We start from the raw sequence: 58,443 nt of genomic DNA, 5'->3' as shown, positions 1-58,443 counted from the left end.
ACACGGCAGGGGTGGGGTCTCTAGCCCGGGCTCCTGATTGCCTGGGATGCAGCTGGCGGGGGGGGCCCCCTGGGACCCATGTTTTATCAGCACTCCGGCTACCCGCTGCTTCGGCGCCTTCTCTTAGGCGGCCTCTTCCAGCAGCGTTGAGCTGAAAGCCCCTGGCCGAGCCCCACCCCACAAGCACTCTAGGACCTGCCCGCGTCCTCCCCTAACCCTTCTCCGGACGTCTCCTTAGAAGAGCCTCAATTCTGTAGCCATCCCTGTGCCTCCTGGAACTGCCTCCAGCAAACTCATGGGTGAGGATGGGGTGGGGACCGTCCTTGATCCCCATCCCCCACCCCCTTGGTGCCTCCTGGCAAGGGGGTGTGTGACATCCAGCTTAGAGTCCTTATCCAGGTTGGCCGAGGTGGGCAGGGGGGGGCGACCTGTAGCACCATGTCATCGCATTGGGGCCTTCGTTCGTTTTCTTTTTCGTTTGGACTCACTTGACTGCCCGGAATCATGCGTTCCAGGAGACGCTCCCGGCAGGCTGAGGCTGTTTCCAGCTCACCCACGGGTTCCCTCAAACCCTAGAGAGGTGTGGGAACGGCTGCATGCCCATTTATTGAATCCAGCCGAGCGTCTGGGGCTGGGCAGAGCTGCAACGGCCAGGATCAAGGCCAGAATTATGCATTCAGGGATCCACCGGGCAGTTCGTGGTTTCTCAGCCGGGGCTGAGTTAGCAAGCTGATGTAACTGCTCCAAGTTAGAGAAATATATGCACGCTAATTAATGTACCAATGTATATATATGTACACACACACATTTGTTCATCCCCCCACGGATCGAACCCAGGTCTCCTGGATGCAGGGCGCGGGCTTTACTGCTGAGACAATCCCCAGCCCGGTCTGAAGAAGTTCCCACTCGATTCTGCCCTGAAGCCTTTGCCAGGACCCACAAGCTACCCTCAATCATCTTTGAACGCAGAGCTAGTGATTTTGTGACACAAGAGAACGGGAACTAGTGGTGGATGGGGGCAGTTGGATTCTTCGCCCCCACTTTGTTGGCAAGGCGGAGACCTGGGGGTGAGGAGGCCGGGGAGGGGGGGCAACTCCCAACTCCCTTTGGGTCCTCCCACCCGGCACACGCGAACATCACTTGCAAGAGGCAGTGGCCCTGAGTAGGCGGGTGGGGCGAGGGGCGACCCCCTCTCCCCCATGCACTCGATTTCCAATCCGCTCGGCCCCCCTGGGGGAAGCCGGCACCCGCGCTTGCTTGAACTCGGTCCTGCGGTTTCTCCAGCCTCTTGCAGGCGAGCCGCACGTTTGCGGTTGGGGGTGTTAAGTTCTCAGGGGCAGCAGCCAACGAAGGATCCAGTCTCTTCCCGTCACTGCAGCTCGTCGTGGTCGTGTCCCACCTGGGGTCCGAGCGGTAGAACCCCCCGACGCCTTTCACCCCAGAAGGCTTTCACCTCAGATGGCTTCCACCTCAGACACCTTCCACCCCAGCAGCCTTCCACCCCAGCAGCCTTCCACCCCAGACGCCTTCCACCTCAGACTCCTTCCACCCCGCGTTCGTTCCCCCACCCCCGCGCGCGTCTGCGGGCGCCCTGAAGCATCACCACCCCACAATTTCGCCCTCGAGCCCAGTCCTCCACGGGAGAAGCGTTTCTTGCGGTGGGTGGCACGACTCTGCGCCCCGCCTGCCCCCCCTTTCAAGTCCGATTCCACGAGGGACGCGCGCGCGAGGGCCCGCACCGCCCGCCACCCTCCCGCACGCACGCAGCCGCCGCCGGCTTCCCTCAGCAAAACCCCGCGCGGGCGGCGACGCTCTAGGGACTCGTCTCGGAGGCGGAGCCGGCTCGCGCCTCTCTAGCCAGTTGTTCCTCTCTATGATCCATGCGCGGCTTCCGGTGGCGGGACGCGGGGCCGCGCACGCGGGAAGAGCTCCCCCAGCGTGCCCCCCGGTCCCCCGTGTCCCCGCCCCCCCCACGGCGTCCTTCTGCGCACCCACCGCCCGTCCCTGAGGCTGCAGCTTGAGGAGGTGGGTGGTCGTCGTGGCCTTGGGCGCGGACCCCCCCCCTTTCCGCCGACGCCCCCCCCCGCGGGACGCAGCCGATGGATCGTTCCACGTTCGAACCTGCGGGCCGCGGGCGAATCCATCTCCGGGGATGGGGGTGGGAGAAGTGCGGGGTTTGGGGTCGCGGCGCGGCGGGAGCGCTGGGAGGGAGGGAGATCGTGCACGCTGGGTGCGGCCCGAGGCTTCCGCTGCTCGTTGCCATGGCGCCGGCTGGAGCGGCCCGGGCAGGGGGTCTGACGGGGGTGGCAGCGCCGCTCCAGGCCTGAGTCGCCCGCTCGGCTCGGGCCGGGCCTGCTTGCGGAGCTCGCTCTGCAGAATAGCCCGCCGGTAGGTTCCGAAGCCAGGAGCGAGCCCCCGAGCCCGCCCAGCCACCCGAGGCCAGGTGCCACCTGGTTGCATCGGTGGGCCTGGCGTGAGGTGCGGGCCTTTCATGCATCTCTCTCTCTCTCTCTCTCTATCTCTCGCTCCCTCCCTCCCTCCGGTTCCAGATTCCCCGCCTGGCCTGCGGAGGAGCTGCAACGCCCACCCAGGAGTTGGGGCCGGCTCCCAGCGGAGGCCAGTAGGGGCAGGTCAGCATGGCCGAGACCCTGGAGTTCAACGATGTCTATCAGGAGGTGAAAGGCTCCATGGTGAGCGGGCAGGGGAGTGGACTTCACGCTTGCTACTTTCTTTCTGTAGACAGTAAGAACTTGCCAGTGTTAGATGCCTTGGGGAAAGGCCACCAAGGCCACCAAGGCGTCTCTCTACAAAAACAGAATACAGGAGCTGGAGCCATAGCACAGCGGGTAGGGCGTTTGCCTTGCACGCGGCTGACCCAGGTTCGATTCCCAGCATCCCATGTGGTCCCCTGAGCACCGCCAGGAGTAATTCCTGAGAGCAGAGGCAGGAGTAACCCCTGAGTATTGCTGGGTTTGACCCAAAAAGCAAAAAACAAAACAAAACGAAAAACTACCAAACAAAACAGAATACAGAATTCCAGGATTTGGGGGCCTGAAGGGACCTTATCTGGGGCTCAGTGCTGAATTCTGAGTTGCTTTGTGTTGCTTTTTGGGGGGCTGGGGTGGGGTGCACATATTCCTGGCTCTGTGCCCAGGGCTCGCTCCTGGTATCATATGCAGTGCCCAGGAATGGCAGCTGGGTGGACAGCCTGCAAGGCAAGCACCTTCCCTGCCCTCCTGTCTCTCCAACCCGCAGTCCTGAGCTCTGAAGCGTAGGCCCTGCACATTGGGTGGATGTGAAACCACGAGGAGAGTGCAGACGTCCTGGCCACTTGCCTTCAGCTCTTGCTCTTGTGTTGCTATCTGGCCAGCCCAGAGTGGCAGCTGTTGGGCGGGATGGGACCTGGGTGCTGGGGCACCCTTGTTTTGTCTTTGCCCCTCCCCCCCAGTCCTCCCACCCGGGCAGTCATTGGGGCCTGTTTTCCCACAGAATGATGGTCGGTTGAGGTTGAGCCGCCAGGGCATCATCTTCAAGAACAGCAAGACGGGCAAAGTGGACAACATCCAGGCCGGGGAGTTGACGGAAGGCATCTGGCGCCGCGTTGCTCTGGGCCACGGACTCAAACTCCTCACGAAAAACGGCCACGTCTACAAGTATGATGGCTTCCGAGAGTCGGTGAGCTGCCCTGGGTCTGTGATCTCCGTTACGCGGTGCCATCTCGAATCTTCTCGGAGAGGAATTGGGGCGCCTTCCTCTGATGACCGTGTGCTTGCTGGCTGTGGCCTCTTTGGAGCAGGCCGGCGAGGCTGGGTTGGGCTGTCAGGCAGGCAGTTGTTCAACCCCGTTGGGTGCCAGAGTCTCAGGAGCGAAGCTGATCTCCGTGAGTTTGTGTCTGGCTTTGGGGTAGGTTATACCCATGCCCAGGTGCAACCGGATGATTTGAGCTGAGGTTTTGCTGCCCCCCCCTTTTTTTTTTTTTAGCGGTTTGAGCTAATGATGATCTCCCTTCGTCATTTTTGCTCTTAAGCAGTGCCTGCCCAGCGTCAGGTAGCACTGTGGGACCCCCCCAGCCAGGATGTTAGTACCCGACTTCCCTCCCCCCTCAGCCTGAGCGCTAGTCCCCGCAAACAGCCTCTTGCACCACCCTTTCAAATAGTTTTATAACCAAGAGTAAGTCGGCACGGATTCCTAATGCGGGCATGCGAGGAGCGTTTCTCAGAGTTTTGGAATTGTCCCCGGCGTGCAGGCCTGGGTGAAGGCCCCTCTCGGTTTACCGGAATTGCTCTCTGCTCACAGGAGTTTGAGAAGCTGTCTGATTTCTTCAAAACTCACTATCGCCTGGAGCTCGTGGAGAAGGACCTGTGCGTGAAGGGCTGGAACTGGGGAACGGTGAAGTTTGGTGGTGAGTCCTGGGGAAGCTCGAGATGTTCAGGGAGAAGATCGAGTTGCCGCCTTTGCCCGGCTTTGGCACCCCTTTCTTCCACCGTCTCTGATTTCCCGTCACTTTGTAGTTCATGATGTATTTATGAGCTGAGCAGCCTCCCAACGCCCGCACCTAGCCGTGGAGGTGCCGGGTGGACAGAGGGGCCCCCCCCCCACCCCGGCTCACTGTCCCCGGGGAGCCTGCGGTCTGGGGTGGAACGGCTGCGCCTGCGCACAGGAGCATGGGACCCGGCGGCTTACTAAGCCCTTTCCCACAGGGCAGCTGCTTTCCTTCGACATTGGGGACCAGCCGGTCTTTGAGATCCCCCTTAGCAACGTGTCCCAGTGCACCACGGGCAAGAACGAGGTGACGCTGGAGTTCCACCAGAATGATGACGCCGAGGTCTCGCTCATGGAGGTGCGCTTCTACGTGCCCCCCACCCAGGAGGACGGCGTGGACCCTGTGGAGGTGAGGCCTCGGGGAGCTGGCCTGGGGGTGGGCTCCCTGCTGCTTAATCACCAGTGTGTGCTTTCCGGTGTCTGGGCTTTCATTTCCTAGGGTCACACCCGGCAGTGCTGGGGCTGGTGGGGGTTGTTGGGGACACTCCCCAGCCGGGCCTCCTGCCCGAGTCAGCTGTGCCCAGCGCACCGAGGGATGGCTCTGGCCTGACCCGTGTCCACATTTGCAGGCCTTTGCCCAGAACGTGCTGTCGAAGGCAGACGTGATCCAGGCCACCGGAGACGCCATCTGCATCTTCCGGGAGCTGCAGTGCCTGACTCCCCGAGGCCGTTACGACATCCGCATCTACCCCACCTTCCTGCACCTGCACGGCAAGACTTTCGACTACAAGATCCCCTACACCACAGTGCTGCGTCTCTTTCTGCTGCCCCACAAGGACCAGCGGCAGATGTTCTTCGTGGTGAGCAGACACCACCGAGAGTGGATCAAGCCTTGGGTTTTTGCGTGCCAATCTGTGGATTCTTGTTTGATTTTGGTTTGGGGGCCACACCTGGCGATGCTCGGGGCTTCCTCCTGGCTCTGCACTCAGGAATCACTCCTGGCAGTGCTCAGGAGAGCTTATGGGGTGCTGGGGATAGAACCTGGGTCAGCTGTGTGCAAAGCAGATGCCCTCCACTCTAGCCCCCTGGTGGACTGTTTTTATTTTTGTTGTTGTTGTGGGTTTTTTTTTTTTTTTTTTTTTGCTTTTTGGGTCACACCCAGCGATGCACAGGGGTTACTCCTGGCTCTGCACTCAGGAATTACTCCTGGCGGTGGTCAGGGGACCATATGGGATACTGGGAACCGAACTCGGGTTGGTTGCATGCAGGGCAAACGCTATACCCCCTGTCCTATCACTCCACCTATCACTCCAGCCCCCCCCCCCGGTGGTCTCTGGACTGGTGTGTTAAACCATGATGCTTCTCCCTCCCCAGATCAGCTTGGACCCCCCCATCAAGCAGGGTCAGACCCGCTACCACTTTCTGATTCTTCTCTTCTCCAAAGACGAAGACATCTCATTGACGCTCAACATGAACGAGTGAGTCTCCGGGTGCATGTCCCCTGCCCCCGTACGCCGGGCACAGGCGCGACCTAGCCTTCCTGCCTTTGCAGGGAGGAGGTGGAGAAGCGTTTCGAGGGACGGCTTACCAAGAACATGTCGGGGTCTCTCTATGAGATGGTCAGCCGGGTCATGAAAGCACTGGTGAACCGCAAGATCACCGTCCCGGGCAACTTCCAAGGGTGAGGGCGCCGGCCCGGGGGGTCCTGCCCTGGCTCCCGAGAGGGGGGAACACCGCGTCTTCGGGGCTGGCTGGGTCGTCTCACGAGGGGACTCGACGCGTCCGGCGGGGCAGCGTGAGGGCTGCTGCCTTGCTTGACCCGATCAGGTGATGCTTCTCGGTGCTGCGGGGCTCGTGACCCACGATCCTGCACCTCCACCAGGCACTCGGGCGCCCAGTGCATCACCTGCTCCTACAAGGCGAGCTCGGGCCTCCTGTACCCGCTGGAGCGGGGCTTCATCTATGTCCACAAGCCTCCCGTGCACATCCGCTTCGACGAGATCTCCTTCGTCAACTTCGCCCGGGGCACCACCACCACGCGCTCCTTCGACTTCGAGATCGAGACGAAGCAGGGCACGCAGTACACCTTCAGCAGCATCGAGAGGTGCGTGCCTCGCTGCCATGGGGTGGGAGGGAAGGGGGGAAGGAGGGGACCCCCCCCCAGCTCTAAACCTGGCGCCAGCTGTTTCCGCTGCCGTGCCATGGGTCCTCGGAGCTCTCAGCCTCCGGAAGCTGCCCGCCCCCCCTATTTTTTCCCTTTTTGGTTCACACCTGAGGGATTGCTCCTGGCTCTGCACTCAGGAATCACTCCTGCGGTGCTTTGGGGACCATACGGGATGCTGGGGCTCGAATCCAGGTTGGCCATGTGCAAGGCAAACGCCCTCCCCACCGGACTATCCCTCCAGTCCCAGCTGCTCCCTCTGTTTTCCTTTTGCACTTTGAAGACTGTGCCCTTTGCACCCTTCTCTTTCTCTCCCCCCCCCCCTTGCACGGAACTGCCCATTGTTAACTTTCCCAGCTACGTGGCTGCTAAATGTTGACTGAGCGCTCGCGGTGGGCTCAGCGCGGGTTGGGTCACAGGCAGTCTCCTGTGCTTCGTCTGAGTCCCGACCTCGGGAGAGGCGAAATGAAAAACAGAACAAATGAAGTCGGGGCCGCCTCCTGCCCTCTGCTTATTTGTAAGCAGGTGCACACCGCTCCCATCCCCGCACGCCCGCTTGCTTTTCCCGGAGCTTCGGGGAATTCTTGCAAGGCTGGCGCCTGACTCTTTCCTTGCCCCTGGCCTGGAGGGGTGGTGTGGGGGGTCAGGACTCGGAGCCGCTGGGCTGGAGACTGTGTTCCGGCTGTCGGAGCGGAACGCTGCCCGCCTGCCTCGCTACCCGTGTGTATCTCCCCGCGCAGGGAGGAGTACGGGAAGCTCTTTGACTTTGTCAACGCCAAGAAGCTCAACATCAAGAACCGAGGCTTGAAAGAGGTACCTCCGTGCGGTGTGGCGAGGCCCAGCCTCGGGGCTCCGGTCCTTTCGAATCGGGGAATCGGGGTTGCGGGGCGGTGGTGGTTGGGGGCGGGGCGGGGGTGGCGGCGGGACAGGGCGGCAGCAGGGATCTCCTGGCTTCTGTTTCACTCCTTTTCTTTTCTCACTCCTATAGAAAAAAGAGGTGCGTGGGACCCTCCGGGTGCAGGTTTCCTTAGCATGACCTTAGCTCAGTCTCTGCGGCCCCTCAGGAGCCCCCCGTGGGGCTGGGAGCGGGAGGGGCTGGGACTAACCCCACCGGCAGGAAGGCCTCGGGCCTAGGGCCCCCTGCACGCTGGCTGTCTGCAACGATCCAGCCCCCCGGTCTCCTGGGAGCTGCTGCTCGGTCCTTACTCACAGGCCTGGGGTGGGGCGTGCTTTCCAGTGTGCCAGGGACCGCGGTGCCGGGGCGCACCGGCACCTCACTCCCCGCTCTTCCCCGGCCCAGGGCATGAACCCGTCCTACGACGAGTACGCCGACTCCGACGAAGACCAGCACGACGCCTATTTGGAGCGGATGAAAGAGGAGGGCAAGATCCGGGAAGAGAATGCCAACGACAGCAGCGATGACTCGGGAGAGGAGACCGGTGGGGGCCCCCCTCCCCCCCTCCTGCTGCTTCCCCTCGGGCGCTGCTGGGCCGTGGGGGTGGGCAAGCCGGCACGTCGGGGCCAGCGAGGGGGATTTCTCCGCAGGACCAAGCCCATGCGTGCTCTGATGTGTGTCCGTGTGTTTTGTGTGTGTGTGTGTGTGTGTTTCAGATGAGTCATTCAATCCAGGTGAAGAGGAGGAAGACGTGGCCGAGGAGTGAGTTTGGGTTCCACGACGTGGGGGTGAGGGTGCAGCCGATAAGCTTTTAGGGGACCAGATTTCTGGACATGTGTGTCCAGGGACGAGCTGCTGACCCCGGGTGGAAAGGACACATGAACTGCCCCCCGTGACGAGGTGGGACGTGAAGGTGCTTTCAGAGTGATCCGGGGCTTGGTTGAGCGTCAGGCACACTGAAGCCAGGAAGCGTCGCAGGAGAGCGGGACGGAGACCCAGGCTTGCCCAGCCCTGGCTTGGAGGCCTTGGGTCAGCTGGTGCACCCGGGCCCTCACTGTGAAGCATAAGCACCTTCTCCGGCCAAGTTGTGACTCTTGATGGCCAGCGGGAGGAAGATGTTCAAAGCTGACTTGAGCCGAAAAGGGAATTTCATGAGTTGCGGTAACTGGAAAGTCCAGGGCCCTGGGCCTCTGCACAGTGGCGCGGAATCTGTTTCTGTTGTGTCTAGTTCTAGGTAGGTTTGCCCCCAGGGGAGCTCCGAGTGTCTTTTCCGAAGCTCTGGGCAGGCTTAGCCGTACTGCTTTATGAGGTTACACCAGAAAGTGCCTCTTAGCGCAGCAGTAAATGTGGTTGCTTCCCAACTCTGAGTTATTCGATTGTCCTGAGCCGCCCTTTAGCTGCTGCAGTTTCGGGGGAGCCCCTGCCCGGTGCAGGCAGGTGGGTCCCGACATAAAACCAGGACTGCCCCTCCAGGGGACTGGAGAGCGAAGGTTGGCCGCAGAAACCTGATGTCCGTTAGCCCGGGAGTTTGGTTTGTCTCATGGCTTCTGAAGGCCGATGAGCAAACGTGTAGGGAAATGCTTTAAAAACTGACAGCAGAGGGGCTGGAGCTATAGCACACAGCGGGTAGGGCGTTTGCCTTGCACACGACTGACCCGGGTTCGATTCCCAGCATCCCATATGGTCCCCCAGCACCGCCAGGAGTAATTCCTGAGTCCAGAGCCAGGAGTAACCCTTGTGCATCGCTGGGTGTGACCCGAAAAGCAAAAAAAAAGAAAGAAAGAAAGAATGAACAGCAGAGTGGGCTGCAGTGATAGATAGCACAGCGGGTAGGGCGTTTGTTTGCCTTGCACATGGCCGACCCCGGTTCAATCCCCTGCATCCTATATGGTCCCCCAAGCACCACCAGGAATAACCCCCTGAGCAGGTGTGACGCCCCCCCCAAAAAAAAAACAAAACTAAAAACAGCAGAGCAGTCTGAGGGTTCCTCTGGGCAGGTGGGCTGGATTGAACGGAATGATCTAGGCATGCGCAGCTTCGGCCCAAAGTGGGTTTTCACCAGAAAAGACTCTTAAGTCGATCGAGATGATTAAATCAAGGGAGGCAGGGATGGGTGGTAGATTTGGGGCATGTTTTAGGCACAGACAAGGCTGCTTTTCTGTCCCCTGGGAGGGTGGGGGGTGGGGGATGGGGTGGGGCAGGGCTTCAGCCCCTGGGCTGTTTGTTGCCAAGCTTGGCCCAGACAGGCTGGCTGCAAGCCCCTCCGTGAAGGGGGAGGAGCAGGACTGGGGGCTGGTCGCCGCGGCTGCCCTGGGGTCCTCAGGCTCCCCTTTTGGGAGTGCTGTCCTTCTCTGAGTGTAACCCCCCGGCAGGTTTGACAGCAACGCCTCGGCCAGCTCCTCCAGTAACGAGGGCGACAGTGACCGAGACGAGAAGAAACGGAAACAGCTGAAAAAGGCCAAGATGAACAAAGATCGCAAGAGCCGCAAGAAGCCCGCGGAGGTGCAGACACTTGCCCAGACGGGAGGGCGGGGGGGCGGGGTGGTCCTCCCCTTGCTTCCCTGCTGCCCGGCGGGCCCCTCCTCAGCGCTGAGTTTGGTAGCTAGGCTGCAACCTTTGGAGCGGTCGGGACATTCTTCTCTGGTCTTGAGACGATTCGTTTCTGAATCAGGAGCCAGGCGGGCGGCCTCTGTCCCAGGGCCCATGGGAACATGGGAAGCGCTGGGTTCTAGGGATGGTTCTTCCCTGTAGGAGGCTCTTGGCCTGGGGAGGGTGAATGAGAGAGAGAGGAAAGAGAAGAAAGAGGAGAGAGAGAAGAAAGAGGGGGGGGGAGAGAGAGAGGGAGGGAAGGAGGGAGAGAGAGAGGGAGAGGGACAGAGAGAGAGGGAGGGAGAGGGAGGGAGAGAGGGAGAGGGAGGGAGGGAGGGAGGGAGAGAGAGAGAGAGAGAGAGAGAGAGAGAGAGAGAGGATGGGGGGTGGAGGGCATGGTCTCTGGGTCAGGTGTTTGCACGGCAGAGTGCCTTCCCCGCTGAGCTGTCTCTCGTTTTCCCTATAGACGAAGAAGGGCAAAGACCCCAATGCCCCCAAGAGGCCCATGTCTGCGTACATGTTATGGCTCAATGCCAGCCGAGAGAAGATCAAGTCAGACCACCCCGGTATTAGCATCACCGACCTCTCCAAGAAGGCTGGCGAGATCTGGAAGGGCATGTCCAAGGAGAAGAAAGAGGTGAGCCGCCGAGGCGGAGACGAGGGCTGGCCGCTTGTGGCAAGGACGGACCCCCGGTGGGACTTGGCCTTGGACGCTTGGCCCTGCAATGCTCTCACGGTTTGCTCTTGTTTCCGCGTGTTGGCGTCGATGCCTTTGTAAAACAGGAGTGGGATCGCAAGGCCGAGGATGCCAGGAGGGAGTACGAAAAGGCCATGAAGGAATATGAAGGGGGCCGGGGCGAGTCTTCTAAGAGGTGAGTGTCTGCACCCAACCAGCTCAGCATCTGCATCTTTGGCAGGTGGGCTTGAGCACTCTCGGTGAGTGGTGGGGGGAGAGGGGCTGGGGGTGGCACGGGCTCCGTGCCCGGCGGGGATTGAAACGGGTCAACTGGCTAGAAGGCAAGCACCTCAGCCCCTGTCTTTGGTGTCTCGGAGTGTTTCTGATGTACATAGAGCAGCGCTTCTCGAATCTGGTAGGTGAGACTGGCGGCCTGATATTGGTAACATGATAAAAAAAAAAAAAATCCTGGAATAATTGGATCAAATATGACCCATTTTTCTAGAGGGTCAGTTGTCCTGGGGCCTCGGGTTGAAACAAAGCGTTATGGAGTGTAATTCCAGGGTGTTGTTACTTTATTGCCGGCGTGGTAGGGGGGGGAATCAAACCCAAGCCTGGTTTAAAGAGTGCACTGGACCGCTTAGCAATGGCCCTGGCTCGTGTGTTGGAGGGGAAGGGGGGTGTGGGGTCATACCTGCGTGTGCTCTGGGCTTACTCCCAGCGAGAACTCAGGGCCTCCTCACAAGTGGGGCTGGACATTAAGTGATGGGCGCCGTGATAAGTCGCACACAAGGGGAGCCCCCTCATGTCAGAGGAGTCTTGGCTGTGAAGCAGCTTCGGGCTGTGGCCCCTGATACTGTTTTTGTGTTTTGGTTTTGTTTTTTTGCTTTTGGGGTCAACACCCAGTGATGCTCAAGGGTTACTCCTGGCTCTGCACTCAGGAATTACTCCTGGCGGTGCTTGGGGGACCCTCCAGGATGCTGGGGATTGAACCCGGGTCGGCCGTGTGCAAGGCCAACACCCTACCCGCTGCCCTATTGCTCCGGCCCCTGTTGCTGAGTTCTTGTGTTTTCCCTTAGGGCTCACAGGGCTGCCTGTTTACCTCGAGAGGGAGGGCAGAGTGGCTGGGTCGGGGAGAGGACAGGCTGGCCCCTAGGTGAGGGGGGGTGGGACTGGAAGGCAGAGCTCTCTTTCCTCGCTCCTCAAGGGACAAGTCCAAGAAGAAGAAGAAAGTGAAGGTAAAGATGGAAAAGAAATCAACACCTTCCCGGAGCTCATCGTCCAAGTCTTCCTCCAGGCAGCTAAGCGAAAGCTTCAAGAGCAAAGAGTTTGTGTCCAGTGACGAGAGCTCTTCAGAAGAAAACAAGAGCAAAAAGAAGAGGCGGCAGAGTGAGGTGCGCCAGCAGTGGGGGGCCGGAGGTGGGGGGGGGCAGGGTGCCCAGGAGGGCAGGGCATGTTGGGGTTTGTGGGCCTGGGTTGGGGCTGGTCTGAGCCTTGAGGCGGGGCAGAGGTGAGGCTGGCCGGAGGTCTGGTAGGTTCTGGAGAGGGCTCAGAACGGGGCTGGGGGAGGGACAGGGTGGGCTGTTGCTGTAAAGGGGCTCGGGAAGGCTCCCCTCTTTCCCCTTAACGACACCTGTGTTTTTCAGGACTCGGAGGAAGAGGAACTGGCCAGCTCGCCACCCAGCTCAGAAGACTCAGCATCCGGATCCGATGAGTAGAGAGGAGGAACATTCCCGTCTCCATCGTGGCTTGCCCGGCTCCCCCCCTCCAGTCTCCCCACTCATGCTTTGGTACCAGTGTCTCATGCAGTGTAGCGCTCGAATTCTGTGCCACCCGAGCTAGGTCTCCTGGCGGCGCGCACCCTCCGGGGCAGTGAGGGAGGAGCGCCCTCTGCCCGGCCGCCAGGACCACTCTGATGCGTGGGGAGATTGGGTGGGAGGCAGGGCCCGACAGGATCCACAGCCTCGTCCAGTTCCCCAACCTTATGGACGGCTGCTGCTTGTCCTGTGTGCCGCTTGTCCCATTCAAGTTGCTGCAGCAGGGGGTCACGTGAGGTCAAGACCCAGCGCTCCTAAGGGTGGGGGGGTGGTGGGGGGCCCTATTTCTACATTTATTTTGTATTTCTGGTCTGTGAAAATCAACATTTAATAAATGGAACTGACTTTGGAAACCATGTCCTTCATTTCCTGGGTGTTGTTTACCAACCAGGAAGCCAGTCTCCAGGTACTTTCTGTTCTGTTCCCGGCTGCTTGCTGTTCTGTTCCCGGCTGGACAAGCATTGGTTTTCACCCTCTTCTGCCCAGCGGGACCACCTGAGAGTGCAGAAATGAGAGCTGATCTGATTAGGATGTCTCTCTGGCCGTCCCGCTCCATTAGCCAGGCTCAGGGAGGCAGTTCCGGGCTCCAGCCTTCATCACCTATGAGCTAAGGGTCTTTAAGGCTTTAGATAATGGCATCAGCATTGACTAGCCTCTCTGCACCTAGGGGAATGGAAACCCGAACCTGCAAAGAGTTTGAGGAGGGATGGAAGGACGTGTAGGAAAAGGTGTGGTATGCCTGTGGGATGCACAAATCTTTGGCTCTTGTGGTGAGGAACTGAGGGCATTGCAGCCTAACACCTAACAGGAGATAAATGAACAAACGAGGAAGCCCACCCTGTCTTTCTGGGCGATCAAAATCCTAAGTTGCATACGTGTGTGTGTGTGTGTGATCAAAATCCTAACGTGTGTATGTGTGTGTGTGTATGTATATGTGTGTGTGTGTGCGCAGGTTATCAGAGGTTCACCGGGGGTGGGCCTGCAGTGACCTGCTCCCTAGGCGGGACTCCCATAGGCGCATCCCTAGCCGGGCTGCAGGGCCGCGGGAAGACCCGGCCGCCCGCGCCGCGTCCTCTCTAGGCAGCCGTCTCGGTGGCCACGTTGCCCACGCGCTTGGAGCGGCCGAATTGCGTCAGTTTCGCCCGGTTCTCAGCCCGGGGCGGGTCGGGCCGCTGCAAAGCTCATGAATAATTGAGCCCGCCCCGGGCCGCGTTCATTTGCATACGACCCGGCGAGTGGTGCCCGGCCGCCGGCTCATGCATATTCATGAGGCGCTCCGGGGGCGTGGGCCTGGGCGGGGCCGGGGGCGGGCCCCGGCGCGGCTGGCGCGGGGCGCTGACCGCGGCGGCAGCAGCAGCAGCGGCGGCCGCGGGGACTGGCGTCGGGGCGCCGAGCCCGAGCCGTGCGGAGCCCGAGTCCGTGGGGAGCGCGTGAGTGCGCGGGGGCGGGGTCCGCCACTGGGGGGGCGGGGGAGAGGCCGGAGCGCCGGGGCGCTGGCCAGCCGGGCCCCCGGGCTTGGAGGGACTGAGAGGTGGCGGCGGGGGTCAGGAGTAAAGTTTGCAAGAGGCAAACGGGGGTTCCGGGGGGTGGGGTGGTGGGAGAGCGCGGGGCACGCTGGCTCGTGTGCACGGTCCGGAGCTGGTGTTGGGGGAGGGGGCGAGGGCCCGAGGCGGAGCCGAGGGCGGGGGGAGGAGGGGCCCGAGAGACCCCCGCTGCCCCTTCTCTGGCTCCAGCGGCAAGCCCCCTCCCCCCTCCTCCCCCCCCCCCCGGCTCTCTCGGCACGCCCCCAGCCGCCCCCACCCGGTCCGAGTCCCCAGTCCCTCATCTGTCGCCGGCTGCTTCGCATCCCGCGCACCGCCCCCTCCTCCTCTTCCTCCTCCTCCTCCCGTGCTGCCGCGGTCCCCTCTGTGTCCAGAGCTCCCCACTGGGCCCCTCCAGACGGCCTCGGGCTGTTCCGTCTGCCCGGTGGCCCTCCCTCTTCCCGCAGTTCCTGGGCCGGCCCTGCGGACCTCTCCGGCCCCGGATCCAGCTGCAGATCCCCGGGGCCCAGAGGGGCGACCTCGCTGGGCAGCTGCCCCGGCCTGGAGCAGGCCGGGCCGGGCCTTCTCCCCAGCCCTTCTGGCGGCCTTCGCCGGGGAGTCAGCCAGTCTCCCCCCACCCCACCCCCCACCCCCCAACACTGACTCTCGGGGTGGGAGCGAGCGCTCAGAGCCACTGCGATTCTATGGCTCTGGGCCGTGCGCGGCCTCGGTCACTTGGCTTTGCTGCCTTTGGGTGGGTGGGTGGGGGGACCTCTGCGCTGCTCATTGCCCCTCCTCAACGGGGGCGGGGAGCGGACCCTCTACCCCACCTCCCCTTTTCTGGACAGCAGCCCCACCTACTGCAGAGGTTCCCATCAGGTTCCCAGGGGCAGGGGTTTTACCGTCCGGGGGCCAGTTAGCTCTCCCTTCTGACCGCCCACTCAGTGTCCCTTAGAATACTATTCAAGGACAAGGAAACAATCTTGTGTTATTTTAATTGTGTCCCCTCCCCCCCACGCACACACACTTGGACGGGCTCTGCACAGTTACTCACCCACTCAGAGCGAGCTGTTCTCCTCGGTAACTGCCGGGCTATCCTCAGCCCTGAGCTCTGTCCCCCTCTCCCCAGCGGCTCCCCTGTTTGGAGCAAGCCGGGTGGGGCCCAGAGTGAGAAGAGGGGGTAAGCTTTGCCCAGGCCAGTGGCCAGGGGCGCCCGCACCAGGCTAGCAGCCGGAGTGGGTGACTTGGAGACAAGTCCCCTTTGCAGGTTGGTGGGGGGGATGGTTGGGATGTCCTGAGGGGGGTGGAGGGAACCTGTGCATACCGGGTGCAAGGAAGCACACCTCTTCCTGGACACAGGACGGGCCTTGTCCCCTAGGCTCTCCAGCCTGGGGCAGGGGTAGGGAGGGGGGGGGGGCTGTGGGTGGGAGCCAGGATGGGAACTGAGGAGGTGGCGGCAGTGGTGTCTGGGAGACAGGTGACATGACTGGGATGGAGAGAAGGACTTGGTCCCAGAGAGGAGTACCAAGGGTGAGAGGGCATTGGTGGACCCTGAAGGGACCCTTTAATGAACAGCATGTACTTTTTTTAGACACACAGCCGCTAAGCAAGCGTGCAGTAAGCCCTGTGCTCACGTGGTCTCTTTGAGGCCTCCCCACTGGCTCAGCAACTCCGGTTTTCGGAGAGGGAAACTGAGGCATAGCGAAGGAAGCCACATTGTGCCCGAGGTGCTGGAATGACAGACCCGCCTCGCGCTAGAATCTTGTCCGATCACATCCCGAAAAGCTCCGGTTCCCAATCTCAGCTTAGAGGAGGGACACCTGTTTGGCATCTGTCACCGGACTGTGTCACTTGGTCTGAAATTTCTTCTGCCTGCTTCCTCCCCTCCGGCCCCCTCCAGCCCCCCCCAGGTTGGTGAGCAATGCTCACAGGTTCCCCCACCCTCAGTAGCCTGGCTGTCCCACCCAGACTGTACTAGGAAGGGGTGCCTCAGGGACTTCTCTCCCCGGCCACCCCACCCCCCGGATGTTCCCAAGCCCTGTCCCATTCTCCCAGCCCCGGGGCCGGCTCCTCCTTCCTCTTGGCAAGGCTTTGGAAATCCAGTGGGAGGCCATTGCTATGGCAACAGGACTAGGCCCTGGCTTTTACCTCATCAAATTCCAAGCTGAAGCCAAAGCGATTGAGAAATTAGAGAGAGAGAGAGAGAGAAAAAAAAATGTATTCCAGATGTTTACTTTTTATTCCTTATTTTTCCGTGTTTGGATGAGACAGCTCGGAGGGAGGCGGGCGTGGGGCTGGGAGGAGGGCCAGGGGGCCAGGGAACCACTCCCAGCTGCTGGAGGGAGGGAAGGAAGGAGGGGAGCTGGGCGGCAGCGGCGGGGCGAGCCGCGGGGAAGGGGGAGGCCGTGGCGGGGCGGGGCGGGGCGGGGCGGAGCGGCAGGTCAGGGAGGAGCGGGTTTTTCCCGTCTCCCAGGAGGTGATTCACAGACTTCAGACTGTGCGGCCCTGTGGCTCGGCCAGGTTTAGGTAGGAACCGATACCTCCAACGGACCGGGCCGGGCCGCCAGACCCGAGGGGGTGAGTGGGGTGTCTTTGGAAAGCTGCCCGGAGGAGGGGGCGAGGCAGCGGGTGAAGTGGGGGTGTGTGTGTGGGGGGGGGGGGTCCCTGCAGGTTAGGAGTGGGAGTTGGAGGTGTGCCTGGGGAAGAAGTGAGGATTTGGCTGGTGGGGGCCGGGGTGCAGGGGTGCGGGGTGGGCGGGGAACCCCCTCTGACCCTCTGCTCCCCCTTTGCAAAGTTCCCTCTTCCTGTCCCACACTCTGCCTTCAATGGAAGTTGGAGACTTCCTGGCCAAGCCTCCTGCGGGGACCCCCCCTCCCCTCCCTCCCCTCCCCTCCCCTCACCTCCTCTCCTTCCCTTCCTGCTCTGGCTCCCCTGGGGTCTCCAGCCTCACGCCCCTCCTGGGCTTCCCGATTCTCACTCACGCAGGTCCCGCCGTGGGTGATGAAAGTGTCTACTCTCAGGGAAAGCACGGCCATGGCTTCCCCACCGCCCCGGGAGCTGGAGGAGGAGCCGGCGGTGGCCGGCTCGGAGCCAGGTAACCCATGGGTGCAGGGTGGAGACGGGGGGGGGGGGGGGCAGAGGCCCCGCACTGCCCCGCTTTTCTGCTTTGGGGGAGGTGGGTGGGAGGCCCACGAGGCAGGCGCAGGGTGGGGGTGGGGAGGGGGGTGGGTAGTGTCCGTGCAGGATGTGAGCCGAAGGTTCTCGAAGCTCCTGCTGCTCCCCTCCTCCCCCCTGGAGCCCCCCAGAACATGGAGCCCTGCAGGTAGGGCGCGGAGTGGGCACTGTGTGGGGATCTCCTGGCAGGGCTGTGGCCGTGAGTAAGTGATTCCGAGCGCTGTCCGGCCGTGGAACGCCTTATATAGAAGGCCACTCGCTGGCCTTGTTTTCTTCCTGTAGCAGATTTACTTGTGTTTGGCTCAGGTCAATAGTAAGTTTGCATTCCTGCTCGTACCGGATGACCTCGGGGAGGTGGCCGGGCTGTGCTCTGAGTTGGGGGGGTGGTGGGGGGGTGTGGTCAGGAGGCCGAGTGGGGAAGCTCAGCTGCGGCCCGTGGAGGAGGGTCACGGGGAGCGGCTGGACAGAGGGTGACTGGTCTCGGCCAAGTCATTTCTTACTGGCTCCTTCGATCAGTTATTCGTCCGTGGGGTAAGGACCACATGGGGGGGGGTGGAGGGGAAAGGTGTGCAGGGGGTGTTCAGTGGGATGCGAAAAGAAGCTGGGGGATCCCAGCTGGCCCTTAACTAACGTCAGCCTCTAGGGGGAAGTGACCAGGCGTTGGGCGTTTTGGAGAAGGGAGAAGGTGCTTCTGGAAAGTGTGTGGACGATCAAGGGTGACTTGGTGGACGGACAGGTGACATTTGACATGAGCTGAGAAGTCTGTGAACATTCTGAGTCTGCAGGGGTGGGGGAGGGGAGGTAAAATGAAGGCCTGCTTCCTGGTTTTCCTGGAAGGTTTTTTCCCTGCCCTAACTGTTGCCCCTTCCTTTCGGTAGGTGACCCTCCAGCAAAACCCCCCGTCAAGCCGAAACCCCGGGCCCTGCCTGCCAAGCCGGCCCTCCCGGCCAAGCCCAGCCTGCTGGTACCTATCGGGCCTCGGCCCCCTCGGGGCCCCCTGGCCGAGCTGCCCTCCGCCCGGAAGATGAACATGTTGGCGGGACCCCAGCCCTACGGAGGCAGCAAGCGCCCCCTTCCCTTTGCACCGCGATCCACGGCTGAGGCGGCTCCCGCCGGAGAGACGGGGAAGGAGGAGGTGGGGAAAGAAGAGCTCCCCCCGACGACCCCCCCAGCCCGCTGCCCGGCCCCGGCAGGCGTTCGCAAGGCCCCGGCCCCTTTCCGCCCCTCCTCGGAGCGCTTCGCGGCCTCCACGGTGGAGGAGATCCTGGCCAAGATGGAACAGCCGCGCAAGGAGCCCCCCGCCAGCCCCGACCGCCTCTGGGGCTCCCGCCTCACCTTCAACCACGACGGCAGCTCCAGGTACGGCCCCAGGACCTATGGCGTGGGGCCGGGTACCAGCGACGAGGAAGGCGGGACCCTCTCTAAGGCACGGTCCCAGGAGGGACCGGCCGAGAGCCTGGAAGGACACAGCAAGACCCCCGAGGAGGAGAGGTAAGCAGGGGGAGGTCGGACGTTTGTGAAGGCTCAGGGGTGGAAGGCGGGAGGGTCGCCCTGTTGGGACCGTGAGTCCACATGTCGGTTAGGGGGCCCCGTTACACCCCGTTGCAGCCCAGGCAGAGCTTCCCGTGTCCGGTGCAGCTGCCATTCTTGGAGTTGACGAGTGTTTCGAGCTGTGTCCAAGGACCAGTGTGGGAAATTTTGTTTTATTTTTGGCGGGGGGGGGGGGGGCACACCTGATGTGCAGGGTTTACTCCTGGCTCAGTGCTCTGGAATCAACCCTCTGGGAAGCCGGCATAGACCCCAGCTCGGCTGCAGATGCTCTCTGCTCCTGCCCCAGTATGCTCCGGCCCCGGCCCCTCGGGTGGGGGAACTGAAGTTTCTCTTTATTTTTTATTTTATTTTTTTTGCTTTTTGGGTCACACCCAGCAATGCTCAGGGGCTACTCCTGGCTTTGCACTCAGGAATTGCCCCTGGCAGTGCTTGGGGGACCATATGGAATGCCGGGGATCGAACCCGGGTCGGCCGCATGCAAGGCAAATGCCCTACCCGCTGTGCTATCACTCCGGCCCCTGAAGTTTCTCCTTATTGAGAGCTGAACTTGGCCTCGTTCACCCACAGCCCTGGCATTCAGGGAGGAGAGTGAGACCTGTGTTAGGAGTGAGGAAACCGGGGCTCAGGAGCCACTTTCCCCTGAAGCTGGATCAGTGTCTCAAGGGCTGGGGGGCGGGCTGTGTGTTCAGGGGCCCTGGGTCTGATCCCCAGCACCACACGGCCCCCAGTGCTACTGGAAGTGACAGCCCCCCGCTTTCCCCCACCCCCCAACCAAAAAGAAAGTGGCTTCCTCTGGGAGAGGTACAGCAGTCAGGCTGCACGCCTAGCATGTGCCCAGGCTGGGCTCCATCTCTGGTACCACATGGTGCCCCAAGCATCTCTGGGTGCCGCCCTGGAGGCTGCTGAGCACCTCTGTGGTACTGCTGGGCCAGAGTGTCACCACGTCCAGGGTCTCTTGCATTGCACCCCTGGCAGACCGGCTGGTCGAGAATCATCGGAGGGTCCCCTTATCTCCCCTTATCCCCTGCTCCCCCTAAAAAAAGATGAGCCTTTCCCTCAGCAACTAACAGGTACAGTGGGCAGTTCGGATTCAGGTTTATTTGAGTCCAGGGTATGTGCTTCAAATTGCCGGATGTGGCTGGACCAGAGTGCCATGTGTTGGGGGAGGGGGCTATGCGTGTGTGTGTGCACGTGTGTTCATGCACATGCTCGTGTGCTCACGATTGTGTGCATGTGTGTGCATGTGTCTTTGCATGTGTGATTGCGTGTGCAAGCATGTGTATGTGCACATGCTTGGGCGTATGCGCATGTGTGTGTATGTGTGCATGGTTGTGTGTGCATGCACGTGTGCATGTGAGTACATGTGCATGCATGTGAGTGCACGTAGTTGTGTGCGCACATGCACATGTGTGTATACATGAGTGCATGTATATGTGCGTGTATGTCTGGGCACATGCACAACTGTGCGCGTGTGTGTGCATGCCTGTGCACATAGTCACTTGTCTGCGCCATGGTGTGAGGAGGGGCGAGATGGGAGAGATAAGACACAAACACTCCCTGTGTGCCTGCCCAGCCCGCTGGGATCAACACGACATCACGCGAGACTTGAGTGTGCTGGTCTGGAGCTGGTGCCCGTGGAAAGGAAGAGGGGGCCGGGATGCGCCCCTGGGGGTGGCAGGTGTGGACGGCAGAGGCGGCGCTACGGCAGGGCAGGTGCTGTCCCTGCCTGCCGCGGAGGCCATTGTCAGGACAGGCTGAGCTTGAGTCCTGGTTGGTCCTCAGCGTCCTGGGCGGTGCCCCCATCCCCCTCGCCCCCTCACCGTGGCCTCGGCCAAGCTGCAGGTCCCGGCCCTTCTGTCCAGTGAAGGTGCCTGGGGCAGAGTCCAAGTGAAGCCCTGGTGTCCAGGCCCCCGGCTCCTCCGCGGCCTCGCCCCGGCTGGGCTGGATTCCCCGCTGCCTCTGACTCCTCCTGCCCTTGCTCCGAGCGAGAACAGACAGCCTGAAGGGGAACAGCCTCAGCTTTGGAAAATCAGTCTCCCTCCCGGCGCCCCTCCTTCCTCGCCCTCCCCCTGCGATCCTTCTAGAAGGATTGGCAGGGCAGCGGGACCAGCTGCATGCTCCCCAGTGGGAGGATCTTCCCCCCTCACTCTGGGTGGAGCCCGTGAGGCCGTGGGCCCACGGGAGACTTTTCCTAAAGGCCCCGCAGGAATGTGGCCTTCTGGGCACTTTCTCTAGGGAAAGGGCCCGGTTTTCGCCCTGTGGGTAATCTCTGGGGTGGGGGCAGGGGGTGCCTTCCGTTTGGTGCTTTAGCTCTGCCCGCGGCTCCGACCTCTAACCCCCTTCTGCACCTCCTCACCCTGTCTTTCTCGCTCCCAGGAGCCCCGCTTCGAACCGGGCCTTCAACGGGGATCTGGGTCATGAGCAGGCCTGCTCAGAGCCACCAGCCAATGTGAGTTTACCTTTCTTACTGTGTATCAGAGTCACTGCATCCCTGTCCTGTCGTGTGTCACCCAGCATGCCCTGTTGGTCCGTCCCTTGTGCTCGTCTGTTCAACTCCCCCAAAGGAGTTGCACTATTTATGTATGTATGTAGTGTTTTGGGTCATCCCCGGTGATGCTCAGGGTTTCCTCCTAGCTGTGAACTCAGGAATTACTCCTGACAGTGCTTGGGGGACCATAAGGGATGTTGGGAATCCAACCCGGGTCAGCCACGTGCAGAGGCAAACGCCCTCCTCCAGGAGATGCACTTTAGGGCTGGCGGCCCTGAGGACTCTGGGCGACTCCATCTCTGTGTGTGAGATTCAGGCACCAAGAATGCTCGGTCCCGGGAGTAAACCAGTGTCCCCAGCTGGTGGCCGCCTCGGAGTGCTGGGCACCTTCTAGGAACCTTTACTAACGCGACCCCGGCGACAGCATCCCGTGTCAGGGAGAGCAGCGTGTCAGGCTCGTCCGGGTAGAGTCACCTGCTGGGGCCGAGCAGAGGATCTGAAGCTGAAGCGTCTGACTCAGGCTCCTTCTGGCCGAGGACGGCGCCCCGGGGCGGGAGAGGCGAGGTCCGCTCGCCTGGGGACTGCTTCCCTCCCCGCGCCTGTCCGTGGCTGGCAGGGACCGGCCCACTCGCTCCCCTGAGTCAGGCCTGTAAAGAAACCACATCCTTTCTCCCCGAGGAGGACCCTTGCTTGCCCGAGGCTGTCCGTCTGTCCTTCCAGCCATCTGGCCGGTGTTGACTGATCTCTGCAGAGTTGGGTGCTCGAGGGATGGCTGAGAACTGCATCCAGGTGGTCCCTGTCCTCGGGGAGCCCCCCCACCCCACCTGACGCATGGGCCCAGTTGGCCCAGTTGGCCTTGCCTTCTTTGGCAGATAACGTGCGTCAGACAGGTGCCTGAAGGTAGAGGGTGTTTGGGGGTGGGGAGGGGGCTCGGGGACCTGCTTCTTGGCAGAGGGGTCTGCAGTGACGAAGTGTCTGTCAGTCTGTCTGTGCTTCTGTGGCTAGGAAGCTAGGCTAGCGGGGGCCATAGTGGGGGGCAGTGAGGACCAGAGAGGAGCCTTTGATCCCAGGATGCTCTGAGCACCTCAGCTTGGCCCGGGGGGACCAGTTGCCTGCAGGAAGCAGGAGCCGGCGTGCGGCTGGTTTTGGGGTTAAGAGTCCCGTGCACTCTCCGGATTCAGAATTTGATTGCAGGCGCCTCAGAGCGGCAGCTGGGGCCACGTGGTTGACAGGGGAGCGACCCAGGTGTGAGAGGATGGCCGCCTGTCCCTGGGAGCTGGGAGGCAGCCAAGCCAGGCGGGCATGGGGTTTGCAGACGGGTTGGGAGGGGGAGGACAGGGTCCAATGTTAGAGTGAGACCCCAAGAGATGGAGAAGTTGGTGTCATCTGTGTTTGTGGCATTTTAGATGCCTTTTTTTGGGAGGGGGTCACACCTGGTGATACTCAGGAGTTACTCCTCGCTCCGCACTCAGGGATCACTCCTGGCAGTGCTTGGGGGATCATCTGGGATGCTGGGGATTGAACCCAGGTTGGCTGCATTCAAGGCAAACGCCCTCCTTCCTGTGCTATCCCTCCAGCCCCTTGAGGTGCCTCTTTAACGTTCTTCAGCTGCTTTACACCCCGGGGCTGGCACCAGGATGGCATAGGGGTCCCCCGGTGGGCAGCTGGGACTGAGGCGGTACTTGGTTTACCAATGCCCCCCATCCCCACCCGCCTTATGCACTCGTCTGTGAAGACCACCATTAGCTGCCCCCATGGAAACTTCTAGCGGGTAGGTAGATCACGGATCCCGGAGTCTGAAGAGTTCCAGGAACAAGAGCGAGCTAGAGAGGAGACCTCAGGACTCTGCAACGTGCAGAAGTTCCCATACGGTGTCAGGAGTTCACTGGGGCCACAGGTGAAGCCAGCGGCGAGGAGCGGCTAGGGGTGTGGCTGAGGGCGCAGCTGAGAGGCGGGAGGAGAGCCTGGGGCGGTGGGCAGAGGGAGGCGGTGTCCAGCAGTGGGGGAGCCCCCCCCAGGGTTGGATGTTGTTCTGGAGGGCCTGGTGGGGGGGCTCTGATGAGCACTGAGGTCACGCGGGGGCCGGACCAAGCTCGGTTTGGACCAAGAGGAACTCTAGATGCGGCCGGAGGGAGCGAGGGGTGAGGTCAAGCGTGTGTTGTTTCCCGAAAAGGGAAGAAACGGAACCAGCGGATGGGAACAGCCGCCCAAGACAGGCAGATCGGTGCCAGCGCCTCGAGCTGGACGGTCCCCGGGCCCAGAGGGGAGCGGGGCGTTCGGGCTCTTGGCAGGCTGGGGTGGTGTGGGGGATTCTCTGGCCACAGCCTCTGTGTTCTCCGGGGACCGGAAGCGAGGCTGGCGGCTGAGCGAGGAGGGGGGACGTGGTGTCAGAGTTTGGAGGAGCCGGATGCGGGGCCCGGAGCAGGGGCAGAAGGGGGAGCCCAAGGGGGGACTGCAGGGCCGATACGGGCAGTGGGGGGTGGCCGGGTACGGCCTAGGCTGCTGCTGAGCCTCTGCAGCTAGGCAGGGCAGGCCAGTGAAGGGGGCAGCCGAGGCTGTGGGTAAGAGAGGCCGGAAGGATGGTGGAGTAGCAGAGAGGGCGGGAGGGCCCTGAGGTGAGAAGCAGGGGTGAGCGGCTGTGCTCTCACAGGGCCTGGGGGTGCCGCGGGAGTCCGAGAGCGGGACAGGGGGGAGGTGGGCAGACCCGCAGATGCTCGAACCTGGTATGGGTCGGGGCACAGTCACCGGTCAAGACAAGGCCTAGGGGGCCAGGGCGATAGCACAGCAGGGAGGGCGTTTGCCTTGCACGCGGCTGACCCGGGCTCGATTCCCAGCATCCCACATGGCCCCCCTGAGCACCGCCAGAAGTAATTCCTGAGTGCAGAGCCAGGAATAACCCCTGAGTATTGCTGGGTGTGACCCCCAAAGCAATAAATAAATAAATAAATAAATAAATCACTGTCACTGTCACTGTCATCCCGTTGCTCATCGATTTGTTCGAGTGGGCACCAGTAACGTCTCTCATTGAGAGACTTATTGTTACTGTTTTTTTGCATATCCAGTATGCACGGGTAGCTTGCCAGGCTCTGCCGTGCGGGCTCCATACTCTCGGCAGCTTGCCAGGCTCTCTGAGAGGGGCGGAGGAATCAAACATGGGTCGGCCGCGTGAAAGGCGAAAGCCCAATGCTGTGCTATCACTCCAACCCAAATAAATAAATAAATAAATAAAGACACATGTCTGGGGAGGTGGGGAGGAGGGCGGAGGAGGAACAGGGAGGTGGGTGGAGAGGAGGGACAGAACCTTCTGGAGTGAAGGACGCCATCCCTGATTTGGGGGTGGTGGTGGATGGGACAGTGGAGGAGGGGCTTGGTGGTCCCTAAGAAGCCCCCATCGCCTTTGGGGCCTCTCCCAGCAGTCCTGAGATTCCCCCCCCTCACACACACACCCTGGCTCCCCTGTTTTCTCCTGCTGTCTCCGGTGAGACCTCCCACACACCACGTCCGGCTGATGCTCTTTGCTCTTCCCTTGCAGGGTGCCAAGCCCTGGGTGCCCCCCAGCCCCGGCCCTGCTGCAGAGAACGGGGCCTCCCCTGGCGAAGACTCGCTGGAGGAGGACCAAGCTCGCCACGCTCCGCTCCCGGGAGCCCAGAGTCCCGCCGCTTCTCCCCGCCGCCCCTCGACGCCGCCAGCCTCGGCCCCCGGACCCAGCAGCCCTCCTCACGGAGAGGTCAGGGAAGCCCTAGAGGTCTCCGGACGCCACAGCCCCGAGCTGCCCCCGGCTGCCTCGCCCCGGCCCCTGCTGGAGCAGGCCCAGGGGCTCTCGCCACCGCCGAGGACGATCCCGCCGGGCGCAGAGGCCCCCTCGAGCGACCCTCGCCCCCCAAGCCTGGCCCAGCGGCGGTTTTCTGAAGGCGTGCTGCAGCCGCCCTCTCCGGACCCGGAGAAGCTGGGGGGCTCCCTGGCGGCCCTGCCCCAGTCCCAGGGCAGCCAGCTGGCCTTGGATCGCCCCTTCGGGAGCGGCGCCGAGTCCAACTGGAGCTTGTCACAGTCCTTCGAGTGGACCTTCCCCTCCCGGCCTTCGGGGCTGGGGGCCTGGCGGCTGGACTCCCCGCCCCCCTCTCCCATCACGGAGGCCACCGAGGCCGCAGAGGCTGCCGAGGCCGGCGACTGGGCTGTGGTGTCCCCCAGGGAGGAAGGCGCGTCCCCGCAGCAGCGCTCGGCTCCCGAGGGGACAGGACGACCGGGTTCCGGGGTGCAGGCCGAGGACGCGGGCAGCCCCCGGGAGAGCCCGCCTCGGTCCCCAGTGGCCGCCCCTCCGGGACGGACCCTGCTGCAGGCAGAGGAGCGGCGCCAGGAATTGGGGCCCGTGGCCGGGCAGGCGTCCCTGCTCCCCGGGGCCACCAGGGAGGCCACCCTGCCTGTCCTGGAGCCTGTCGTGGGGCAGCGGCAGCCGGCACCCCCCGACCAGCCCTGCGTGCTCTTCGCCGACTGCCCCCAGCCCGGCCGGGCGCTGCCCATTGAAGAAGAAACCATGACCCTGGCCTACGCCGAGACCCTCCGACCCAGGACGGAGCCTCCGGACCCCTCCCAGGCATCCCCCGAGCCCACGGGCCCTGCCAATGGCTCCCGCTGGCTGGATGACCTCCTGGCCTCGCCGCCGCCGCCCCTGAGTGCCGACGGCGCAGGGCGGGGAGCCGGGCCCGAGCCCGAGGACCTGCGGATCCCTGGGCCCTGTTCCGAGGTGAGGAGCCGGGAGCGGGTGCAGGGACGGAAGCCAGGACTGGGGCGGTTTCATTTTTTTTCCCACAGGCCTTGGGCATTTCTTCCTTTTTCTCTCTTGGAAGGGGACAGTGGGCGTCTTCTGGCTCTGTGCTCAGGCATCACTCCTGGTGGACCCCGGGGACCATCTGGGATGCCGGGGATAAAACCCGGGTCGGCCATGTGCAAGGCGAGAGCCTTATCTGCGCTACTGGGGCTGGGGGGCTTGGGGATCTTCACCTCTGTCTGTCTGTCTGTCTGTCTGTCTGTCGCTTGGGACACAGGCTTGAGAGAGGATGTTGGGGGCTGGAGCGATAGCACAGCGGGTAGGGTGTTTGCCTTGCTCGCGGCTGGCCCGGGTTCGATTCCCAGCATCCCATAGGGTCCCCTGAGCACCACCAGGGGTGATTCCTGAGTGCATGAGCCAGGAGTAACCCCTCTGCATTGCCAGGTGTGACCCATAAAGCAAAAAGAGAGAGAGAGAGAGAGAGAGTGAGTGAGAGAGAATGTTGACCCCCTCCACCCCCAGCTGTGTGTGGTCTGGCCAGGGGCACGGGAGGGCGCCGCGGCCGCTTTGCTGTAGTTCCGGTGACTCTGCATTCCAGGGCCGCGTGGTCCGTCGTGGGGATCGTGGGAACGGGTCCCGGCCTCCCGGCTGGGAGCCCCTGGAATGGCCTTGGCCCCCTGGAGGGGAGGTGTGGTGGGTAAGATGTGGGTGGCACAGGGTCAGAGCGACAGTTCAGCGGGGAGGGCGCTTGTCTAGCAAGCGGCCATCCCAGGTCTGATCCCCGGCCTCCCATAGGATCCCCCGAGCACCACCAGGAGTGATTCCTGAGTGCAGAGTCAGAGGAACCCCCTGAGCGTTGCCGGGTGTGGTCCCAAAACAAAAACAAAAAAGAAGTGGAGACAGGAATGGGGTTTTATGTCGGTCCGTGCGTCCATCTGTCTGGAGAGGAGGGGCTGCAGGGGAGCCGGGAGCTGGGAGCAGTCTGGGCTCCTGGGCTCATTGTTGTCCTTTATCTTCGACTCCTCCCTCCTCGCACCTCCTGGCCATGACTTCCTAGGTTTCTCCTTGGCCTCGTGCCTCAATTCCTACTATCTAATACAAGGAGAACAGGGACGATGAGCTTTGCCCCCTCCCTCTCCGCCCCCCTTACCCCCCCCCCGGAATAATCGGTGGTGGGCACAAGTCCGTTGTGAGGGCCCCTTCCTTCGGGAGTCATGCTTTGGCAAGCACGCTGACCATCGGGCTTCCCCGCCCGAGGGGTGGCCATGCCCTTTCTCCTCCCCTGGCCACTTGCCAAGTTCAAGGGCTGGCGTCCAGGTGGCTTTTGAAATGCATTTTCCCAGCCCAGTCAGTCAGTCTTGGGGGGGGGGGCGGGAAGGACCGGGCTGGGGAGGAGAAGGAGGCGGAGCAGGAAGGAGTTAAGCCCCCGGGCTGGCTCCTGCAGTAGGTGTGTCTGTCCCCGGGATGTGGGTGACTCAACCGGCTTCTGGGCGGGGCCGGCAGAGCCGCAGCTGCTCCGGAGGGAGCCCGGCCAGGGCCACGGGGGAGCCCGAGCTGTCCGACAGGTCCCGGCGCAGGGAGCCGCACCCCAGCTGGCGCGCGCAGCCCGGGGGGCCATGGCTGGGCTGGGGGAGCCCAGCGTGTCTGTCCTGGAGAGGCTCCTGGCCAACGCGGCTCTGCGGGACGAGGTGGGCCGGCTCCGCAGCCCCCAGCCCCCGGAGCCCAGGGCTCAGCCGCCCGCTGGAGTGAGTCAGGGGGGCTGGGGCCGGGTGGGGGGGCCTCAAGGGAGCCCCGGCGGGGTCTCCCCGGCTTGTGCTGGCTTGGCTGGATCTGCTGTCCCCCCCTTCCCGCCTCCCCCCACCACTCTGGCTTCCAGGCCGGCCGCCAGGGCTTCCTCTGGGCACCTCCCTTGGGGAGGAAGAGAAATGGGGAGTCCCGCGGACATAAGGGCTTGGGGTGCTGCTGGCATTCAGCCTGGGAAAGGGGTGTGCGTGTGTGGTTGCATGTGTGTGTGTGTGTGCGTGTGTGTGTTGGGGGTTGTCCCGAGCCTCGGCTTTCTCCCCACATGACCCCCCAGAGCCCACCCCAGAGGCAGCCTTCCTATTGGCTGCCAGCCAAGTGTTGCCCAAGCTCTGTAAACACGGCCACAGGTCACGGCTGCGTGCCGGGCACTTGGCGGCGAGGATCTCGTTTAGTCATCCCAGAGCACCGTGTGCCGTTGGCACGAGCCTCGCGTTCTGTCGAGGACCCCGAGGCCCAGAGTGGTTAAGTGCTCTGCTGAAGGGCACACAGCCGAGAGGCGAGTTCCTGGCGTTCCCAGTGGGGCACTCAGGAGCTGGGGAGTGCCGGGTCCCGCTCCTGGATTGCCCCCACCTTTTCAAGCCCCGCCTCTGCCCTGCTGCCCGCCCGCCCCGCGCGCGCACACACACCCCTTTCTCCTGCCCTTGTCAACAGACTCTTGAGTATTGTTTGCTTTTTTTTTTTTTTCTGTTTCCCAGGGACTCCTCGGCTGGTCTCAGAAAGATCTGCAGAGGGAATTTGGGATTGCGACAGACCCCCCTCCCCGCAGTCTGAGCCCTCCCAGCTGGTCCCAGGACCCTTCTCAGGATTATGACCTCGGGGTTTCGAGCCCTGGGGGGGACCCAGGCCTAGCCGAGAGGGACTGGTCCAGCCCGCGTGGGCCGCCGGGTGGCGGGGACGGGAGTGCCAGGGAGAGGGCTAGCAGGTGCAGTGCCAGCCAGGAGGAGCCGGACATTGGCCTCAGCCGGGGAGATGGGCACGGAGTCGCAGAGCCCCGGGAGCTCGCCGCCCCGGACCGTGTGGTGGGCACGCCATCAGCCCCGCAGAGTCTGGAGCCGGGGACGCAGGCCTGGGAGTTCTCCACGAGGGGCAGCCGGGCCGTGGATGACGAGTTCGGGACGCGGGAGCTGACGACGGGCACCTACAGCAGCCAGGACGCCGACCTCCAGGACTGGGAGTTCGAGAAGAGAGAGCCGCTGGGCGGGGATGCCGGCCGGCCCAGCCCGGAGCCCGGCAGGGACGACCCCCTGGCCAGGTACAGCGGCCGGGATGCCGACGAGCAGGACTGGGAGTTTGGCCAGCGGAAGCCCTCCCTGGACCCTTATGGCGGTCGGGGGACCGCGCGGCCCGACCCGGATTTCGGGACCAGCGCCTGGATGAGGGATTATGGTGGTGATGGCGGCTCGGGGGTCCTGGGGGTCCCGGGCTCCCAGGAGCGAGGCTTCGGGCCGAGAGCGCTGAGCGCCGGCTTCAGTCCCGAGGACGCCCAGCAGCAGGACGAGGAGTTTGAGAAGAAGGGTCCCAGCGTGGACGCTGGCCAGGCCGGGGAGGCGGGGGGCCTGTTCGGGCCCAGCAGCTCACCGGTGCGGCCCGGGACCCCGGCCCAGGGAGAGCAGGGCAGCTGGCAGGGCAGCAGTGGCAGCCTGGACAGGGGCGGGTGGCAGGGCCAGGTGGGGTTGGGGACCCAAAGCCCCAGCCGGGCAGAGCGGGGAGATGGAGAGGTGGGGCCCCGGGGCTGGGCCAGCGACTTCTGCCAGGGTGTCGCCTCCCAGCCTGAACCGGCCTTTGGGTCGGGGCAGCGGGCCTGGAGCGGGGAGTTCGGCCGGGAATCCCCCACCGCCGCCACCACTGCGGAGAGGAACCGTCAGTTCGGCATCATCGGCAATGACCGGGCGAGCGGGGCGGGCCTGGGCCCATCTGACGAGGTTGGGGGCAGCCCCTTCGCCTCCCCCGAGAAGCCCTCGGCTGCGTCTGTGGACTGGACTGACCAGCTGGGCCTCAGGAACTTGGAGGTGCCCAGCTGTGTGGTTTCCGGGGGTTTGCTCCAGGCCAGGGAGGACACCGTGGGCCAGACGGGCTGGTCAGGCGCGCCGGGCTCCGGTGAGCTGGGCCTGGCCGCCAGTCCGCTGGGGACAGCGGGGGGCCCTGAGGAGGAGCCCCGGGGGGTCGGGGTCGGGGAGAAGGACTGGACCGATGTCAGCGGGCGGAGCCCGGAGCTGGTGAGAGAGAGCGGCGTGGGGCAGACCGGCTGGTCAGCGGCGGAGGCCGGGGAGTTTCTGAAATCCAGAGAGCACGGCGTGGGCCAGGCCGACTGGACTCCTGGCCTGGGCCTGAGCGACGTGGCACCGGGTCCCCGGGAGGGCGGGGCAGGCCAGGTGGACTGGGGTGACCATCTGGGGCTGCGGAACCTGGAGGTGCCCTGCGACCCGGAGCCCGAAGGCTCCCAGGGGCCTCGGGAGTGCGGTGTAGGGCAGACGGGCTGGAGGCAGCACCTGGGGACCCCCAGTGAGGCCAGGGAGCACGGGGTGGGAGAGTTCAGCCAGCTGCCCGAGCCAGCCCTCAGGAGCAACGGCCACCTGTCCCCGGGCCTGGAGGCCAGAGAGCTGGGGGTCGGGGAGACGAGCGGAGCTGAGACCCCCCGCCAGGAAGGCCCCTCGCCCGCCCCGGAGGAACTGCAGCCTGAAGACACGGGAACGGAGCCCGAAGATGCGTCCAGCTTTGCAGCCAGGTGAGTCTGTGTTTCTGGGGTGCTGCATGTGGCGGGGGCGTGGGGGGACCTTGTGCCCGGGATTGAACCTGGACCCCCCCCCCCCCAGTGGCGCCGTATCTTCCGGTCCTGAGTCTTGGGCGCTGCCAGCCACGCTATTGTTTGCCTGCCCTTGCTCAGGGCCCCGCGGTGGTTGAGGAAATGGGGTCACGTGGCTCTGTGGCTCCTCCTTTCCCCCTCATGCAGCTTGGGCCTGCCTGAAGTCGGAGGGGCTCGCCCTGAGGCCCCAGGCACAGTGCTCACCTCGGGGGCCCGGTCCAGGTCTGGAGTTGCCTGGGCAGCCCCCACGGTCCTCTCAGTCAGGGCCTGGCACGTGCTGGGTGGGTCCCCAAGAGCAGCAGTTTAAGAGCCCCCAGGGAGGGGCCGGAGTGATGGTACAGCCGGGAGGGCGTTTGCCTTGGCACGCGACTGACCTGGGTTCCATCCCCGGCGTCACATATGGCCCCCTGAGCACTGCCAGGAGTAATTCCTGAGCATCGCTGGGGGGTGACCCAAAAACAGACAAGAAGAACCCTCAAGGAGTGGGGAATCTGCCCTCCCGACCTCATGGACGTCGGCCTCCACCTACAAAGTTAAAGGACTTTGCAGGGAGTGCCCAGGCTGCCTTCCCAGCCAGCGCAGCCCGTCTCGGGGGTGGGGGGTGGTGCTTGTGTTCTAAAACCAGACAGGTGATTCCACACCTGGGGTGGGGGGTGGCACGGTCTCCTTCCCCTCCGGTTCCTGCCCTTGGTGTGAGGCTGTGTCACCCATCCCCTTCCCCAGCCCACCCCACCCACACACCCTGTGAAAGGTCTTTTTCTGACCCTGGAGCTTCTCTTACTGCTGCTTGTGGCCCAGAAGGGAAAGATCCCAGAGCAATAGTACAGTGGGGAGGACGTTTGCCTTACACACGGCCGACCCAGGTTCAACTCCCAGCATCCCATATAGCACCCTGAGCACCACCAGGAGTTATTCCTGAGTGCAGAGCCAGGAGTAATCCCTGAGCATCACTGGGTGTGACCCAAAAAGAAAAAAAGAGTAAGGCAACCCACATACCTCTTTGAGGCAGTATTTTGCAGATGTGTCTTGACAACTAAGGGGCTAGAGCTAAGGAGCATCTGAGGGACATTGTCCACTCTGGAAGTTTCCATAAAGGATATGGTGGCCGTTTCCTAGGTTACAGTCCTCAGCACAACTGGTGGAATCAGGTGGTTTGTGCCTTCTCTTCCCAGGTCTAGTGTGTGCCTTCCAGCGTGTGATTGTGTATGATTGTGAGTGCATGTGTGTGTGTGTGTGTGCGCGCGCGCGCGCGTGCGCGCAGAGGGGCGCAGGTGACTTAGTCTGAGTCTCCCATGGTTGTCGTTGAGATCAGGTGTTGATACAAGTGATGGGATCTTCCCCAGCACCCAGAAATCTGGGGAAAGGCTCTCGACCGTCTTCAACTCTGTTTTGCAAATTTGGTTGCATGTGACCGGTTATGACGGTCTTGCAGACCGGGATGGACTTGAGCTGTCTGTGAAGTGAGGTCCTTGGGGACGTTTTTGTTATTGTCTCTGAGTTGGGACCTCGGTCGCCCTAACGGTGGGGTGTCATTGGCTGGGTTGCCTAGCACAGCTGGGACCAGGCTGGTGTTGGGGTCTGGGTCGTGGGAGAGTGTGGGAGCACACAGCCCCCTCCCCCCAACCCCAGTCACATACGTCGGCCTGGTGGGAATGGCCGTCCCCAGCCCCAGAGAGCTCATGCTGGGCCCCCTGCCCGTCCTCCTTCCCAGCAGAGCAGAAACTGCGCTGACCGAGTCAGAGATCATGGAGACCAGCCTCTTCGTTTCATGGGAGGGGAAACTGAGGCTCAGAAAGGCAGTATGTCTCCTTGTGATTGTGGGGCCCTTTAAAATTTCTGGGGCCTGGGTCTTGTGGGCATCTTGCTGGGGAGGTGGACAGACCCCCAAGCTCCCATCCTGACCTTTCAACACATCCCCTGTCTAGCCCTGGCCTCACCATTTGGGCTCTGGAGGGGGCGAGGGCTGCAGCGTGTGACCGTGAGACAAGGCCCCTGGAAGGTGCTGGGTGGGGGGTGCCGGCCGTCCTAACCGTGTGTGGAGCCGGGCTACCCCTGGCCTGGCTGTGTCTTCTGCCCAGCCCCCCCAATCCGGCTGACGTGCCTTCCTTGCTCCCACTGGGCTTCTGAGGGGATGGAGGAGTGGAATGGATGAGAAACACTGAGGGTAGGCGAGCGGGGTGGGGGTGGGGGCCTGGGGGGTGTGTCCGCTGTGTCTGCATCGGATCAGCAGTACTTGGCCCCCTGATTCCCCACTGCTGCCCCCCTTGCTGGAACGTCCAGTTAAAGCTGTGCTGGGGGGCTGGAGTGATAGCACAGCGGGTAGGGCGTTTGCCTTGCGCGCGGCCGACCCGGGTTCGAATCCCAGCATCCCATATGGTCCCCTGAGCACCGCCAGGGGTAATTCCTGAGTGCATGAGCCAGGAATGATCCCTGTGCATTGCCAGGTGTGACCCAAAAAGAAAAAAAAAAAAAAAAAGCTTGAGATGGGAGAAGGCTGAGTGGGGTTAGCTGGCGGCAGGGATGGCCCACACAGGTATGCACACACTTGCACACGTGCACACACACACACACACACACACACACAGAGGCACACACACACTGCGGGCCCCACCTTCCAGGCCCCACCTTCCTCTCCCTCCCTCTCTGTCACATACACACCTGCGTGCACACACCCCAATCCCCCTCCCCCGCCTTCTCTGGGAGTGGCTCTGGCTCCGTGGTGTCTCACTTCCCCTCAGTGCCCCGGGCCTGGCCCCTGGGCCTCACCCGGGCAGGATGCTCTGGGCCAGACTGCCTTAAACTGGGTGGGGCACGCCCCCGCCGGGCCTGCCCGCTAAATGGAGGCAGCCGGGTGAGCTGGCGCTGGCCCCCGTCCAGGGCTGCTCCCCGTCCTGCTGCTCTGCTGTTCTGCCACCCCCTCCCTCCCAGACTGCGCTCCTTTCCATCTGTCAGCAGCTTGTGGAAGGACAGAGTGACATGTCCTCATCCTCGGCCTCCCAGCTCTGGTCCGGGGCTGAGGCACCTGCCCTGCCCCCTTCTATCCCTGTCAGGGAGCCACCCAGCTTCCGGCACACCCCCCAGCCTGTCCCACGACCTGTGTGCAGCCTGTGTGCGTGTGTATCCTATATGCGTGCATCCTGTGTGTGTGTGTATGCATCCTGTATGTGTATCCTGTATGCATGCATCTTGTGTGTATGTATGCATCCTGTGTGAGTGTGCATCCTGTGTGTGTGCATCCTGTGTGTGTGTATGCATCCTGTATGTGTATCCTGTATGCATGCATCCTGTGTGTATGTGTGCATCCTGTATGAGTATGCATCCTGTGTGTGCATCCTGTGTGTGCATCCTGTGCGTGTATGCATCCGGTGTGTGTGAGTATGCATCCTGTGTGTGCATCCTGTGTGTGTATGTATCCGGTGTGTGTATCCTGTATGCGTGTATCCTGTGTACATCCTGTGTGCACATGTGCTTGTGTGCATCCTGTATGTGTATATGTGCATTCTGTCTGTGCACGCTTGTGCATCATGTGTGTATGTGTGCATACTATATGCATTCTGTGAGTGTGTACATCCTGTGTATGTGTATCCTATGTTCCTATGTGTGTCATCCCGTGTATGTGCATCCTGTGTGTGCGTGTTTGCATCCTGTGTGTGCATATGCCTGTGTGTGTGTGTGTGTGTGTGTTGGGGGGGTGTTGTTCTGGGAGTGCTGCGTGGGGGCTGAGGCCAACTGGGGGGTGCCAGGCTCACGCCTCCGGAGCTGTCCCTGGGAGGGACAGCATGCCAACACCGGCCAGAGCTGCCATGGTGGTGTCTCGGCATCTCTGATCCCACCCATGGACCCTGGGGAAGTGGCTTCCGCCAGTGGAGGGCCTGACTCCCCCAGAGTCTCAGTGGGGACCCCGGGAGGAAGCACTCTGCACGCGAGAGCCCCCAGGAGCGCCCTCTGAGGCACAGACCTCTGAGCACAGACCCCCAAGTGCTGCCCCAAGACGCACAGGACAAAGAGCACCTCAGCGGGACCCTCCAGGCCGGCCCAGCTCTAGCTTGGGGTGGCCGCGCGGGGCAGCTGCTCCCAGGCAGGGGCAGTCTGGCCTCCTGGTGACCTGGTGTCCTCTGCTCTGTCGCCTTCACAGCCCCGGTGGGTACTCAGCCCGCTCCCCACCCTCGGGCTCCCAGGACCTGCTGGAGGAGATGCTGGCGGCCAGCAAGGAGGTGGCGGCCTCGCGCCTTCGGCGCCTGTCGGAGGAGGAGGCAGCGGCGGGCACGGTCCCCACCCCAACCGAGTGCCCCGAGCCTGACAGCCGGACCCCTCTGCCTTCCTGGAGACCCCAGCCCGACGGGGAGGCCAGCCGGACGGAAGAGGTGGACGGCACCTGGGGGCCTCCGGGGTCAGGGTCGGGCCAGCAGGCACCTGCTCGGCCTCCTCGGCGGCCCCCCCAGGTTTCATCCCCCGGCACCCTCAGCCAGGACTTCTCCTTCATGGAGGTCAGTGGGGGCCCAGGAGGGACGTGGCCTTGGCCTGGGGCTTGGGCAGGGGGAACTGTTGAGGGATCCGGGGTGGGGGTGCGGGGGAATGAGCCTTGTCCCCTGGGAGGGTGGGGTGTGCGAGTCGTGCCCTGGGGCTGCCTAACGGGGGGGTCCTTGCCCTGTGTCCCGCCCCTGAGCAGGACACCGAGATCCTGGACAGTGCCATGTACCGGAGCCGCGCCAACCTGGGGCGCAAGCGCGGCCACCGGGCCCCTGCCATCCGCCCGGGGGGCACCCTGGGCCTGTCGGAGGCGGCCGACTCGGACGCGCGCCTGTTCCAGGACTCCACGGGTAGAGCGCCGCGCGCGGGGCTGCTGCGCGCAGGGGTGCGGGAAGAAGGGCAGCCCGCAGCGGGGTAGGGGATGGGTCGGGGAGGACCCGCCTGAACCCCCTCTCCCGGACCTGGCAGAGCCTCGGGCTTCTCGGCTGCCGTCTTCCGACGAGGAGGTGGCGGAGGAGCCTCAGAACCGCCGCCGGCCGTCTCGGGTCCCCAAGGGGCTGAAAGTCAACCTCTTCCCCGGCCTGAGCCCGGCGGCCCTGAAGGTACCCCCGCCCTGGCCACGCAGCCACCGCTGCCCGGCGCCCACCCACCCACCCCGCCAGCACGCCCCCTGCAAGCCTCTCGGCCCCTCCCTCTTCCTCCCCCTCCTCTCTGCAGCGCAGGGCAGGTCCAGGCTTGGGGGTCCCTTCCTGGGGATGTCCGGGCGATGGCCATAGCCCATGGGGGCGGCAGGGGGCGGGGTCTGGACTCGGGGAGCAGCGCGGGGGGGATGGGAAGCCCGCCCTGGCCTTGCCCAGCCCTGGGGACTGTCCCCGCTTGGGAGAAGGCAGCCTGGCCCTCGGTGACCCTCTCTCCAATGCCACCGCCTTCGGGCGCGTTCCTCAGGCCAAGCTGCGCCCCCGGAACCGCTCGGCCGAGGAGGGGGAGCCAGTGGAGAGCAAGCCCCACCCGAAGGAGTCGGCTGTGCAGCGCTCCAAATCCTGCAAGGTCCCGGGGCTGGGGAAGCCCCTTGCCTTACCCCCCAAGCCAGAGAAATCCTCAGGGTAGGTGACAGACCTCTGCTCTGGGCGGCCACTGATCGCCACCCCCAGAGCCCCAGCTTGACAGGAGGACACGGAGGGGCCTGGGGTGGGCGGGAGGGGAGCAGTCACCGAGGCTGAGTTCTGATAGCTGCAGCCAGGTCCCAAGTGCTGTTTATCTGTCGTTTTAATTTGGGTTTTGGTTTGGGGCCCACAGTGATGGGGGCAGCTCCTGGCTGTGTTCTCAGGGATGGCTCCCAGGGTGCTCCCGGGGACGATATGGGGTGCCAGCATGGAACTTCGCCTCCTGCTTCCTTCCTTCTCCTCCCTCCCTTCCTCTCTCCTTCTTTGCCCCTCCCTTCCATATCTCCCTCCCTTCCCTCCCTCTTCTTCCTTCAGCCCTCCCGCCCTCCCTCCCTCCCTCCCTTCCTTTCATTCTTCTCCTACTTCCTTCCTCCCTCCCTTCTTATCTTACTCCCTTCCCTCCCTCCCTCCCTCCCTCCCTCCCTCCTTCCTTCCTTTCTCCCTCCCTCCCTCCCATCCTCCCTTCCATCCTTCCTTCCTCCCTTCCATTCTTCCTCTCCTTCCTCCCTCCCTTCCCTTCCTCCCTCCCTTCCTCCCTCCCTCCCTCCCTCCCTCCCTCCCTCCCTTCCTTCCTTCCTTCCTTCCTTCCTTCCTTCCTTCCTTCCTTCCTTCCTTCCTTCCTTCCTTCCTTCCTTCCTTCCTTCCTTCCTTCCTTCCTCCCTTCCTCCCTTCCTCCCTTCCTTCCATTCTTCCTCTCCTTCCTCCCTCCCTTCCTCCCTCCCTTCCTTCCTTCCGCCCTCCCTTCCTATTTTCCTCATTTCCTATCTCCCTCCCTCCCTCCCTCCCTCCCTCCCTCCCTTCCTTCCTTCCTTCCTTCCTTCCTTCCTTCCTTCCTTCCTTCCTTCCTTCCTCTATCCTCCCTCCCTCCCTCCTTCCCTTGTTGTGGTGACCGGGGGTCGCTGGGGCCACGCCAGGCTGTACCTGCTCAGCCGCGTGCTCCCCGAGTCCTGCCTCCCTTTAGCCGTGTCCTCTCCAGGGCCGTGCTTCATTGTGGCACACAGGTTGTGGTGGTGGCAGTCCTGGTGGTGCCTGCCCTTGGTGTTTGCACTTCTTTTCACTTGAGCTCATGGGGGTGGGGGGGTGTTGTGGACCCCCTTTTCTGTCGCTTGGACACACACCGGGCTGCAGCACTACGGACCAGACGCTGCACTTAGGGAATCACAGGTAGCCAGAATTCACAAACCGTCCAGCCGCCAGGGTCTCGCCTCCTGGCACACATGTGAGTCACTGGGGATTTGAACTCATGACCAGATGCTTGGCTGTAAGCCTCCATGCTCTTTTTTTTTATCTCTGGGCTCATTCTGTCCCGGCTAACATTTCCCTCCTGACCTCTGTTCTCCGGCTTCAAGGTCAGAAGGCTCCTCACCCAACTGGCTGCAAGCCCTGAAGCTAAAGAAGAAGAAGGTCTGAGGGGTCCCTGAGGTGAGACCCTGCTGTGGGGGTCTGTCTGAAACTGGGGGTAGAGTGGGGTTCGGGAGCAAGTGGGGGCGAGTGGGTCCTTTCTTCAAGAATTCAGCGCATCCCCCGACTTCTAGTTCTTCCCTTCCGTTCCACTTGTGTGAGGTGGGTGACCGGGCTTCTGGGCCTGGTGGGTGGGGTGCTTGGCCCCCCTAGATCTTGGCCACCCTCAGGGCTGGTGGGCTCCAGGCCTGCCTCCCACTGGGGTGGGGGGCCCAGTACCGGCTCCCGTGGTCTAAGCGGGGGTGGTCCAGACGGCTCCTCTGCCTCCCCCGTCATCTCTCTCTCTCCCTCCTGGCTGCAGATCCTTCCCACCTGGACGCCTCAGGCAGGCAGAGTTGTCCCTGCGGGGTCCCAGGAGAGGCGGGAGCCTCCGCCCCTCCTCTGTCTCCCAGGAGCACCCCAGGAGGCGCCTTTATGCACTTTGTATCTCCTTCCCCTCCTCCCACCCCCCCATCAGGCGGCAGCGGTCAGGACTTGGTCCCCTCCTCGCCCCCCTCTCCCTCTCCCCTTCCTCCTCCCGCCTCCTGTGGGGCTTTTTTTTTCTTTTGATACCAATTTATAGCCTTTTTTATAAAAGCCTTTGATTTTTTTTGTAATGAGTGGAGTCCCATCCCCTCACCCCCACCCCCCACCTCCCCCTCCTCTCCTGACCCTGCCCGGTGCCCACAGAGAGACCAATGACATTTTGCCACTTGCAACAATAAAGTTTTTTTGGGAATTGGTGCTGCCTGGCTTGTTGTGTGTGCTGCCCCCCCCCCCCCACTACCCCCAGCTGACTCTGATACTCACCGTGCTTGCTGTACTCAGGGACTCAGCCCCCAGGGATGGGGGCTTGAACGGGGGAGTCCCCAGATCTCACACCCCACTCTATTGACAGCTCTGGTGATGGGAGCGTCCCTGTTGGCATCTTGAGCCCAAGCTTTTCCCTGGGGTCACCCCTAGTGTTTGGGGTGTGTGTGTGTGTGTGTGTGTGTGTGTGTGTGTGTGTGTGTTTCAGAGTCCCCAGGGGCATCCCTGGACAGGGGTGAGGTTCCCGTGGTAGCCCATCTTGCGCACGCACAGCCTTCCCCTCTCTTGGCCCCTGCGCGCTGCAGAGGAGACCGGGAGAAATGTGGTTTCGAGAGAGCACGGGATGTGGAGGACTTTTCATCCTTGACAGGAAGTTGAGGTCCAGCTCCTTTCTGGACAGGCCCCAGGCTCTACCTAAGCCCGGACCACCGCAGCCCGCAGCCCCCCTGCAGCCGAGTTCTCTGCCTTCCTCCATGCCCTGACCGGGCCACCTCCTCCCTCAAGGCTGGGTGGACAGAGCAGCGTGTTCCCCCGCCCCCCCACGCCCTCACTTTATTTAAACACCACAGGTTACAAAGCTTTTCCACTTGCTACTGGTTTTCAATATTCCAACCCCATCCCACCACTGTCACCTCCCCTCCACCATTGTCCCCATTTTTCCCAGCCCCATGCCTGCCCTGGTAGCAGGCCCAGAATAGTTTACTTTGTATTACTCGTTACCAGGTCTGCGGGCTGTTTTCCCTTTGGCCCCTTGGACTGGGTGGGCTCCGGTTTCCCTCTCCACCCTGAGCAGAGCTGGAGACCTCCAGCAGCTGAAGACCTCCAGAACCTAGCCACAACCTTGCTCAAAGCCCCTCTCCACACATTCGAACGATCCTCACACATGAAGGTACCGGCAGAGGAACCCAGGTGTGTGGGACCCGGGGCTGAGACCTCCAAGCCTGCTCAGATCGGGACTGGGCCTCTTCCACCCAGATTTCCCATTTTCCAGTAGCTAGGCGGTCACACCCAAGAACGTGCCCCCCGACCCCCTGTGTAATCCCATCAATGGTCAATATCCAGAGACTTAAAACCAAGCTCCCAGAACATCTTATAGCCTAGTAGCCTAGTTCTCCCAGAAACTGAGAGAGGTTCCTGCCCACATGGGAGAGTCTTACAAACCCCCCATGGTATATTCATATGCCAAAACCAGTAACAATGCTGGGTCTCATTCCCCTGACCCTGGAAGAGCCTCCAATGCGGCACCGTTGGGAAGGACGAATAAAGAGAGGCTGCTGAAATCTCAGGGCTAGACAAATGGAGGCGTTACTGAGACTGTTCGAGAAATTTGACGATCAACGGGATGATGATGATGATGATGATGATGATACTTATTACCACTAAAAGGCTAATGGAGTGATCCAAACACACTGCAGTAAAAGAAAATGTATGGCAGTCATTCTGTCTCACCATGGGGACACTTAAGTCCTTGTCTGAGGGGTTCCCATGCTGCTGTGGCTTGCGGAGCCTTCTGCGTTCGTGCCTTTGTTCACCCAGCCTCGCTGGCTTCTCTCTCCGTGACATTCCCATCCCAGTCTGGTGTGAGCTTACAGAGTGTAGAGCATCTTGGGTGTCCACCTCAACCGGGTCCCCCTCTCCTGAAGGTTACTGAGTAAGATGCACCTTCCTGGGCGCACCCCGAGCCTTCGAAGCCACGAGCTGAGCCCGGGAACATGACATTTGGGGAAGCCCCTCACAGGGGCAGGAGATGCAAAGGCAGGGCCAATTCAAAGGCCGTTCAAGGTTCAACCCCGGCTGGGCTGGAGCTGTGTGTCCCCAGAGTCCTCATGCCAGCCCTCCCAGAGCACTGCGGAACTGAGCTGTCACGAGCTTGGTCCCATTCTGCACCCTCACTCCAGCCCAGCATCGTCCAAAAGCCTCGGGCTCACCCCAGGGGTCCAAAACCTCGGGCTCACCCATCCCTGGGGTCAGCTGTGGCGGCAGAGAGCGGCCCCGGGCGCTCACGGCGAGCACCTGAGGAGCAGGGAGGGCGTGTCGGCATCTCTCCCGGTGTGGGAGGGACTGTTGGATGTGAGAAGGGACAGCTCAGCTTCCTAACGTGCAGGGACAGGCTCGAGTCCTTGACGAAGGCGGGGAGTTGCGGTCTTTTCCGGGGCCCCGGAGGTGGGCTGCAGAGCACATGAACCACAGAACGTGGGGCTGTCTAGAGAAACGCTTCTCCTGGACGTTCTTCTCCAGCGCTCCAGAACGGGCCCCCGCGCGCTCCCGCGGCCTGAGATGGAGGTGCAGGAGGCTCCGCCCGAGGTCCTCCCTGAGCCAGGCATCACGGGGACTTTCCGCGGGTGCCAGATTCCAAATCCAGGTTCAAGAGAACCCGCCCCACCCTGCCGGGCCGCTCCCCAGAACCCAGGGCAGAGCCTGGGAAATGGCCCCGTGACAAGAATAACACCAAGTTTCCCAGAGTGTCATTTGTCAGACACGTTAGGGCCAGAGCTTGTGTGTATGTATGTTGGCCTGCTCTCTTGGGGGCTCCCGATGAAGGTCCCCCCGCACCTTGCTGTCCCTGGGGAGTGGGGGGGGGGGCAGGACCCTGACTGCATACTGCCCCCGGCTTTACCCTCGCCACAGCGGCTGGGCCCAGGCTCTGTTTGTCCCACTAATGAGTCTAAAGTATTTGACCTGGCCCCCTGCCAGTCCTGCAGTGGGGGCCGGGGTGTGGCTTGTGTTTGCTCGGCTCCGCAGTGCTCTGGAAAGGGCTGGCACGGGGGTTCGGGGACTCACAGCTCGGACCCAGCCAGGGATACCGCCAGGCGTCCCCCTTCTCCTGCCCCTGTGAGGGGCTTCCCCAAACGTTATGTTCCCAGGCTCAGTGGCTTCGAAGGCTGGCAGTGGGCCCAGGAAGGCAGGGACAGGGTGAAGGCAGAGACCCAGGGCTCTAGGGGTCCCCCCGGGGGCTCAGAGCTCAAGGAATGTGTCTTGCCAGACAGGAGTTTCCCTCTGTAAGGCTGCTTGCATGTGCCAAGGGTGGTGGGTTCTGCAGCTCTGCTTTCTGGGACCCCCAGAACTATAAGGGAGCGTACTCAAGGGCACACAGCCTGGGCTGTGTAACACAACGGAAGGAAACAACAGGACCGGAGTGATAGTCCAGCGGGGAGGGCATGTGCCACGCACGCAATCGACCCGGGTTTGGTTCCCGGCATCCCATATGGTCCCCTGAGCACCACCAGGAGTAATTCCTGAGTGCAGAGCCAGGAGTAAGCCCTGAGCATCACCAGGTGTGACCCAAAAAGCGAAAAAAAAAAAAAAAAGTGAATCATGCCTCAGCCGAGTGTGTGACACTGTGGCCTGCAACAGCAATGAGGGGGGAAATGTTTCCAAAAGCAACATCCGGGCTGCAGAGATCATACGGGGGTGAAGGCTTGCATGTAGCCAGCCCCTCTTGGATCCCCGACACCACATTTGGTCACCTGAGCCTCAAGAGTCCAGAGCCGATGTAAGCCCTGAGAGAGCAGCTCTCAGAGCCTCTGCTTTAAAGGGGGGCTGCTTTAAAGCATCTGCTTCACTGACCCTTTGGGGGGCTCTAAAGGAGGGCGTGCCTGCAGTACAATTCTTACAGGGGGGCAAAGAAGGTCTTTTTTTTGTGTGTGTGTGTGCCAATCGGGTCACACCTGGCATTGCACAGGGGTTACTCCTGGCTCACGCACTCAGGAATTACTCCTGGCGGTGCTCAGGGGACCATATGGGATGCTGGGAGTTGAACCCGGTTGACCGCGTGCAAGGCAAACGCCCTACCCACTGTGCTATCGCTCCAGCCCCAGAAAGTCATCTTTCACTTCTGCTTTTCCCAAGCTGGTGTCCCAGCACAGGCTGAGTCCGGGCTGGGAAAGCTGCAAGTTGGTGGACAGGATTTTCTGGGATCTAATTTGCCTTCGGGGCCAGACGCGGAGGCTCACCTGGGAGCAGCGCTTTGGCCTTGCCCGCTGCCCTTGCACCGCCGGCAAATGCAGATTCCAAACCGGCGAAACTGCCGCGGGCCTCAGGCACGGCCCTTCCCTCGAGGCCTGTCTCCTGGGCGCGGAGGGATAAAGTGGGTTTTAATCACTGCTCCTAATTATAAACACTCTAATTATACTTTTATTTATGCTTGCATTTCGTCTCTAAAAGGATTTTCCCTTTACTCTTTTCTATTTTTCTATTTATGGGGGCTGGAGCGATAGATAGTAAGGAGATTAGGGAGTTCACTTGGCATACAGTTGATCTGGGCGTGTTCCCAGCACCTCATATGGTCCCCTGAGCCCCCACCCCCAGCCCGCGCCCCCCCCCCCAGGAGTGATCCCTGAGCTCAGAGGCAGGAGTAAGCCCGAGCACTGCTAGGTGGGACCTTGAACAAAGGTAAAAGAAAGCAAAGTTGTGGCACTGTTTTGGTCTGATTCCAAAAGCAAACATAGTCGTTATATCTTTGTTTTGGGCCCTACCCTGTGGTGCTCAGGGGTTACCCCTGCCTCTGCACTCAGGGGATCACTACTGCTATACTTGGGGGACCAAATATGGGATGCCTGGGGTTGATCCTGGGTCGCTATGTGCAAGGCAAGTGCCCAACCAGCTGTACTATCACCCCAGCCCACAAACGTACCCATCGGAGATCACTTAGGAAAATAACGGGGCACAGTAAAACGCAGACATCTGGAATGTCACCCTCCAGATGCACCAATGATCTCTCAGTTCCTTAACAAATGCGTTTTATTTTAGAAACAATTGCAATTTTCTGGATAATAGTGAATAATAGCTGGATAATGGGCTGGAGAGATAGCACAGCGGGTAGGGCGTTCGCCTTGCACACAGCCAATCTGGGTTCGATTCCTTTGCCCCTCTCGGAGAGCCTGGCAAGCTGCCAAGAGCATCTCGCCCGCACGGCAGAGCCTGGCAAGCAACCCGAGGCGTATTTGATATGCCAAAAACAGTAACAACAAGCCTCACAATGGAGATGTTACTGGTGCCCGCTCGAGCAAATCGATGAGCAATGGGATGACAGTGACAGTGGATAATAGCAGGAATAGAAGAGAGATCTCCCTCAACACTCCCCCTCCCCAGTATCTCATGCTAATTTAATACATTCATCACCACCTATTGGTACAATCTTCATTGGGTGCTGGTCGACTTGGCTCCATTCATTCAATTTCCCTCTTGCTTTCTACCTCTGTCCCCTTCCTGCTCCACGATCTCTCGTGGCCTGTAACTGGCGTGCCAATGACCTTGACCCCCTTAGCTTGGGACCCTTTCTCAGTCTTCCGTGGATGACCTTGGCAGTTTTGAGGAGTCCAGGTTGGATATTTTGCAGTCTGTCCTTCACTTGAAGGTGCTCCGCTATATATATATATTTTTTGTGATTAGACTGGGTGATATGGCCAGGGAAGTGGAAGTATTATGCCATTCTTGTCCGATAAGATCACAGGTCCCTGTGTCCAAGGGGTTTATCACCATTCTGACCTTCTTGGTTGGCAGAGGGAGTGTTTGGCGGGTTCCATCACTCCCACTCTCCTCCTGTTCTATAACGTGTCACGCAACTGTCATCTTTCTATGTTTGCTTCCTGTCTCTACCTCAAAGGGGAGAAAAATAAATAAATAGAAGGGAGCAAAATTCCACTAGGCTCCCGATCATTCCTCATGTGGATAGTCCTGGCCAGGTGTTGATTTCTGGGTTCTTGCTTAATCTGTGCTTAATCTGTGTACTTAGGCACATGACCCCCACTTCAGTGGGACTATGCTTTGGTTTCATCAATTCAGACAGAAGGGTTAAGGTGTCAGGCCTTGTTCTGAGTAAAGCTTTCCATGTTTTGTTTTGTTTTTGCTTTTTTGAGCCAGACCCGGCAACGCACATGGGTTACTCCTGGCTCATGCACTCAGGAATTAACTCTTGGCCGTGCTTGGGGGACCATATGGGATCTTGGGAATCGAACCCAGGTTGGCTGCTTGCAAAGCAAATGCCCTATCTACTGTGCTATAGCTCCATCCCCAAAGCTTTCCATGTCTTACCAGCAACCCCACAGTCCAGGGCCAGGGAGGGTGCCTGTCATGGAGGGGGAAGTCTGAGATTTGTAGCAGGGATGTAAATTGCTCAGAGCCTCACAGCTTGCAAGTGGCAGACCTGGGCTTCGATGAAATCTTGACCTGTAACCCACATCCTTGGCACTAAGCATGCTTTCCTGGACTGGTTAAGAGTGGTCAGTCTTGGTTGACCTGTCCAGTGGGAGAAATCCTGCTCTTCTTCGGAGGGCTGTTGTGAAGATGAAATTCTTTAAAAAATATTGCCTGGCTCCGGGCAAGCACTCAACAAGGGTTATTACTGTTGTGATTACTTCATTCATTTTATTTGTTCATCTGTCCATCAAATCCATCTATCCACCCATCCTTCCATCCATTCATCCATCCATCCGTCCGTCCGTCCATCCGTCCATTCATCCATCCATCCATCCATCCGTCCATCCATCTGCCCATCCATCCATTTGTCTGTCCATCTATCTCCATCCAGGGCAAGTAGTACTTACTTTGGACCTTGGTTTTTCCATCTACAGTGGGTGTTGGATTAGAATAGGAGATATTTTATGTGTGTGTGTGTGTGTGTGTGTGTGTGTTTTGAGCCACATCTGGTGGTACTCAGGATTAACTCCTGGCATAACGCTCAAGAAACACTTTACCGTGGTTGGGGAGACCATATTGGATGCTGGGAATCAAACCCTGGTTGGTTACATACAAAGCAAGCACCCTAGGCATTGCACTATCATCCTGGTCCCATGATCTTAACTCTTTTCGTGTTCTGGACCCTTGACAGCCTGGTAAAATAAAATACATAGGATAGCAAAAGAAATGATACTGAGACCCATCGAAGTACTAGAATACAGAATTTAGTACCAAAATGCTTAAAAAAAAAACCCACACATTCACAATTTAGGAATGTGTGCATTTAGGAGCTTATTAGGCAAGACCCATGTATATCTTAGCACTGCAGATCTGAGCTACTACCAATAAGGAAGCTTTGAGAATTCTACCCTGATGGTCATGAGCTATGAAAATACTTGTCCTTCCAGTGACCGTCTTAAATCCTGTACTCCTAATCCTACCATAGCTCCGTGCCTGTGTTCCTAACAGGGGGAAAAGCTCCCTTTTGGATACAGATGAATCCAAGCTCTCCATAGTCTGCACAAACTTGAGGTTAGGGACGAAACTGGAGGCTCCCCAGAACCCCCTTCCCAGATCTCATATTTCAGCATTCCAGCCTGACCCCCAGGATTCTGGGGGTGGGCAAGTGAACAAGCCTGTGCTCCAAGGGTATTGAAACGGGGTATTTTGACTCAACTTTCCCGAATTGCTGCTTTTAGATGCTTCAGAGTGGTTGGCAGCTCTTGACGGATCCTTAGTGGCACTCCTGCAACCCCCTGCCCCAGGCTGATCAATGGCTGATGCTGTAGATCTATCGATCCAGCCCTGTGTGTTCCAGAAACCCCTGGCTATCTCCTATTAACCCCTGCCTGCCCTCTGAAGAGGAGTGAGCCATGGAAGAGTAGAGCTTGGGAGAAAGGGCCCCCGTGAAGGCTCACCTACTCCCGTGGCAGTCCAGGGTGCTAGTCTCAAACCCCGCTTCTGCTCATTTCAGTTTGGGGTTTGTGGGTCTTTTCCAGCCCCCAAACATATATGTACATGCAACCAAGTCTCTTCTCCACGCCCTGCCCTTGGCCTCCCTGCCCCAGCTCCCGCATCTGGCACACTGAGATTCACGGAAAGGTCAAATTGGTGTCACCTCACATGAGAAGGAGCCGTTGATTCCGACTTTGGGGTGCTAGGAAAACGGGGAGGGTCTCCCCTCACCCAATGTGCACATTTTCAGCTCCTAGCAACCAGGATCATCATCACTAGCATCCCCGACTGGGATTTTCTTTAAATCCAGAGTCTTCCTTCTCCTGAGATCACAGCATTTCTGGCCTTTGCTCAGGCAGCAGCCCGGACACGGGGAAGGGGAGGGAGGAAGATGTCTGAGGCCAGGCCCTGTGAGGGCTGTGCCAAGACCCCACACAAAACTCCATGTCAGGACTTGGGGGAGTTGGGGACGCAGAGAAGAACCCAGAAGGGGTGTGTCTCAGGGGCAGGCTCTCTGGTGAGGGAGACAGTTACAGGAGCTGGGCCAGAGAAGGGGGGTGAGAGAGTAGACATCATCTGTGATGTCAGTGCAGGGCAACATGACATTATTAGTTTGTCAGTGCAGGGCAATGTGACATCATCGGGGTGTCAGTGCTGGGTGATGTGACATCATCAGGGTGTCAGTACAGGGCAACATGATGTCATCAGGGCGTCAGTGCAGGGAGATGGGACGTCATCAGTGTGTCAGTGTGGGGAGATGTGACGCCATCAGGTATCAGTTCAGGGAGATGTGATGCCATCAGAGTGTCAATGCAGGAAGATGTGACGTCATCAGCATGTCAATGCAGGGAGATATGACATCATCAGGGTGTCAGTGCTGGGTGATGTGACATCATGGGGGTGTGAGTGCAGGGTGATGTGGTATCATCGGGGTGTTAGTGCAGGGCAATGTGCTGTCATCAGAGTGTTAGTGCAGTGCACCGTGACATGAGTGTTGCATACCATGCAGGGAAACGGTGACGTCATCAGCACATTGGATCCGCAGGACGACTGACCACCAGGGCGCTAGACTGTGCATGGCAATTTGTTGGCAGGAGCTGGAAGGGGAAAGTATTTACCAACCCACATCAAGGAGGAGTTTGTCCGAGTTGGAAGAAGGGAAGGCGAGGAGCCCAGCTGTGGGTGGCCTGGCGCTGCGGTGGGGACGTTTCAGGGACGGCAGTGGTCTGTCTTGGGTGGGGCTGCCTCTGCAAAACCCTACAGCCTGGGGTGTGCACAGAGCATGTTTTCTCCGGGTGCCAGCAGGGCTGGTTTTCCAAATGCCTCGCCTTAATGGGAATCTTGCCTTCTCTCCCCTCTGTGCTGGTCTGTGTCCTGACATCAGCTTCAGTTTTATTTTCACTCTTGAGGGTGTGCGGTTGCGATTACACCTGGAGGTGCCCGGGCATGCTCAGAGACTCCGGGACTCTGAGACTGAGTCACATGATGCCAGGGAAGGGACCCAGGGTCTCCCACTCGCTGGGCGAGTGCTCTGCCCCTGAGCTGCATCCCTCGCCCCTCTCCTCTTCTCTATAAAGACATCACCCACTGCTCTCATTTCACAATCCCCTCTTTGAGGCCCTCCATTTACTTATCTTTATCTCCTGTCCACACCCAGCATCTCTCAGGGGCCACGGCTGGTTACCAGGAGTGTGAGATGCTTGGTGGTTCCATGCAGTGCTGGGAATTGAACCTGAAACGCCCATGTGTGTAGCATGTGCTCCAACTCTTTAAGCCATCGAGCTGGCCAGAGGCCCTGGCTTAAGTTAATTCTTTAATTTTGCTGCTTTGGGGCCACACCCAGCAGGCTTACTCCTGGCTCTGTGTTCAGGGGACCAGACGGGGTGCCAGAGATTGAACTTGGGTTGCCATAGGCAAGGCAAATGCCCTACCCGTTGCACCATCTCCCTGGCCCCAGACAGCCTCTCTTTCAAACAGCTGCAATCTGGGCTGGGGACGTGGCTTTGTGGGAGGGCGTGTACTCAGTGTGCCCACACTATGAGTTTGAGCCTTGGCACCAAAAAAGAAAAAGTCACAATGTGAGTTGCTGGGTTTAGAAGTTCCACTTCATGGGGCCGGAGCGATAGCACAGCGGGTAGGGCATTTGCCTTGTATGCGGCTGACCCGGGTTCGATCCCCGGCATCCCATATGGTCCCCCAAGCACCGCCAGGAGTAATTCCTGAGTGCAAAGCCAGGAGTAACCCCTGAGCATCGCCGGGTGTGACCCAAAAAGCAAAAAAAAAAAAAAAAAAAGAAGTTCCACTTCATTACATGGGGTCGGTGAGGAGGAGGTGGGCATGGAACGAACCAGGGGTGTCCAGACCCCGGTGAGAAGATGCTTTGACTGACGGTGGGACTGCACAGTTTAGAGTTTGAACGTACCCGCCTGGGCGCTGAACTCGGGAAAGAGAGAGGCTCCCAGCTTCCTGGGTCCTGGGTCCTGGGTCCGGAGCTCTGGAGGAACTGGGGCTTCTGAGAGCAGCAGGAGTGCTCCCCAGGGCCACACCCTAAGGAAGGACCAGCTTTGGCCCTGGGCCCTGGCTCTGTGGCATCCCCGCCCAGGTGGGTGGGTCCCGGAGGCTTATCAAGTAGGAAACATTCCTGCTTTCCAGAAACTCCCTTCTGGATGGACATGCTTGGGCAAATCCCTCCTGGGGCCTGATGGGGCTTGATGGGCAGCCGGGGAGTCACGCCCGCAAGCAGGGTGCCAGGAAGGTATCCTGGAGTTTGGGGGTCCCTATGCTCCCTCCCTGGGGACCCAGTCCAGCCCTTCCACCCTCTACTTCCTGCTTTCCTCCTTTTCAGCCCTGCCGCCCTGATTTAGTCATCTGAAGCGGGGACTTAGCAAGGAGGGGCCATGAGGACAGAGGATGGGGTGAAGCCATCTCCCACTGCTGGGATGGGGGACCTGGGAATCTGTTAGTTGGGGGTGCAGAGAGGAAGAGGGGGCTCCTAAGGGATCATTAAAAAATTATTTTTTAAGTTAAGGAACCAGAGTGATAGTATAGGGGGTAGGGTGCTTGCCTAGCATGTAGCCGACTGGGGTTCAATCCCTGACACTCCGTAGGGTTCTCCCAAGTCCTCCAGGGGTGGTCCTTGAGTACAGAGTCGGGGTAAGCCCCAAAACAAAAGAGTTAAAAAAATATTAAGTAACTGTAAATGACAGAATTATTTAGAAGGTCTGTCCCCCCACTCCCTCCCGACTGTAGTCTGGCTGTCGTCTGTCGCATCAATGGGGGGACCACCTGGGTTGTGGCTGTTTGTCCTACTGTGCCCCAGGATTCTGCAGGGAAGCAGAAAGCGGGGGTGCTCCCTTGAGCTGGCCTTCTCTTCCGAACATAACTTCCTCTTTCTTTCTTTCTTTCTTTCTTTCTTTCTTTCTTTCTTTCTTTCTTTCTTTCTTTCTTTCTTTCTTTCTTTCTTTCTTTCTTTCTTTCTTTCTTTCTTTCTTTCTTTCTTTCTTTCTTTCTTTCTTTCTTTCTTTCTTTCTTTCTTTCTTTCTTTCTTTCTTCCTTCCTTTCTCTTTCTTTCTTTCTTTCTTTCTTTCTTTCTTTCTTTCTTTCTTTCTTTCTTTCTTTCTTTCTTTCTTTCTTTCTTTCTTTCTTTCTTTCTTCCTTCCTTCCTTTCTCTCTCTCTCTTTCTTTCTTTCTTTCTCTCTCTCTCCCTCTCTTTCTTTCTTTCTTTCTTTCTTTCTTTCTTTCTTTCTTTCTTTCTTTCTTTCTTTCTTTCTTTCTTTCTTTCTTTCTTTTCTCTCTCTCTCTCTCTCTCTCTCTCTCTCTCTCTTTTTCTTTTTTCTGCTTTTTGGGTCACACCCAGCGATGCACAGGGGTTACTCCTGGCCCATTCACTCAGGAATTACTCCTGGCAGTGCTCGGGGGGACCATACAGGATGCCGGGGATCAAACTCGGGTCAGCTGCTTGCAAGGCAAATGCCCTACCCGCTGTGCTATTGCTCTAGCCCCTTCCTCCATTTCTTGACATTGGTTTGGTGCTTTGCTTTGGAGGCCACAACTGACAGTGCTTGGGGGTCACTCCTGGTGACTCTTGGCTGACCCTGTGGTACCAGGGATCAGAAATGGGGGCTCCTGATGCCAATCACTGAGGCCCTTTGAGCCCTTTCCTGGCCCCTTGCTGCTATTCTTGTCAGGTTGCCATCCTGGATGTGACACTATGTATGTGTGTGTGTGTGTGTGTGTGTGTGTGTGTGTGTGTGTGTGTGTGTGTGTGTGTGTGTCTTTGGCTGCAGAGAGATGTTGAATGAGGCTGTGCGACTTCCTAAGCTGAGGCAGAAGAGGAGCTGTGACTTGGATCTCCCCAGCTACATGCTGGTCCTTGGAGCAGGAGGTCACGAGGCGAGCACGTTGCCTGCCCCAGGGCCTTGAGGGCTATGGGAAGAAAGTCGGCAGCTGAGCCGCCTGTCGTGGCTGCTGCCACTAGTCCGCTTGCAGGAACAGGACAGCAGGGCCCAGAGGACTCCAGACAGCGGCCTCTAACCATTGCTGGTGATGATTCGCCTTTCTTTATTCCAATTCCTGACCCAGAACCCCTGAAACCTCCAGATTCCTTAGGTGATAAGGAGGGGCCTGTTCGAGGAAATGAACAGAAACTTTCTCAAAGAAGAAATCCGAGGGGCTGGAGCAATAGCACAGCAGGTAGGGTGTTTGCCTTGAACGCAGCCGACCTGGGTTCGATTCCCAGCATCCCATATGGTCCCCTGAGCACCGCCAGGAGTAATTCCTGAGCTCAGAGCCAGGAGTAACCCCAGTGCGTCGCCGGGAGTGACCCGACAAGAAAAAAAAAAAAAGAAGAAGAAGAAATCTGAATGGCCAAAAGGCACATGAAAATATGCCCTTCATCACTAATCATCAGGGAGATGCAGATCAGAACAACAATGAGATATCATCTCACACCACAGAGACTGGCCCACATCCCAAAGAACAAAAGCAACCAGTGTTGGCGTGGATGTGAGGAGAAAAGGACTCTCTTTTACCCCTGGTGGCAATGCTGACTGGTCCAGCCTTTTTGGAAAACAATATGGATGTTTCTCAAAAAAACTAGAAATTGAGCTCCCATTTGACCCAGCAATACTACTTCTGGGAATATATCCCGGAGATGCAAAAAAGTACAGTAGAAACGATATCTGCAGTTGTATGTTTATTGTAGCACTATTTACAATAGCCAGAATCTGGAAAAAACCTGAATGCCCGAGAACAGATGACCTGCTAAAGAAACTTTGGTATATCTACACAATGGAATACTATGCACCTGTTAGAAAGGATGAAACCATGAAATTTGCATATAAGTGGATCAACATGGAGAGTATCAATGCTAAGCGAAATGAATCAGAAAGAGCAGGACAGACACAGAATGACTGCACCCATTTGCGAGAATATAACATAATAGGAGAATAACACCTAAGGATAGTACAGATAAGGGCCAGGAGGGTGGCCCCATGACTTGGAAGCTGATCTCATGTGCTGGGGGAAAAGGCAGGTGGGATGGGGAAGAGACCACTAAGTAAACGATGGTTGAAGGGATCGCTTGGGATGGGAGATGCGTGCTGAAAGTAGATTATGGGCCAAACATGATGGCTGTTTAGTGCCTATGTTGCAAACCATAACACCCATAAGGAGAGAGAGAGTAAGAGGGAATGTGCCTGCCACAGAGGCAGGGGGGTGGGAATGGGTAGGGGTGGAGGGAGGGACACTGGGAACATTGGTGGTGGAGAATGGGCACTGGTGGAGGGATGGGGACTCGAACATTGATTGAAATATAATTACGAACATTTGTAAGCCTGTAACTGTATCTCACGGTGAGACATTTAAAAAATTAATTAAAAAAAATAAAGGAGGGGCCTGTTCTTTGAAAGGAACCCAGGGGTGGGGGCAGCCAACCATGTGATGGTATGACCATCCAGGCCCAGAGAGGGGATGGGACCAGAGCTCGGGATGGCTCCAGGAGGTAACCTGGCATACACTTGTCAAATGACACTGCTGTTGATTCCCCCGGAAGACAAGCCCTGAGCGCCCCTCGGCCGTGGCCTTGTGGAGGGCCTGGGAGAACGGTGGCTTCCCGGGCAGCTCTTCTTCCACCGGACTCTTTGCCCATCATTTCTTTTTTTAAGGGGGAAGTGAAGGCGGTGCTCAGGGACTGTTTTTGACTCTGTGTTCAGGGGACCCTAGGCCTGGGACAAGACCCGGGTCAGCCTCAGGCAAGGCAAGGGCTTCACCTCCCATCTTATCTTCCTGACCTGGAGTTGCATCCTGTGATGATAAACCAGATTATAGTGAAATCTAGAAAATCTAACATCTGTTGGAGGCCTCCCAAGCAATGCTCAGGGATGCCCGGAGCGACTCTGGGCCAACGGGTTGGGATGGTTCAATGGGCAGGGAAGAGCCTCCAGACTGTAGCCTCCAACCAAATGTTTGTGGAGATCTGTCTTAATTTTATTTTTTTGCTTTTTGAGTCACACCTGGTGATCCACAGGGGTTGCTCCTGGCTCATGCCCTCAGGAATTACTCCTGGTGGTGCTCGGGAGACCTTCTGGAATGCTGGGGATAGAAGCCGGGTCGGCCGGCCGCGTGCAAGGCAAATGCCCTACCCGCTGTGCTATTGCTCCAGCCCCTCGATCCGTCTTTATTCTACTTCCTGACCCAGCAGAACTGAGGGTGGATACGACATCATGTGGGCCTGGGGGTCGAACTCAGGCCACAAGCATCCAAGGCAAGTGTTCTTTGAACTAGCTCCCGCCCTCATCTACAAAAATCTAGTCTTTGCATGTTGTGAGCTGCTCTAGCAAACTAATACCTAAGGAGGGGCGTCCTAGGAGCCCCTAATCTGTAGCTGGCTGCTCAGACACACAGGTGATGGATGGTCTGCTTCCATGACTGCTCTGAAGAGCACGTGTGCATGGGTTCATGTATGCGTGTGTGTGCATGTATGTGTGTGCATGTACACCCGTGTGTTTTGGGGTGGGGGGGTGCACAGCCCCATGGGACAGAGTCTTACGTCTTGGGCCGTGGTGGGCTCTCTGGGTACAGTGCCAGAATGCTGTGGGGTGGGCCGTGTGGGACTGTAGCCCTCCACCTTGGGGTCTGAGATCAGACCCTCGATTCTGCCTTGGAGTCTTCCCAGTTGAGACCCAGACATCCTACATCAGAGACGAGTCATCTTCTGAGCTGTCAGCCCTGTCCTCACCCCTGGCCCCGGGAAGGCAGATGTGTAAGAAATGGGCTCTGGGGCTGGAGCAATAGCACAGTGGGTAGGGCGTTTGCCTTGCATGCGGCCAACCCGGGTTCGATCCCCAGCATCCCATATGGTCCCCTAGCACTGCCAGGAGTAATTCCTGAGTGCAAAGCCAGGAGTAACCCCTGTGCATCGCCAGATGTGACCCAAAAAGCAATTTAAAAAAAAAAGAAAGAAATGGGCTCTCCCATGCTCCTGCATTCGGAGTGATTGGTTGTGGAGTGGAACTGTCCGGAACAAGGTCTGAAGAGTGGCTGTGGCTTGGGGAGGCTGTGCTTGAGTTTGGCCTCACTGGGTGTCAGAGTCTGTTCTCGGGCCTTTTTCAAACTTCCTGGTTTGGGGGCCTGAAAGATAGCACAGTGGGTAGAGCTTTGCCTTGCATGTGGCCGACAGGGAGTTGGTCTCTGGCGCTCCATATGGTCCCCTGAGTTGGCCAGGAGTGATTCCTGAGCCAGGAGTAAGCCCTGAGCACTGCTGGGTGTGGCCCCCAAACAGAAACAAACAACAAAACAGCAAACTTCTTCCTTTTTTAAAAATTATTATTATTATTATTATTATTATTATTATTATTATTATTATTTTGGGGCCATACCTAACATTTCTCTTGGTAGTTCTCTGGGGACCATATGTGGTGGATATAGGGTTCCAGAATGACTAGTTTTTTTTTTTAATTAATTATTTTTTCCAATTTCCCCCTTGCACTTTATATAAGCGCTGTGGTTTACCAAGTTGCCCGTGATGATTCATTACAAGCATTCATTATTCCAAGACCAACCCCACCACGGTCACACCTTCCCTCGGCCACTGTCTCCGATTTTCCAGAATGACGATAGCTTTAGATGAGAGGTTGATTCATTCTCTCTCAACCACTCCCCACTTCCTCCTCCCACCCTTCACCCCTGCCTCTGCCCCAAGCTAGGAGAGCATCAGGTCATGGGACAATACAGCGAGGAGTGCATTTGCCTTCTACATGACTGACCCAGTATCTCATAGAGTCCCCCCCCTGCCCCCACACTCCCTGCCCCCACAGCACTGCCGGGGGTAATTCCTGAGCACAGAACCAGGAGCAACCCCTAAGCATTGCTGGGTGTGATCCCAAACAAACAAAGGTGCATTCCTTTCACTGCCCTTTGCCTCCACGTGGTGTGTGTGTGTGTGTGTGTGTGTGTGTGTGTGTGTGTGTGTGTGTGTGTGTGTGTGTGTGGAGGGCTGCAGGTGCCGAGTTGCAGGATAGTGTGCAGCAGAGGTGTGCGTTTGCCTCTGTCCGTCAAGCGTCCTCTCCGTGGCCTTGGGATGGCGACATTGCTCAGGGAGCCGAATTTGGGCCTCCTGACTCCTGGAACTCTTTGGAGGGCCCGACCCTGCGTCAGGCCTTTTCTGTGCGTGATGAAATGTGGCCGCTGACAGCAGTGGCTTTCAGCCAGCAGTCCTTGGAGCGGTGCGGGTCCCATGGTGCAGAAAGGTGCAAGGTGAGTAATCCCGAAAAGATGCCCAGACGCTGAATCATCCCGGGCCGACCAGTCCTCGGGCTGAGAGCTCTGGAGCCTTCTCTGAGGCTCGGCCCCGCCCACAGCCCAGAGCCCCGCCCCTCCCCCACAGGTGATATCCCCTGGCATACCAACAGCTTAGCCCCGCAGCCCCAAGATTCCTCTCTGAGAGGCCAACACCCGCGCGACACCTCCAAACTTTACAGTTCTCAAAGCCCATGGGAGCACAGCAAATTAGATGGGAAAGTAGCACAGAAGCCCACTAAGCTCAAGAAGCGGAAAAACAATAACCCAGAAGGCTCAAGTAGCCGAAAACCCTCAGGCAACGACCTTAGGAACACCACTGTGATTACTGTCACCCCGTCTTTCATTTATTTACTCTAGTGGGCACCAGTAATGTCTCCATATGTCCTAGCCCTGAGATTTTAGCAGCCTCTCCTTACTCATTTTTCCGCATGATTGGAGGCTCTTTTCAGGGTCAGGGGAATAAGACCTGTTATTGTTACTGTTTTTGGCTTATCGAAGAGCTTGCCAGGCTCTTCCGTGTGGGCGGGATACTCTTGGTAGCTTGCCGGGTTCTCCGAGATATATATATGCTTTTCTTTCTTTCTCTCTCTCTCTCTTTCTTTCTTTCTTTCTTTCTTTCTTTCTTTCTTTCTTTCTTTCTTTCTTTCTTTCTTTCTTTCTTTCTTTCTTTCTTCTTTCTTTCTTTCTTCTTCTTTCTTTCTTTCTTTCTTTCTTTCTTTCTTCTTTCTTTCTCTCTCTCTTTCTTTTTCTCTTTCTTTCTTTCTTTCTTTCTTTCTTTCTTTCTTCTTTCTTTCTTCTTCTTTCTTTCTTTCTTTCTTTCTTTCTTTCTTTCTTTCTTTCTTTCTCTCTCTTTCTTTCTCTCTCTCCCTTTCTTTCTTTCTCTCTCTTTCTCTCTTTCTTTCTTTTTGTTTTTGGGTCACACCTGGCGATGCTCAGGGGTCACTCCTGGCTCATGCACTCAGGAATTACTCCTGGCAGTGCTCAGGGGGCCATATGGGATGCTGAGAATTGAACCCGGGTCGACCACGTGCAAGGCAAATGCCCTATCCTCTATGCTATTGCTCCAGCCCCTATATTTCCCTTTATGATGATGAGTCCAGGAATATGTTTGCTCATGCGTGAGGCTCAGTAGGAGCATGTGAAAAGTGGTCTGGAACGTGGCGGCAGTTGGGTAGTGGAAGTTGGCTGCTGGGGCTGGGTCCCTTGGGGTGGGGAGGGCTCTCACCCGCGGGGGGCCCCCCCCCCCCCGCTCTGGGGTGCCCCTGGCACGCCCACACTCCAGGCCACTTCCCACACGCTCCCTGCTGAGCCTCACACATGAGCGAAGTCCCATGGAACCCAGGTAATGTGGAACTTTGTGATCTTGGACTCTGGGCTCAACGGGACCCAGGAGCAGAGATCCTCTGCCTGCTTCCCCCAGTCTCCCGTGACCCGGGGGTCACACCCATAAGCCACTGCCTGTCGGTGCCAGATAATCAATCTCCTCACCAGCCACCCTCCAGAACTCACAGCTGCTTCCTTCTCCCGGACCGGAGCATAAAATGAGGCCCACATAACCATGCCACCGGACCATGGTGATAGATAGCAATTATTACAAAATTCCTGAACTATCTTTTGATACTTCCATTTGCCATTTTGTTGTAACAAGTGATATAAAGTATTTTGTGTCTGCTTTAGGCTTGGGGGGGGTGGGAAACTGGGGATCTTGGTGGAGGGAAGGTCACACTGGTGGTGGGATTGGTGTTGGAATATTGGAATATTGAGTGGTTGAAATAATTATATTATTTTTGTTTTAGGGTAATGCCTATCAGTGCTCAGGGATCACTTTTTTTTTTAAATTAGTGAATCACCGTGAGGGTACAGTTGCAGATTTACACATTTTCGTGCTTGTGTTTCCGTCATACAATGTTCGAGAACCCATCCCTCCACCAGTGCCCATTCTCCACCACTAATGAACCCAGTATCCCTCCCACCCCCCAATCCCATCCCCCCCACCCCGCCTCTGTGTCAGGGCATTCCCTTTTGTTCTCTCTCTCTCTCTCCTTTTGGGTGCTGTGGTTTGCAATAGGGGTATTGAGTCACCATCGTGTTCAACCTATAGTCTGCTATCAGCACGCATCTCCCTTCCCAAGTGGGTCTTCCAACCACATTTTACTTGGTGTTCCCTTCTCTATCAGAGCTGCCTTTTGCCCCAGCATGTGAGGCCAGCTTCCAAGCCATGGAGCCAACCTCCTGGTACTTATTTCTACTATTCTTGGGTGTTAGTCTCCTATTCTGTTATTTTATATTTCAGGGATCACTTTTTTTTTTTTTTGCTTTTTGGGTCACACCCGGCAACGCACAGGGGTTACTCCTGCCTCTGCTCTCAGGAATTACTCCTGGCGGTGCTCCGGGGTACCCTATGGGATGCTGGGAATCGAACCTGGGTCGGCCATATGCAAGGCAAATGCCCTACCCACTGTGCTATTTTTTTTTTTTTGCTTTTTTTTTTTTTGGGTCACACCCAGCGATGCACAGGGGTTACTCCTGGCTCTGCACTCAGGAATTACTCCTGGCGGTGCTCAGGGGACCATATGGGATGCTGGGATTTGAACCCGGGTCGGCCGCGTGCAAGGCAAACGCCCTACCCGCTGTGCTATCACTCCAGCCCCCACTGTGCTATTGCTCCAGCCCCGAAACAACTATTATAACAACTTTGTAAATCACACTATTTAAATAAAGTTTCAAACATTAAGAAAATAAAAAAGAAATGTGGAAGGACGCCAGGGTGCGGTGGTTCCGCCCTTCCCTCACCGTGGGGCCATTCGGGGGAGTTGTTCCCCCTCCCTGGGCCTCTGCCCTTGCTTTTAGAAAGAGGGCCGACGAATCAATAGTCCCTGTTTTATCAGGGCCGGGCTGCAGCAGCAAAGACGGAAAGAGGTCAAAATGCACGGACAGCATTTGCTTAGTACCTAGTAAGCTTTTCATAAATATTGGCCAAACAAAGCTGGACAGAACAAGAAACGAGCGTCTATGATAGGCATCATTGCTGAATATTTTAGCAGCGAGGAAAGGGCCTGAGGTCACAGCGCTGCTAGTCAGCAGAGCTGTGCTGCCAATTTGGGTTAGTCCTGCGCTCAGCTGTCTGTCTCTGCCTTTCGGGCCGGTGCCCAGGAGTCTAGAGGCCAGGCACCGGTCGTGTCTCCCGGCCGGCCTTGGCTCTCTTAGGGCGCCCTCCAACCTCCGTGTGCCTGACGGCTGAGCTCTGCTGTTGCCACGGGGGAGTCCTGGGGGTCCTGGATTTTGGAGCCCCCCCTCGTGTCTGCTCAGAGGGGGTTTGTTGGTGGCGGAGGTTTTCTGTCCTTCTTGTGATCGTTACAGTGACTCTGCCCTGGTCTCAAGGAGGTGTCCAAGGTGGATTTGGTA

General features: G+C 59.3%; 2 protein-coding genes across 4 annotated transcripts; both read left to right on the top strand.

Moving 5' to 3' along the window:
• The first annotated feature begins 1,882 nt into the window (after positions 1–1,882).
• SSRP1 (structure specific recognition protein 1) lies at positions 1,883–12,900 on the top strand. Of its 2 annotated transcripts, none has more exons than XM_055143226.1 (17): positions 1,883–2,025; positions 2,550–2,690; positions 3,490–3,675; positions 4,297–4,402; positions 4,701–4,891; positions 5,112–5,342; positions 5,857–5,960; positions 6,035–6,163; positions 6,365–6,586; positions 7,384–7,456; positions 7,944–8,082; positions 8,255–8,300; positions 9,911–10,040; positions 10,594–10,764; positions 10,911–10,999; positions 12,011–12,197; positions 12,450–12,900. In XM_055143226.1, exons 2-17 carry the CDS (start codon positions 2,637–2,639, stop codon positions 12,519–12,521), a joined length of 2,130 nt encoding a protein of 709 aa, XP_054999201.1. In that variant the 5' UTR covers positions 1,883–2,025; positions 2,550–2,636; the 3' UTR covers positions 12,522–12,900. The 2 variants fall into 2 exon arrangements, with proteins under 2 accessions (XP_054999201.1, XP_054999202.1); XM_055143227.1 differs by lacking the exon at positions 1,883–2,025 and adding an exon at positions 2,241–2,388.
• A 1,000-nt stretch (positions 12,901–13,900) lies between these two features.
• TNKS1BP1 (tankyrase 1 binding protein 1) lies at positions 13,901–38,540 on the top strand. 2 transcript variants are annotated; one of them, XM_055141571.1, is made up of 12 exons: positions 13,901–14,050; positions 17,126–17,234; positions 18,193–18,805; positions 21,242–21,314; positions 24,886–26,094; positions 28,617–30,646; positions 34,860–35,211; positions 35,394–35,544; positions 35,663–35,796; positions 36,140–36,297; positions 37,707–37,779; positions 38,120–38,540. In XM_055141571.1, exons 2-11 carry the CDS (start codon positions 17,141–17,143, stop codon positions 37,765–37,767), a joined length of 4,875 nt encoding a protein of 1,624 aa, XP_054997546.1. In that variant the 5' UTR covers positions 13,901–14,050; positions 17,126–17,140; the 3' UTR covers positions 37,768–37,779; positions 38,120–38,540. The 2 variants fall into 2 exon arrangements, with proteins under 2 accessions (XP_054997546.1, XP_054997547.1); XM_055141572.1 differs by lacking the exon at positions 13,901–14,050 and adding an exon at positions 16,579–16,717.
• Positions 38,541–58,443: the final 19,903 nt, after the last annotated feature.

The sequence above is a fragment of the Sorex araneus genome, chromosome 6 (genome assembly GCF_027595985.1).
Source record: "Sorex araneus isolate mSorAra2 chromosome 6, mSorAra2.pri, whole genome shotgun sequence".
Lineage (NCBI taxonomy): Eukaryota > Metazoa > Chordata > Mammalia > Eulipotyphla > Soricidae > Sorex > Sorex araneus.
This window is presented reverse-complemented; position numbering and strand designations above follow the sequence as displayed.

Coding starts and splice junctions, on each gene's coding strand:
- SSRP1 (XM_055143226.1), top strand. CDS start 2,637: ATGGCCGAGACCCTGGAGTTCAACGATGTCTATCAGGAGGTGAAAGGC. Junction 10,041..10,593: donor GCCGCAAGAAGCCCGCGGAG/GTGCAGACACTT, acceptor TTTTCCCTATAG/ACGAAGAAGGGCAAAGACCC. Junction 11,000..12,010: donor CGGGGCGAGTCTTCTAAGAG/GTGAGTGTCTGC, acceptor TCGCTCCTCAAG/GGACAAGTCCAAGAAGAAGA.
- TNKS1BP1 (XM_055141571.1), top strand. CDS start 17,141: ATGAAAGTGTCTACTCTCAGGGAAAGCACGGCCATGGCTTCCCCACCG. Junction 17,235..18,192: donor GGTGGCCGGCTCGGAGCCAG/GTAACCCATGGG, acceptor TCCTTTCGGTAG/GTGACCCTCCAGCAAAACCC. Junction 30,647..34,859: donor GCGTCCAGCTTTGCAGCCAG/GTGAGTCTGTGT, acceptor TCGCCTTCACAG/CCCCGGTGGGTACTCAGCCC.